The sequence below is a fragment of the Macrobrachium rosenbergii genome, chromosome 12 (genome assembly GCF_040412425.1).
Source record: "Macrobrachium rosenbergii isolate ZJJX-2024 chromosome 12, ASM4041242v1, whole genome shotgun sequence".
Lineage (NCBI taxonomy): Eukaryota > Metazoa > Arthropoda > Malacostraca > Decapoda > Palaemonidae > Macrobrachium > Macrobrachium rosenbergii.
The window spans coordinates 82,038,139-82,110,227 of record NC_089752.1 but is presented as its reverse complement, the minus strand read 5'-3'; the positions used below and the strand labels follow the sequence as shown (position 1 = coordinate 82,110,227).

General features: G+C 37.7%; 2 protein-coding genes and 1 long non-coding RNA gene across 6 annotated transcripts in view; 2 read left to right on the top strand and 1 right to left on the bottom strand.

Annotated features, from left to right (window-relative positions):
- Positions 1-29,518: 29,518 nt before the first annotated feature.
- On the top strand, positions 29,519-32,506 carry LOC136844267 (uncharacterized). The gene is made up of 5 exons (XR_010854796.1): positions 29,519-29,533; positions 29,770-29,842; positions 30,119-30,235; positions 31,130-31,288; positions 32,345-32,506. It is a non-coding gene; the product is annotated as an uncharacterized lncRNA (long non-coding RNA).
- A 25,499-nt stretch (positions 32,507-58,005) lies between these two features.
- On the top strand, positions 58,006-60,401 carry LOC136844266 (uncharacterized). Its single transcript, XM_067113251.1, has 2 exons — positions 58,006-58,663; positions 58,837-60,401. Exon 2 carries the CDS (start codon positions 58,846-58,848, stop codon positions 59,824-59,826), a length of 981 nt encoding a protein of 326 aa, XP_066969352.1. The 5' UTR covers positions 58,006-58,663; positions 58,837-58,845; the 3' UTR covers positions 59,827-60,401.
- Positions 60,402-70,735: 10,334 nt separating this feature from the next.
- LOC136843738 (BET1 homolog) overlaps positions 70,736-72,089 on the bottom strand; it is a 293,632-nt gene continuing 292,278 nt past the window's right edge. For 3 of the 4 annotated variants that reach the window (XM_067112388.1, XM_067112389.1, XM_067112390.1), the window contains exon 5: positions 70,736-71,562. In XM_067112388.1, coding sequence (XP_066968489.1) covers positions 71,407-71,562 — 156 coding nt within the window. In that variant the 3' untranslated portion in view covers positions 70,736-71,406. The remainder of the gene's footprint in view (positions 71,563-72,089) is intronic. The other variant, XM_067112391.1, reaches the window with a different exon arrangement.

Genomic DNA, 72,089 nt, shown 5'->3' with positions numbered 1-72,089 from the left:
ACACTATCGATGTCCCTCTGCAACTTGGAGAGCATGTCGTACAAATTTCTATCTTGGACACTTTGTAATCCTGCCTGTATCTGATTGCTCAGCTGGACTAACTGCTCTCTCTGATCGATAATGGAGTCCGTCTGGATCTTAACAATGGCTAGGTCCTGTATCATCTTAACCTTGCCATGCTCCTTGATGATGGCTCCCTTCCTTAGTTGTATGAGTGAGTTCACAATTTGACTCACTGCCAACCACCATACAATCCATTTGCTGAAATAATGTTATTAAGCAGTAAAATCTTATCAACTACATTTGTTTACCATTGCACTTGCCATTACCTTCTTCTCAAATTATACCTTGGGGTCATTGAAGATTCTATTTTATTATCTATCTTATCTTTATTGGACAAATCCTTTAACTGGGTAGACGACCAAGGTTCTGAATGAACTACTTTAATGTGGTTCCAATGTACAATGGATTCTTTCAAGGTAATTTCATGCATTAACTTGAATTTATTCAACTTCAAAACTTCTAAAACTCTATATGGACCTCGAAATTTTGGTGATACTTTAATATTAGGTCCTTCAAGAACATGATTGAGTACATAAACTTGTTGTCCTACCTTTAACGAGGGTATGGTGGATCTGTTATTGTAATACTTACTAGATTTTTATGTAACTCCTTTAATCTAGCCCTGGTGACTTTAACGGTCTCGTACGTACGTCTTGTCTTCCAAGCAATATAGTCCTCGTAGTTGTACGTACGTCTGGGTGGTGCGGCATCATCCAAAAGTGAATTTGGCATTCTCTTTTGGTAGCCATACAATAGGAAATGAGGAGTTTCTCCTATTGATTCATTTACTGTGTTGTTTAGAGTAAATTGTATGTCTTCGAGAGTCAAGTCCCAGTCTTCAGTGCTAGGGTTACCAATGTTTTCAGAACATCCTTTATCTTGCGATTTGTTCTTTCTACTGCTCCATTTGAGCTTGGCTTATATGCTGTTATTTGACATTTCTGTATTTCATAAAAGTCACACAATTTCGTTAGAATGTCACTAGTAAATTCAGCAGCATTGTCTGAGAGCAAAACTTGAGGACATGAATGTCTGGTTATAATTCTAGACTTAAAGGCTTCTGCCACCGTTGATGCTTCTCTGTTTCTAGTTGGAACAATTTCTACGTATCTGGTCAAATAGTCAATGAAAACTAAAATCTGTTTATTTCCTCTGATGGTGTTCGGGAATGGACCTAAGAAATCCATTGTGACTACTTGAAAAGGATTTAATTCTGAAGGATACATTTCCAGAGGAGCCTTGACGTTGACATTCCCCTTATGTATATTACATAGGGTACAATTCTGAACAAATCGAGTAGCATCTTCACTACATCGAGGCCAAAAATAGTTTCTAGTGATTGTTCTACATGTTTTCTTAATTCCAGGATGTCCTGATAACTTGTATGAATGGGTTAGTTCTAAAACGTCTTGTATTAGTGTATTAGGAATGTACAAACGTGAACAAGCATTTGGTTCGTCTGAAGTCTTGTACAATAACCCATCTATCAATTGAAACTCTGAATTTTTCTCACCTTGCAAGAGGTTACCAATTACTTCCCTTATTCTAGAATCCTTTGTTGTTCCTGACGAACTTTGTCTAAATCTAAGTCTGTGATTTGACAACTGAAGGCGAAATTATGAGTGGTAATTTGTTTCTCGTTCTCTTCTTGTGATCTAGATAAGGCGTCAGCTAATGTGTTATATCTACCAGGTATGTATCTAAATTCTGGGGCAAATTCTAATACGCTAACGAACCATCTATTGAACTTCATATTATTGGTAAAAGCCCTTTTCTTGAAAAGATCACAAATGGGTTTATGATCTGTAAGAACATTAATTTTATGTCCTAGCAAAATGTGTCTAAATTTCTGTAATCCCCAGACTAATGCCAAACATTCCCTTTCTGTTGTACTGTAATTTCTTTCAGCTGCATTCAAAACTCTACTGGCATAGTATACAGTCCTCATCCTTGTTTTATCCTTTTGCATCAAGACGGCACCTAGTCCTGTACTTGAAGCATCACAGGCTAAGTAGAATTCCTTCTCGAAGTCTGGATAAACTAGGATAGGATCTGTTATCAACATATCCTTTAGTGTTTTGAACGCTGCTTCCTGTTCATCTTTCCACTCATAGTTAGCATCTTTCCTAGTTAACTCAGTTAATGGTTTTGCTATGGTAGCAAATCCCTTTATGAAAGGTCGATAATACCCTACCATACCTAGGAATCTTCTTAGTGCCTTCAAATTTCTTGGGGCTGGATAGTCTACAATAGCCTTAATCTTTCCTTCTTGCATTTTCAAACCATGTTCACTGATAACATGTCCTAGATATTCTAGAGATTTCTTCAGAAACTGACATTTCTTAATTTTTACCTTTAAACCGGCCTTTCTGAGCCTATCTAATACTAATTCTATTGTCTTGAAATGACTCTCTACATCCTTACTAGCAATTATTACATCATCAAGATAAACCGATACGTCTTCAACATCTCCCAAGATTTGCAGCATTAAACGTACAAACGTTAAAGGAGCTGAAGTAAGACCAAACGGCATTACCTCAAATTGCAAATGTTCTTTATGAGTACTGAATGCCGTGAGATGCTTGGATTCTTCATCGAGAGGAACTTGCCAATATCCACTCAGTAAATCGAGGCTAGAAAAACCTTGGCACCTCTAATTGAGCTAACATGTCATTAATGACTGGCATTGGCATTCGATCAGGGACGGTGTGGGAATTCAATTTACGGTAATCAATTACCATCCTCCATGTACCGTCTTTCTTTGGAACTAGCAGTAAAGGTGAATTATAAGGTGACTTAGAAGGAATTACAACTCCATCTTCCTTCATCTCTTCAACCATCTCGTCTACAATGGGTCTTTGACTTATTGGAAGTTTGTAGTTAGGTATATAAAAGGTCTAGCACCATCTTCTATGACTATTTTGTGCTGCAGGACATCTGTCCTTCCTAACTTATCTCCTGTTACTGCTACAACACTCCTATATTTCTCTAATATCTGTATTAACCTGTCCCTACAATGAGGAAAATCTGTATTATTTACTTCCCCTCTAATTTAACTCTTGTGTCAGCTACAGAGACAAATGCTTTTTCACTTAGGGTTAGTAAAGGGTTAGTAATCACAATTCCCTTACAGAATTCTATGCCGGCATGCAGTTCTAGTCTCTTGTCAGAATAATTATACACATAAGTCGTACAATTTCCACCATTAAGTCTTACTTAGGAATTGTCCATTTTCACAAAGTCTGGCAAGTCTTCATTAACTAATAACACATCTGTATCACCTAGGTTTTTATCTGTTACAATTCTAAGACAAACCTTTGTCAGACCTTGTGGATGCAGTATAACGCTATTGTTTAATTTGAGTTTTACAAGATTATCATCGGCAGTACTAACTAAGCAGATCTCTTCTGCATTCTGTGCATCGGCAGTGTAACAGACATCAGTATCATCTGAATTTTCATCTTGTAGTATCACAGAACCTATCTCTGTCATTTTTAGGTTGCCTAACAGCAACACCTCATTGAGATACTTCTCTTCCGTATCTTCTCTTATTATTAAGTGACTACAATCTATTAGCGTGTCAGGATCGTCAGGTTGGGAAAAAGAACTAAGTTCTTCGGAGGTATCTACTTGTCGTGCACTTGAGTTATCAGGTTCATACCTGCTATCTGAGAATTCCTCCTGAGTGGCTTCTAGGCTTTTAAAAGTAGTTTGTCTATCTTCTCCTATTTCTTCTATCATTGAATTTCTACACACTGTCCTACCCGGGTTAGCATTAAATTCTATTTCTATCTGTTGGATGTCTACTTCTTCAGATGAGGCTGTCTCAGGTAAAGTGATCAAGTTTATCTGAAACTGTTCCTCTTCTTCAAGAGAGCAAACATTTCCTCTATCAATTTCCTTGATAGTGATTCTTCCATTGCTACAATCTAGTGCAATTCCACATCTTTTCATAGCCTGGAAGGAAAATAGAGCTTGAGCTGGAAAATATTTCTCTTCCAACACCACAAACTCTTCCCTGTATTTCTTATTTAGAATTTCTATCTCTAAATTGACATTGCCTATAGCCCTTATTTGCTTTCCAGCGATCCCCTTTATGGTCCTATAGGATTCTCTCATTTGGGAAAGCTCACAACCTATATGTTTTGTTAAAGTGCCTTTATCTATGATACTTACAGTACTGCCTGTATCCAACAATATGGAACTCAGTACACCTTCTAAGTGTACTTGTATGATTGGCAACTCTTCCTGACACGTATTAAAATTCTTTACAGAAAACACTATTTCATTACTTCGAGTAATGTCTGTTGGGGAACATCCTTATTCACTGTCACTATTTCTTTCTGTAAGGATGGACCTTTCTGCTGCACTCTCTGTGATTGTCACTGAGAATCCCCTTGATTTGGGTTACTGGGGAGGTATTCTGATTATTAGGCTGAGTACTTTGGTTATTTTGAGACCCTGAGAATATCCCTGTTTGTTGTACCAACAGTTCTGGATTAAATGTCCTGTCTTATTACAATTCGAACATCATTTGTTTCTTCTACAATTCTGTGTTGTATGGTTGTTATAACCACAATTTCCACAACTTTAATCTTTGCCTATTGAACTGTGGCCTATTATTCCCTGAATTTTGGCCTTGACTAGCTCCCCTCTGTCCAGGAGTCCTGTTATTTCCACTGTTATTTCCATTAGTTCCAGTGGTATTCCCATTGTTACCTCTGTTTGGCGGCCTACCTTGATTGTTTCTATTTGATTGATTAAATCTCCTATTGTTGTTCCCACCATTTCTATCAAACGAATTTCTATTTCCTGATACCTAGACCTAGCTTGCCCTGATTGGTTTCTATTGGACTGATTGCTATTATTTCTTGGGTTTCCACTAGCTACGGTTCCCGTAAAATCTGCACTACTACTTGATGAATTCTGTTTTACTTTCCTTTCTATGTACATCAAAGTTTGTACAATTCCATCATTTGGCTTCCTATCACAGTACTTCTTTAAGGCTACTCTTTCTTCCTTACCCAAAGCATCGTAGATTGGTCCTAATGACATATATCTGAGTACCTTGGATATACTAGCTAAATCTGTTTCATCATCATCAAATTCATCCTTCCTTCCAACAACAATTCCTACAGCTTTCATATCTGTCGTCACTCTATCTATAGCTTCTTCTACTCTAGTGGCTAAAACTAAGTGATTACCCTCATATTTCTGATGATGGAAAGTTCCTATGTTATACCATGGATCTTTCTGTGCTTCTGGTTGCCAAAACTGTAAGCACTGTTTCTTGAATTCGTTAAACAGAGTAATATTCCTAAAAGTACTGAATGAAGAACTGTATGTGCATCACCATGTTCCATACTAACATACAAGAGTGCTTCATCTATTTTCTTTCTCTCATCTGTGATACCAGCAGCTGAAATTCTGCTTTCTGTGTCTGCTATCCATCGATTTACACCATATTCTTCTAATCTACTTTTATCTACATTACTTGGGTCTACCGTTCCACAAAATCTAGTGGCTTGGTTTATTACGGCGGCTTGCGCCATGTTGGGATTTCTAGGTACAATGGAAGTTATTGGGTTAGTGGTTACAACTGAAGGGTTAGGCGCACTCGGTAAACTAAGTGGGGACCTTGACTACGAGAACGTCTGGGTCTAGTATTACTAGGATCAATTGGTCTAGAAAGTCGTTCAGGTACAGGTCTTAGGTTATATGGAGTCTGGTCTTCGCTTCTTGTCTGTTGCAGTCGGGAATAACTTCGTCAAAGTGTTATTCATATTAATTCATAAAATATTCAATGATTCCAAGAATGAAAAATTGAAAAAAAAATAAATTTGAGAATCAGGTACTTACTTCAATTGCATGTTTGCTGAGTTGACTGTATCCTCTATACAAAAAAATTCAAATTTTTCCTAACTCATTCCTTCACAGGACTCTCTCAAATCTGAAAAAGTCTGATATTAGTCTTATGTACACAATTGTTTGGGTTCCACTGCAAAATGCTGCGCCAAGTGTTTAACAAAAAATTTATTATGATAGAATTATTTAAACAGAATTGTCTCTATCACCAAGTGAACGAAAATTTCTATTTCGTAAAAAAATTACTAAATATGAAAGAAAAAAATTATTTCCTTCATACAACAATAAGGAAATATTATTCAGAATATTATTCAAAAGAAAAATAATTTACTTAAATTATTTATGTTAAAAAAATTATTTGCACTGCAGGGAAAAATAATTATATAAAATTTCCACGCACACAAAAAAAAATTTAATTATTCACAGAGAAAAAAATTCTCTTGATAATTCCCGATACTAGGAATGAATGTTTACTATTCAATTAGCTTCGTGTCGCCTTGCACTTGAAGATCGCGCTGATTGCACTTGAGCGCAATTTGTCGTTAGCATCCAGCGATAATTCGGCACAGCTCGGCCGACTTCCAGTCCGTACTTGCTGAATTTGGCGAAGAAAAATTTGGAATCCTTCCAAATTGTTGATTGAAGGCGTCACTTCCCTTTCGAGAGGCGGTTATCAACGCGTTGACTTCTAAACTTTATCGCCGTTCCGAATTCTTCACTCTCTTTCGTCGCCGTCTTCCGCTCTCATTCGTCGCCGTCGTCGTCACTGCTCTGCTACCGCTACTTTTCGCTAAGTCTCCCTTTTAGCGACCAAAAATTTTGGGAATTTCGTGTAATTAAGTCCGTACACGATAGAAAAGTTCACTGAACTGACGTAGATATTAGCGACTTTCATACGTCCGCCAACACAGTTTGTTTTCGTCTTCTCCGCTGCTGCGATCGATGATCGTAGTATAGCGCGAGTTGCTGATTCTTTCTTTCGTAAATTTCGTTTTCTTATAAAAATCACCGCTGTTCTATGCCGTGATTATTACTATTGTTCTTATTATGGTCATATATAATTATTAAACTGAATTTCTGGTTGATCTTATGCGAATGTTTGGAAGTTTCAAACTAGGCAGAGATTTACCGCTGTCAATTTTTCATTCGATCGACGCAAAAGATTCACTGCTTCTTGGAATATTTCGTTCTGCTTCGTTTCCCTTCTGCTACAGTGTTGATGTTGTATTGGTGTTTCTAGTGCTGAAGACCGTCTTGAGATTATTTGCGCTGTTAAATTGAGAGTTAGTTTTAGCGCCGTCACTGCTCACTCTCTGTAAATTTCTCTAGGGCCGTGAACTTTAATGTTTTTCAAATGTGCGCTGGGCGAAATCCTCCGAAACTGCCACCAAATTATTTTGTTATGCGGTGCAGTTTTTCTTTGTATTGCGTTGCACCACATATGAATGACTCCGTCTCTGTCTGTTGACTTTCACTTGATAGTAACGCAGGGGACTCGGTAAGTTAGGTTGAAATTGTCTATTGATACTTTCTAGTTTTCAGGAGGGGGTAAGTATTCACCGGGCACGGTTTTTCATAAGTTTTATTAACACTAAACTATTTCACACGGCCAGCCACACTGGACTTAGAAATTTCTTGATGTTAAGAGAGGAGCGAGTGACACAATCCTACCCAATTTGGTTTTCAAGTAACTCTGGCTAAAAATTGATCAGAATGAACTCTGGACCTATGTTGAATAAAACTCCGCCTCCTTGAGGACGTCTACTTTACTCTTAATGGTTCAATCTTAACTCCCACTTTTGGCAAGGACAAATCAGGTCAATTTTGCTGACCTTTTGATTCCTCTAGCGCCTCCTTTCTTTCCCACATCTTGGAGGTTTGTTTTGGTTACACTTCAATTTACTTGGTATCATGGCTCATCATTTTTAAATTATCAACATCGTCTCTCTCTCTCTCTTTTCTCTTTCTAATCCCGATCAGTGAATCTCATACTTATTCACTGCATAACATTTAAATTTTTAAATCCTACAGTAAATACATATTTCATTGATAGAGTAGAGAGTTTGCATTTATAGATTTACATACAAATCTTAGAGAGTCAATCAATTGACAAGATCAGAAAGACAATGATAAACGTTTGTTTCTTTTAAAGTTTCCATTGAAACAAATATTAAAATAATTTTGCTTTTGAGGAGTTAAAGTAACATAAAGTATGTTAGTTTACCTTTGTTTGCCCATTTTACTTTGTATACAAAAATTTAAAATAATTCCATTAATACATTCGTTTGTTTTATGGAAGGAAAATTATTTTCCTTTATTCTTTGCCTAAAAGATTAGGCTCAATCAGCTGATTCTGAGAAATAAACATTACAAATGTTTAAACAATCATTTTTTTATACATATGATGATAATAGATCAGTATAATAATACAGTATAAATGGATTCTGTAAGTGAAATAACATTGATATTTTGTAAATTAGTAAATCATTTTTTATCATAAAAAATGCATTGTCATGAAAATAACATGAAAATAATTTAGCTTATATGTTAGATATGCTTTACTATCAACCTAAAACACTTTAATATCATTTCAAGTTCCCCCCATATTCAGGCAAAGCCATTTTCTGTCGTACAGTGATTCAAGCTGTTCCATTTTCTTTTACAGTAGATAGATGGCCATTGAGGACCATCATTTAGTTAAGTACTGTTCTTAAATATTTAAATAAGCATTGAAAAAATTACATGGTTGCAATACACTCCCTGAACACCTGAATTACCCAATCAAGACCAGCCTGAACTAAATCCCCATAGCTTTTACCCACTAAGTGGGTAATTAACTGTCAGTGTTACCAAGTCTCACCCAGGAAAATCTTGTCAAATGAGTTACCTGAAGTACCAGTTAAACACTGCCAAAGCAAGTTCTCAAAACTTAGCTCCTGGGTTAGCGAGATCCCACAATTGCTTTTTGTTCGCCATGCTGTAATTCATAGTCCCATATCAGGAAACTTTTGGTCATTCAGTCTGACCCCATTCAACGCATTTTTCCTGGATGGATACTTTATTGATGGGATTTTTTATTTCTCTTTCTTTTGACTTTGGGATGGGTATTTGGATCATTTTGTGTTAAGTCAAACAATGAAGTATGTTCATTTCTTTACGATCTTCAACTTTTTTATCTTCTCTTTTCAGCCTTCTACTGCTCTAGATGCTGACTCTCTCGCCCTTTCTCACGTCCTGACAAATTTACAGGATGAGTACCCTCAAACGCGATCAACATTCTGTTTGTATTTTATGCCTAAAAGATGCAGTGTAGTATCAGACAGATAAAATCGAGTTTGGTCACCGGATCAGATGGAAGAATTATTCAAACATAGAGAACAAGCTTACTAGCTGAGTATGTCAGAAAAAAGTCGATTTTTCTAGCTTTATGACTAAATCAACGGAAACTAGAGATAAAATAGTAGTAATAGTGTTGTAGATACTAATTATTTCTTTTCAGCCCCTGCCTGTTCCAAAACCAGCCCTAACAGGTGCTGGGGTCATGGATCTACATACAAAATATGTTATAATGTAGGATCTGCCGGCCCCCCTTATATTTTAGGCAGTGTTGGCAGCAGATTTCCCCCTTCCCTTTAAAAAAATTATAAGCTCTAAGGTGGATTTAGAATTAGGAATCACTCAGAAGAGTAGAGAATTCTAATTTAGGAAGTATTCAGGAAGAATAGTTGAACATGCAGTTTCTTTGGGTTCAGGTTTGGTTAAAATGCCAACCCTAGCAGTGACAAATTTAGATCAATGACAAAGTTTTATTTCTGCTTTATGCTCTAAAAAAATTAAAAATTCCAGATCCATGGATGGTCTTTCAGAAAAATTGGTTTCTGATGTATCTGGTTCTGAAATTTTTTGTTTTTCTTGAATACTCCTCCTTCGATTCATTTTCCTTCAGGGATTAAAAATTTCTTTTAAGTTTTATTTGGTGGTAATTCTGGCGATTGAATTTTCCAATATTCATGATTATGTCTTAAAGAATTTTTTGATTTTGATAATGTCTATCAAGGTTAGAGAGGAGAGAGAGATTTTTAAACAGAACCAGCCTATTTTCTTTGAAATTATGGCCTCTTCTGATTTATTTGAATTTTCCTGTTTTGATAAAATTTCTTCTAAGCCTTCTTCCATTGCCCTTCTCAATCTTTTGGTCAGGTTTTCAGAAAATATATTTAAAATTTATCTTGGTTGACTCATCCTGTTTTCTTGGCTTTTTTACTTAGCAGAGCAAAGGCTTTCTTGGTTCAACTCTGTATAACTAGAGCACTGCAGCTTATCCCTCAAGATTATTTGGGGTTAAAGCTCTAAGGGGTATTTTTATTGCATCCGAACACTTAGTCTTTATAAACCTTTGTAATCGCTGTAAAAAGAGGCATCCAGACTAGTTACTTCTCAGGTGTTTGCAGAGAGAGAGTCAACTCCATATTTCATTCTTATGGGTTCCTAACCGAATGTATCCTCCAGGAAGGTTTAGATGCATTTATTCGGCAATTCACCTTTTAAGCATTCAGTGGATCAGCAACATAGTTTTTTAAATTTCCATTCTCAAGGATAGTCGGTAATATGCCTTCTTCTGTTACCTTTGGTTCTCTTTCTTAACTTCCCGTCGATCTCCCCAAATTCTATCCCGAGGACCTTCTCCATCAAAACAAGAAGCGAAAACAGTGAGTGAGTTACCAGCCACTGAAAGAACTTCCTTCTTCCCTGGACACTTAGTCATTAATCTCAACTTTCAGAACCCCCTTTGTCCCTCCGTCTAACATCCAAGAAAATGGTTGGTTCCGGTCCAACAGCCATTGTTCAATTCTCATACAGTTTTTGAATAATCCGGTTTTGATGGTTGGTAGTTTGTTGCAGCCTCTTGAACTCTAGGAGTGGGCAGAAAAGAACCAGTGTGGCCATCACAGATGTTGCGTGGATACCAGGAGGTGGTGCAGAGTTTGAAAACTATGAGAGAAAGTCAAACAGCATCACGAAGATTGATGCGATTAAAATCCACTCACGACCAGAAGGTTAAATTAGAGAAGACAACAAAGTTTGGCGTTTGGGTCAGTCGGGGTCTTCTCTTCCCTGAAGGGCAAAATAAGCAGTCGGAAGAATTGTGACCTCATGACCAAAGGCAAATCCGGTCTCGGTCATACAAAGCAGAGAAGGATTGTTCATTCTGAAGAATCCGGTTTCTATTGGACAATAAAAATTCTCCTAATCAGCCATCAGAACGAGTATAAGTGGATGGTCAATGCAATTCATGAATTATGGATTTCTCAATCCAAGGTTCAGGAAGTACTGGGTTTATTATCAATTGGTATGTTGACATATTTCCTAAGCTTTGGCCGTGTTCCAGGCATTAGGAGCCTTCATGGGTTACACAGCTTTGATAGACTCTTTAAGGCATTCAACAGTCACTGAATCTCGCTCAGGAGGGGTTTTAACAAGATCCAGTCGGATAACCTCTGTCATTTGTCAGCTAGAACACAAAAAAACATTTTAACTGAACTCTTCTCTCGTGTTCATTTAAAATGGTCTCAACTTCACCTAAGAAAACTTGATCTTGCCAACACCCATAAAATATCAACGGGAGTGCTAAATCAATAGTCCTCTCTGAGCAGATGTAGTCAGGTTGGTAGGGTTCGTCCATCAATATGGATACCCTCCGGTCTGGTACTGCCTGAATCGTAGTGATGCTGGCATACCAGGTTGGAAATTTCGAATGACTGTACAACGTTCTTTGGCATGAAGAGGAGGGACTTCATTTAAAGACGCAATGTCACTATCTTTCAATGACTGAGAGGGTTCTGTTGAGAGCGAAAACAGAAGCTGGAAAGTCTTTTAAGAGGAAGAGGATTAGATCTCCCATCACAAAGGTCAATTTCGTGTAGGACCTTGTCAAGATAATGATCCAGCATTCTGTGAACGTGATGTCTGAGGTTCAGGGATGAAATCCAGTATCGAACTTGTTGCTTCATAACTCAATTGTCTCCAGTGTTGGGGTTTATGCATCAAATCGGGGTGCAAAATGTTGAAGAGGGAGGTGTTCCTGTCCAACAGGGAACACTAACCGAATTCCCTTAAATATGGGAGATTAATGTTCTCTCTCTCTCTCTCTCTCTCTGTCTCTCTCTCTCTCTCTCTCTCTCTCTCTCTCTCTGTTGTTCTTAGCCTCTGATAGAAACTTTAATTCCAGGGTCTTGTGTCTACACATGTTTTTAGATAAAATGTCAAAAATCACTGGAACCACATCGATTTAAAATTAAATATAAAGATATTTATTTATTTCAAACTTAAATGTGAGTAATGATAAAAGTAGCACATCTCACATCCGGATAAAAAGTTTTAGTCTTTATTCCTGATGATACCTGTACTCAGAAAAGCCTCAAAATCATAGGTTGGCGACATAAATTGGCAAAGAAAACATTTAGGCCTCTGGGGGATCGGGAATGTAGAACAAAAATAATATTATTACACGTCTAACCTAATCACTGTAATAAAAATCACATCAGGTGTTTTTGTTATTTACATTGTTTACCTGAGTAGTGGGTCTTACATTTGTTGCGAACATTATTTATTGGTGCCGTGTCATTATCTGAGAACATTCTTTGTCATTCTCAACAAGAAAGAATCATTAGAACTTAGAAAGTGTATGCTTTCCAAAACTATATCATTCATCAGGTAAATCAGGATCATTCCTTAAAAATGGCAAACGTCTAACTCTAGCTCCTTAACTGGCCCTGTGAATAATCAACCGCTTCCTAATTCTCCCACGGAAGTTCCCATTTCCTCTACGAAAATGAAAGATCTTTTTTCAACAGGAGCTTTGAGAATTCATCATCAAACTCAAAAGAAGATTCAACATCAGTTGTCCATTAGTGCTTGGTGCACCTGAAAGGGGAGAAAGTCTGGGACACTCTAAAGCTATTCTAAAAATCGTTTCTTTCAGCTTGAATAATATCAACCCGTGAGAAACCAGGTCAGCTTGACATGGGGAAGTCTGTGTCATCTCTCTCTCATTCCATCTTTAGGCCTGCCATAACCGAAATAGCTGGTTTCTCTTATTTTTTTGGAAAGTCAAGATTCTTCCATTTTCGACTAAAATTTAGAAATACCAATCAGCAGTTTGAAAGCAGTACATTTTGGGGGATCTTCCTGAAAATTTCTATAGTAAGATCTTCTTTGATTTATTATATTCCATATAAATATTTAATATCAGGTCTAATGACTATATATCCCTATATATATGTCAGAAGTTCTATATGTTAAGATAACCACAGAACCTTTCTTTCTTTGGACTTTAAACTGGATAAAAAGGTGGGCGAACTGAAATGAAAAAATAGGCTATATATATGTAGAAGGAAATGATTATTTCTTTCCTATTAAGTCATGGCGAAGACAGGGTCAGAGGCCAAAACTCTGCCCTTAAATTTGATTTCAGATCTCAGTTCTTTATCTGCAGTGTTCAGTTTTCGGCATAAGCGGGATGTCTTTGTCCATTGATAAATATGTAGTCTGTTTATCAAAGGTTGAGAAACTCCAGTCCGCTTCTGTGTTACTTCTTGTCTCAATGATGGAATAAATTCCCATCCACTGTCAAGGATTTAAAGTTTACTTTTAAAGTCTTGAAAGGTTCCTGGTTAATAACATGGTTTAATGAATTTTCATCAGAAACACAGTTGACAAAAAATTAAAAGCTATATGCAAAAATTTATTCATACATAATTTGTAATTATACTGTGACAATATTTAACATTCAAAATTAAACAAATAAAATTGGAGTATGTAACTTCACTATTAATTGTTTGGAAAAAAGAGTTTTATTCTGGAACCTTCATTTCACATTCCACCATTCTGTCTGTGTTTTCATTGATTCTTTCCTATAGAGATGTTCAATTACACTGCCCACTTACATCACACTTACAGATACAGCAACTAATGTCTACTACACTAAGGACATTCAATTGACCTAAAGTGACTATTTACTCTTACATGGAAATGGAAAATCGGACTTGATTAGGTTATTCTCAATAAGTGGTACCATGTTTCATCTTTCAAAAGTAACTATAATCTAGTGGATTCAGCATTCATGGTTTGCATAAGGTAGTATTCACATTGCAAAAAGCTCGTTATTATGAACCAGTATGCTATTTGAATTGGAACATGTCTTTCAAAATTTTTTTAATGTGTAAATATAATGGCACATGAAATATTTAGCTCATTGAATGTATCTACTGTTCAATACTTCACTAATGGCTAGGGCAAGAAACTGCTCTGCTTTGATTTCCATATCATGAGAAAGTTTTATTTTTCCAAAATACTTGATTAACTATTCCACCTTGCTCTCCTGAGCCTTGAATACTGCAAGTTCATCGGCTTGAAACCTTGCTGGTTCCCTCACTTAATGGGTAGTGCTCTGGATAGCTGGACTTAGAAAGATTCCATCGTTCTCCTTTTTGAAGAAATTAATTCTCTTAACCATTGATACTGAAACCCTTCTGTTGATGATTCCTTCATTTAGAATCTGAGTCCTTTTGAGTGAGGAGGTTCTTAGAGTAGCTGTGATAATCTGTCTGAAATGGTGCTATTTTGTTTTCTTTCTCAGAGACATTCAGTTTTCTTCAAAGAAGATTCCTTTATTTTGCTTGTGTCCCTTTGTGCCCCATTCGATCTCATTGTTTTACTAAAATGTTATTTAATTTGACTAAATCTAGTAATGAATGTAGTCTGAGGAACTTTCAGCCATTCAACCCTCATGACAGTCTGTTAGAAAACCCTGGTTCATAAGACAGCAAAATAAAAAGTTTGGACAGTTAATAAAGGCTGTGAAGTTACAAGATCCAGTGGAAAGGTTTGGTTTCTTCAGAAAAATCAAAGTTGCTATAAGAATTAATAGTTGGAGAGGTTGGGACATCAAGACCAAAGATAAGAAGCTTAAATGGAATACAGTAAAATTACTATTTCACCAAATGCAATTGTCCATTTCAGAGGCTACAAGAGAGAGATGGAGAGAGTTCTTCATCCCCCATACAAGAGTAAAGATTAAAACTGCCAAATGGGAGGTTACTAATTTACCCCTCCAAAAATATTAGTGCTTTAAATAGCAAAATGGGGACAAATATTAATAAAACCTCACTATCATCAGTAAATTCTGATTAGACAAATTCAGGTTCATATCCCAACCCAACTCCAGACGTCGATGTTTAACAAAATCGTCAAACAATTTAAAAATGTTTTCACTATCATGGGAGGCTCATGACAAGCACCAATGGTAGGTTGGTTTTATTTTAAGATACTCTATCTATGAAGTGGTTTGAATAAGCTCGCTGGCAACGAACGAGCAGACCCTCCATACATTAGAATGCTTTGATTAGCCACATCGGGAGGTTTCTTTCTCCACTAATCATGGAAGAAGTTGATTACTTGATGACAAGATTGACTTTTATTTTGTTATCTTATCCAAAGGTGGTTTGAATACCACATGAGAGGTAGCTCGACTCAGACAGTACCTAGAAAACAGACTGGGTTGAGGTACTCTCTCTTGAAAGGTTCTCACCTGCCACTGGGATAACCAGGTGAGGATACATTCATTTACACACAAAGTAGGCAAATAATGAGTTACCTGCTTTCCTGTTGGAAGGTCAGGCTGGATTAAAATGAACCCACCTGTAAAATTTTGGTTTTGTCCAGACTGGATTCAGGTGTTAGAGGGCGTGTGGGGGACAATATGAATTTTTCATAATAAAACTAATATTGTAATACTTAGAGAACACCTGAATGATTCCCACCCCTCCCCATCTTCAATTTGATTATATCCTGAAAAAATCCAATTGGGGATCAAACTCGCTTGGCCCTTGCAAAGTGTTGCCAACTCTACTTCAGGTAACTCATTTGACAAGATTTTCTTAAGAACAAAGGAATTAATTACCCACTTATGGGTAAAAAAGACATATTAACTTTTGGGATGTAGTTCGGGCTGGTGGGTTGACCAGGGCATTAAATTCAGGTGTTCAAGGTAACTTCTTATTAACTACACCCATAGTAAGTTTTATTATCAAAAACCACTTCCAAAACTTATTTTGATGTGTTTAGGCGTTAATATTAATAGCCCAAAATTAGCAAATAATTTTTTATCATAAAAAAATATAATGAGGCACAAAAGTAACATGAACATGCAGTAAAGTCAGCAAATATTGCTCTAAGAAAAAAATCCATTTCCTGGGAATTTTCCACAATTTATTTGGTTTTTTTCTTTTTTCTTGCGAAAAATGGTATCACTAACAGAAAGCTGCAAATTTAAACGAAAATATAACTGAGAGGTTTTCACTGTAGTATCAAATAAAAATAAATTGTTAGCTGTGTTTTAATCTACTCTATTTAGACTTTGATGTAAATATGAGTAGCCTGGTTTTGTGTCTCTCTCTACTCAACTGTACATATCCTTTAATAAACGTGAATTATTGCATCATAAACATAAAAACACGTAAATCAAACAACCCCTATGAAGTCAGGTCTACCTAGCCCCTTCACCCAACCAACACTACATCCCAACATCCTCTCAGCCTTAGAAACTGCTCCCCTGCTCACCCACCTTCCAAAACAACATCTCTGAGCCTTCCTCTATAAGCCTTGTTTGCCTCTCCTCTCCAACGTACACCAAGCCACTCCCCCTCCCCACCATGGAAACTTCTTGAGGCCTCCTCACCCCCCAAAACCCTTTACCAGTCAGTCTGAGTTTAGGCAGTATTACTAAGATTTTCTTGAGGCTGTGCAGCATTGCCATCCATCGGAGGGTGGTTTTTTCAATTTTTAAAAAATATATATATATCTCGGTATATTTGGGGTCTTGATCCCTGGTCCAGGTGTGTTGGATAATGTCGAGTTCCAGATAATGGCAATCTGGATAACTGAGAGATTACTGTATTATTTATCTTTGGTCTCTGATCTGGTTGTGTTGAATTACTACAAGAATGTAAACAAAACCAGAATACAAATGGCACATGATTGCCCTGTTCATATTTTTTGATATGATAATGGTAATAATACATGCAATATGATTAGATACAGTAAAACAACAGTTTTATTAAAATATCTTATTCTCACTGCAACCATTATTGTCATTTTGCCTAATAGATATCTGTCAGTGTACCAACCTGGCAATATCTCTCTCATTATCTCTCTCTACTCTCTCTCTCTCTCTCTCTCTCTCTCTCTCTCTCCTCTCTAATCTTATCTCTCTCTCTCTCTCTCTCTCATTAAGTGAATACTCCATCATGCTCCATCATCTACTAAAAAAATTCAGTTTTTAGAATTTCACATGAAGCAATTGTAAACCTGTACCTACATAAACAACGAATCAAAAACAGCAAGCAAAACTTTATTTAAATCATCATTAAATATAAATATGGTTGTACTATTTAACTTTTGCAAATCATTACTTTTCTCCAGAAAATATTTCGGATTTTAGAGCTTTTTGGTTTTAAATTCTGGATAAGAGATCGTAAATGTACGTGTACATACATCTTCTGTTTCATGATCTTTGTGTTTTGCCATGGGCCGAACGTCTTTAAGAAAAAAATACATTTATTGATATCTGGCTGTGTTAACATATATTAACCCTTTAAAACTTATGTAAACCCTATTTACAAAAAATAACGTCTCCGTATGCGTGAGCGTTCGGTGAGTTAAGCGCAGGACGGAAAAAAATGTTTTTTTTTCAAAAAACACAGGGCGCTTAGTTTTAAGATTAAGAGACTCATTTTGGCTCATTTTTTTGTCATTGCCTGAAGTTTAGTATGCAACCATCAGAAATGAAAAAATATCATATATAAATATTGGAATATATGACAGTGAAAAAAAAAACTTGTATATAATTGTATACAAATTTAGCTGTAAGCAAAACAGTTAAAAGCTAATGAGTTAATATTTTTTTAGTTGTATTGTACACTAAATTGCGATGATTTTGGTATATAACAAATTTTAAAACGATCAAAGCAACACAGAGAAAATATTATCACAAAATGATGCATGAATTACGTAATGAGCGGACATAAAAAAATGTTTTTTCAAAAATTCACCATAAATCGAAATATTGTGCTAGAGACTTCCCGTTTGTTGAAAAATGAAGCTAATTGATTGAATATTACTAGACTGTAAGTGTTTTAGCTTACAATTGCAGTTTTTTACCATTTACGGTCGAGTTAAAGTTGACCGAAAAGTAAATTTTTCTATTATCGTGATTTATATGGAAATATTTCAAAACTGATAAAGCTACAACCATGAGTTATTTTTGTTGTATTGTACATGAAATTGTGCACATTTTCATATATAAAACTTTATGTAACGACTAATATAAAGCGGTGCAAATATTACGACAACGACGAAAGAATTTCTGAGATGTTCGACGAGTTACCCAGCATGAGCGTAAAAAATGTTTTTAAAATTCACCATAAATCGAAATATTGTGCTAGAGACTTCCAATTTATTGCAAAATGAAGTTAAACGATTGAATATTACTAGAATGTAAGAGTTGTAGCTTACAATTGCGTTTTTACCATTTCCATCGAGTTAAAGTTGACTGAAGGTTGAAATTTTGGCAGTTATCGTGATTTATGTGAAAATATTTCAAAACTGATAAAAAGCTACAACCATGAGCTATTTTCTGTTGTATTGTACATGAAATTGCACACATTTTCATATAAAAAGTTTATGTAACGACTAATGTAAAACGATGCAAACATTACGACAACATGGCGAAAGAATTTCGAGATGTTCGGCCGAGTTACAGCAGCGGACATAAGGAAAAAAATTATTTTTCAGAAATTCACCATAAATCGAAATATTGTGCTAGAGACTTCCAGTTTGTTGCAAAATGAAGGTACATGATTGAATATTACTAGAATGTAAGAGTTTTAGCTTATAATTGTGTTTTTGACCATTTCGATTAGAGTTAAAGTTGACTGAAGCTTGAAATTTTGGCAGTTATCGTGATTTATATGAAAATATTTCAAAACTGGTAAAAGCTACAACCATTAGTTATTTTCTGTTGTATTCTACATGAAATTGCACATTTCCATATATAAAACTTTATGTAACAACTAATATAAAACTGCAAACATTCACGACAAATGTGACGAAAAGAATTTCTGGTGCGGGCGTAAGGAAAAGTTTTTAAAAATTTCACCATAAATCGAAATATTGTGCTAGAGACTTCCAATTGGTTGCAAAATGAAGGTAAATGATTGAATATTACTAGATCATAAGAGTTTTAGCTTAAAACTGCGTTTTTCAACCATTTGTTGTCGTCAAAGTTGACCGAAGGTTGAAATTTTTGTAGTCGGCGTCGATGCGTCCACGTCAGGCGCAACAGACAATTTTAGTCGACGTTATGATACGTCCAATAGGCGTTTAAGGGTTAATATTACTATAGTGTTTGAAAATTAGTACAGTAAGTCATTTTTTTTATCATAAATGTATTTATACATAATCACGAAAATACTAACATGATGTAACTAACCTAGCATTCTGTTTGGGAACGTGTCCAAGTTGTTCTAAACTACCCGCATGTTTTAGATATGCTCTACTGTATACAGTAGTACTATCCTAAAATATGCACTGTACAGTAAATATTTCAAAATCATCTTACAACAAAACAGAATATCAATAAAATGTATGTATGTTATGCACAGTACAGTAGACAATGCACAAAGTTACATTAGGCAAAAGAAAATATGCATCTGAATTATAGGGGATACTTAAGAGTAAAAGTTGTAGGCAGGTACATAATGTTGTAAGATGACTTTGAAATCATATTGGGGTGTTTTAGGATGATACTTTGAGGAATATATATATTTTTTTAGCTGTTATGTTTGGCGATGAACTGTTAAAACAGGCATTTATAAGCATTTTAGAGGTGTTTATACTTAAGAGTAACAGTTGTAGGAGGGTAATGTACGATGGCTTTAGGTGTTTTGGGATGATGGTTTGGGCTGTATTTTTGTTTAAAATGATATTAAATTGTTTTAGTATGGTAATTTAAGGTACAGTATATGTTTGTGTGGAGTATTAAATTAGGTAGTGAACTGTTAAAATAGGCAGTTATAAGCATTTTAGTTTAAGGGGTACAGGGTATTTGGCAGTTCTAAGCATTTTTAGAGGGAATTTTGCATTTCTGTGGTGGATTCTGGAACCTATGCATGCAAAAAAATGGGGAAGCACTGTATTGGCTTCCTGATAGTAACATATTCTTATAATAAGAAACGCCTACAAAAGACCTCCAGTGAAGGAGTGGCTGTTATTCATTTTTAACATATGATGTTAACGGTGAATAAACATAAACTACCATTGCTTCAGTTGTTCCATTGGTATACTGAGACATTATTTTGTTCTCATTTTAAAACTGAATTACATATATGATGCATAACCTGGAATAGATGCATATAGGCCTATTCTTGTTTTACATTACTTTGCTATATTGAATATTTATTTTCATTTAAAACTGACTTGCGTTTGGTGCTGTATTGAATATTTATTCTTGTTTAAAAACTGACTTGTACATCAGGACCAGTCTCCGTTAGTTTTTATACTTATTTAAAATATGCACTGTATTATTTTTAATGTTATGGTAGTCTGTATTTTACTTGCCCAAGCCAAGGCTCATTCATGTAGTTTCAATGAAACCTTCAAGGCGTTAGGAATGGTGCTGCCACTTTCAGCCCTCATGATATGCAAATATGTTTCCTGTAAAAAATTTGCAAAATTATAAGTATATATTAATGTGACATCCACATGAATTATTGAAAAAGATACCTCTGATACATTATTAAATTAGGTATAAAAGCTTTTAGATTCAATAAAGTTCAGCACTTCCTGTTTCTGACTGGAGCTTTTCTTTCATCTGAGGACAAGAACAGAGCCTGAGCAAAAAGCAACAACAAGTTGTTGAGTTGCATTGAACTACTACAGTACAGTATCTCAATCCCAAATGGAATCTGAAGGCTTGAATGACTGAGTGTGCTGCTTTCATAACTGATCTCCAACTCCCTGAGGTTTACTTAACCCCAGATTTCCAACTATAAAAACCAGGAGGGTTTAGTGATATTACCATATGTCATATTTCTTTAATATTACTTGCCTATAATGCAAGGGGTGACATTAAGTGCTGGATTACAGGTAAGTCAAGGATGTGGAGGAAAGTTTTACTATATCACCCAGTTTTCTTCAAGTGGTTTTGAAGCAAGATGTAAAGTGTGGCACTGTACCCACCATTGAAACCCAGGCCAAGTTCAGCACTGATCAGGAATTGAATTCTTTGATAAATTTTGGTGGAGTTAGGCTGATGCTTCAAATGAAAAAGGCTGATGCTTCAAATGAAAAAGCTGATGCTTCAAATGAAAAAGGTTGATACTTCAAATGAAAAAGGCTGATGCTTCAAATGAAAAGGCTGATAATTCAAATGAAAGAGCTGATGCTTCAAATGAAATAAGCTGATGCTTCAAATGAAAATACATGATGCTTCAAATGAAAAAGGCTGATGCTTCAAATGAAAAAGCTGATGCTTCAAATGAAAAATGAGATGCTTCAAATGAAAAAGGCTGATGCTTCAAATAAAAAAGGCTGATTAGGCTTCAAATGAAAAGATTACTGATGCTTCAAATGAAAAAGGCTGATGCTTCAAATGAAAAAGGCTGATGCTTCAAATGAAGGAGGCTGATGCTTCAAATGAAAATAATCTGATGCTTCAAATGAAAGAGCTGATGCTTCAAATGAAAAAGAGCTGATGCTTCAAATGAAAGAGGCTGATGCTTCAAATGAAAAAGGCTGATGCTTCAAATAAAAAGGCTGATGCTTCAAATGAAAATCAGGCTGATGCTTTGAATGAAAGGCTGATGCTTCAAATGAAAAGGCTGATGCTTCAAATGAAAAGACTGAAACTTCAAATGAAAGAGCTGATGCTTCAAATGAAAGAAAATGATGTTCAAATGAAAAAGCTGATGCTTCAAATGAAAAGAGGCTGATGTTTCAAATGAAAACTGACCCTGATGCTTCAAATGAAAAAAGGCTGATGCTTCAAATGAAAGAGCCAATGCTTCAAATTAAGAGGCTGATGCTTCTAATGAAAAGGCTGATGCTTCAAATGAAAAGGCTGATGCTTCAAATGAAAAAGCTGATGCTTCAAATGAAAAAATGCTGATGCTTCAAATGAAAAGGCTGATGCTTCAAATGAAAGAGGCTGATGCTTCAAATGAAAAAAAGGGATATTGACAAAGGAAAAATCTATTTCTGAGGAGGCCCCATGTCACCGGTGAAATTCCATACTAACACAATTTCTAGGTATAAATATTGCTAAGCATACCAGAAAAATGCTTTCAGGAATGCTGGAGTTACTACCCCAGATCGATTGACTTCTATATGGAAGGCGTCGGTGTAACCAAAGGGTGATGAAAGAATCACAACCACAGAGCCACACTCGACAGACATCCCCATGTCAAAATCCCGGGAAGAGTAGAGAACCCGTTCCAGCCCATTTACTCACCCCGCCATGGCGCGACTCCAGCGCCACCTACACCATTCCAGACTAGCACCACCCGGTCTTGGCATGTGCAAGAAGCGGGAAACCAAACCTGGGAGGGGTCACCGGGTGACATGGGGCCTCCCTCAAAATAGCCCTTGTTAAAATCCCTTTTCTGAGCTCGGCCCCATGTCAAAAACATGAAAATGAAATGTAATGATAATTCACTAAAGCAAAAATCACTTAATATATTGACCGGTCTACTAATCACTTATTTAAACACTTCAGATTATTTAAACACTTCAAAATATACCCTTCAAATCACACCCTTCAAATTATTCCCTTCAAATCATACCCTCCAAATCATACCCTTCAAATTATACCACGGTATAAATTTTAAGTACAATACCAGTTAAGTGCAGTTCTGGCCTTTGCCAAAAAAAAGACCTTAATTGTTGAGGCGTCACGAAACACTTAGAATTCACAATCTTAAACAAATGCAATTCCAAAATTTCACACCAAATTTAACAAACACTAAAGAGTGACCAATATAAAAATAATTTACACTATTTTACAAAAGATCTACTAAATGGATATGAGAGAGAGAGAGAGAGAGAGAGAGAGAGAGAGAGAGAGAGAGAGAGAGAGAGAGAGGGAGGGAGAGAGAGAGAGAGAAAAGTATATCTTAGTTTAACCAGACCACTGCACTGAGCTGATTAACAGCTCTCCTAGGGCTGGCCCGAAGGATCAGACTTATTTTACGTGGCTAAGAACCAATTGGTTACCTAGCAACGAGACCTACAGCTTATTGTGGAATCCGAACCACATTATACCGAGAAATGAATTTCTATCACCTGAAATAAATTCCTCTAATTCTTCATTGGCTGGCCGGATACTCGAACTCGGGCCTAGCAGAGTGCTAGTCGGCAACTCTAGCGACTCATCTAACGAGGAACTGAGAGAGAGAGAGACAGAGAGAGAGAGAGAGAGAGAGAGAGAGAGAGAGATAGAGAGAGAGAGATGAATTCTCCTTTCAAATCTACACTGCACGGTTCTTGGCCTCTCAATGGATATGATTTCTGTTTCAGTGACAAAGTAAGAGCCCAACAAAATATTCTAAAACATTTTGGGACCAAGACCCAAAGAACATTCTGGACTTCCGGTCACAGTGACGCGATCAGAATGGGCTGATGCAATCGTCTCCACTGCAGGGCACATTCGGAAAACAAAATATGTGACGAGCAAGTGGATCTGCCTCTAAGACAAAAGATGATCGCATGGCTCGAAGCGTCTCAACATGAATTTTGGCCACGTGACTCTTAACGGGAAATTGTGAGTGCCCACCATCACGATCAAAAAAAAAAAAAGATGTCTCGATGACAAACCAGCCACCTGGTAACAAAGTCACAAAAAAAAGACACATGGTGTAATCTCTCTCTCTCTCTCTCTCTCTCTCTCTCTCTCTCTCTCTCTCTCTCTCTCTCTCTCTCTCTCTCGCTATAGTTCTCTAAAGAAACATGTTATTAATTTCTTGTGAAATCCTTAACAAATAATAATTTACATAAATGACATTTTACAAACTAATAATGTTTCTACATCATCATTACATATAACAACTTTTACGTAGAAAATTATATGATAATCAAAAATGCAACTAGAACATTCGAAAAAATACAATACAATCCACACACACATATATATATAAGCGAATCCCACAGGAAAAAGACAGGCAGAAGTTCAGTAGTACCAAGCGCTTTCACCTTTATTGACGCAGCGTCGGGGGATTCGCTTATACACTGAAGTCACGTGCATCTACTCTGATTTTTTAAGCATATATATATATATATATATATATATACATATATATATATATATATATATATATATATATAATATATATATATATAGTGGTATATATATATATATATATATATATATATATATATATATATATATATATATATATATATATATATATTTATATATATATATATATTATATATATATATATATATATATATATATATATATACGAGTATATATATATATATATATATATATATATATATATATATATAAATTTATATTACAAATATCAAACATTAAACATATTGCAGTGGAATAGAAATAATCCCCTGACTCACACTGTGATGTGAGTCAGAAATTTATTCCTGTTCCACACGAGATTGTTTGTTGATATTTCTAATATATTCACCCAGAAAGGATCATTCGAATGAAATGCTGTCAATGGGGTCACTGCTGAGTCGGGAAGTTGGCGAAAACACAATGGTATGCAAGCAGTTGGCCAGCCCAGGTAAAGCCTTAAGTACAGTGGTTCTCAGGTTCCAACTTCTATGACTTGTGTGGCCTGTTTATGGTCTCTGCTCCTTCACCTGAAAGACCTGGGTCTGATCCTGATGAGTCAGAAATTTATATATATATATATATATATATATATATATATATATATATATATATATATATATATATATATATATATCGAAAGAGAGAGAGAGAGAGAGAGAGAGAGAGAGAGAGAGAGAGAGAGAGAGAGAGAGAGAGAGAGAGAACACTGATATGCACAATTAATCACTGGTTATCTCTCCTCGTTATATCTTTGAGATCTTGAAATCATGCTCGTGATGTAGTTCTCCAGTGCAGTTTCTCTCTCTCTCTCTCTCTCTCTCTCTCTCTCTCTCTCTCAACAATGAATTGGGTAAGAGGTTTATGAAAAGGCTTCAATATCTGGAGAAGGAAAGCAAGTGAATCCTTATCGTAAATCATCTAAACGCTAAGTGTCCTGATCATCTTCTTTATTTTCTCTGCTTTCCCTCTTACGATGGCATTGCCACTTTTATAAGATAAAATCCACTCTTACCCATTTATCTTTATCCCTCAAAATCGAGGGGTAACAAAGCAGTTGCCTCACAAGCGGCACTCGGGAAGTCCTGTCATGACCCTGTCGAGTGCTCACTTCCAAACCTCTTTTTAATCATCAGGCCATGATAAGACAACCGGCGACACACACATTCCCCCCGCACCCCACAACCCCCCCTGCCTCTCAGTCATCCACTTGAACTCTGGTCTGATGAAAGAGACACAACGCCCTTGAATGGTGGACTGAGTCACGCGTCTGACTAATGCATCCTCGTGAGAACTGGGTATATAAAGACCCGGAGCTGCAAGGGGAAAGCCAAATCAGTGGGTCTTCCCAACAAAAATGGTGACTAAAGTTCTTTTAGTCACCTTTCTCTTAGCAGCTGGGAATTTTGCCCACTGTCAGGACTTGGAGAACCTTCTTTTCATCAAGATGGAAGAGGTACTGCAGAAGCAAGAAGCAGCTTTGAACCAGCTAAAGAAGCAAGAAGCAGCCTTGAAGGGTAATGCAGTGATTCACGCTCAAGTTTCCATTTCTGTTTTGTGTTTCATTGCCTGGTGGACTGGCTCCACCAAATCGACTTGTTCATTTATGGAATTTTTTTCAGACTGATTTTTGGTGTCATTACAGTTTCTTGATTCCTTGTTGATTATATTCTGAATAATTTTATTTGATATTACAATTGCGGTTTCCTTTCAGCTTAATTCAGTGAAAAGAAATCTATCAGGTTTTTCTCATGTTGTATTTTAATGCCCTAAGTCAGACCTCTTGACCTGTGTCATATCTGCAAGTATGACCTGATTTCTCAATCTTTATCTGGTTTCAGGAACTTAGCCTAAGGCTGAATGGCTAGTTCCAGAACTTGATAGCTTTCCTTTGCATGCAGCCACAGCACAGCGCATGCACAGGGAGGGCATGGCTGTTTACTACAGAGCAAGTTTCGTTATTAGTTGGGGAACTGTGAATGAGGTTGTCACACATCTTTCTATCTCAGATTTGTAGGGAATCTTATAAGTCACGTATGAGAAAGGTCTCATGCTTCAGAAGTGATGTTGGCATTTTGAATTGCCTCATGAAAATATAGGCTAAGGGCAAGGATTGATTTGTGCTTCTTGCTATTGTTCAGCATGGCAGGTCAGCACAAGAACTCTGTCTATTTTTTTTATTGTCTTCAACTGACAAATGTCGGCCTAATAATTATCTAATAATACACTGGGTCTGATTATAGACGCTGTTTCAGCCGTCCAAGGGGATTAGTTTGTGGTGTAAGTGATAAGGAATTAGGCTAAACTTCATTGAAACAAAGCCTCACCTGATTAGTCAGTCTTGCACCAGGTTCCTGCACAATGATTCAGTTTGTGTAGGTCAAAATGTGTTGAATGGATCATGAACGTCAGACAACATTTGGTGCTACCTTCAACTCAGAGCGTTCTTTCCCACAGCAGCTAAAAAGTGTTTCATCTCATGCTGCCAGAAAGCAAGGTTTTGCTCACTGGCTACCTCAGATCCTCCTTTTTCTGCTATTGCCAGAGATTTCTTCTCCTTCCTGTCACGGTGTCTGCAGACTACCACTTCAGATTTTCTCAGTTTTAAAAAATGCGCAGCTACTTTTGCCATGAAATCTAGCGTTTTTTGTTAGGGTTTCTACACCTGCAGAGATGACATTATCAGCGCCATCTGTTTCTGATCTTCACCTCGGCTGCTGTTGTAATCCTTTTCCTGTCTCATTGTCTGAAGCCTGTCTGGACCTTCATCCTTGCTAGCAAAGATTACTGGAAGATGCTGTTCTTCCCACGGAACTTCATTTAGCTCACTCATTCCCTCCACCCCAAGAGCCAGTGTGTGTGAGCCACTGCCTGGCAGAATTTCCACATTCACACTCTGTCGCAAATGTTATGTTGTCACATGTCCTAGCACCAGGAGCCTCTGTTCCTCTGGGCAGGCCAAGCCTTGAAATGGTCTTCATAGCAGTTTTTGTTCTGCTGGTTGTTTCCATCGCTTTCAAAGAAGTTGGCCTATTTTTCAAGCACACTTACCTTTGCTTTCTATTTTTTTAATTGCTTTCTGTTTTAATTCAGTGTTTGTTCTCTTATCCTGTCTTCTGTTTTCTTCACTGGTGGGTAGTTTCCCCTTGCCACTTACGCAAGTGAACCGCAGGTGAAGAGAAAAGCCAGGCTGAGTCGCGACTTTTATGATCTGTTCCTCACTATAAAGGTAATGAATACAGAAGAACCATTGTACACTCTCGGGTATATTTCTCTCGTCTTTTATTAAGATTCTGTGTTACAGGAGCTTATTCATGTCTCCCCGTTATTCACACATTTCTTGTGCAGTATAGTTTTAAGAATAAAGACCAGCTTTTTTTTATAAACTATGATTTATATTTCCAGACGTGCAGGAGAAACAGGGACATATTGAAGACAAACTTCAAGGTAATTTGTATATATTTTACTTCCAATTATTTATGTTCTGCTACACAACAAAATCCTATACTTCATGGGTCTCTGCTTCATAGAATGAGTCAAGTTGCTGATCAAGTGAGCCTTGTGTCTCAGGAAGAAAGACTAATGTTCTCCCAACAATCATTTATATTTTCAGAACATGATAGCTTGAACACGTTTGAAACAATCTTCAAGGTAATTTTTGTGTGTATTTTCCAAGTTTTTGTTTTACTAAATAGCAAAGTTCTTTGATTAAAGAATAAAGTAGATTAAATCAAGCTCGTGTCAGCTTGGTACTTCTTAGGCCAGATTTGTTATACAAAGAAATCCCGAATAGAGGTCACAGAGAGGGTCAATTTGTATTGACACATTGTACTCTAATATCTTTATAAGTGCATAATCAGTACCATACATTCTGAAGTGGCACAACTTCCTCCATTCAGTCACATTTCCATTCGTATCCAATGTCCTTTGATGATGCTGCCTTGTAAAGGAAGACTGATCTTCCATTTCCGGAATTTCACCACGAGATGGACCACCTGAAAGCATCCTGTCTGGACTTTCAACTGATTCATCAATAGTGAAGACTACTGTCTTCCACAAGTTCACTTTAATGATATACTGATCAATATTCCGGAGTGATTACAGAAATCAAACTTTATAAGTTTTTGTTTATTGTTTTGTTTTCTTCAGGTGCAGCGACAGACAACTGGGACTCTTTTGCAAGTAAAGCTTCATTCTGCAGATTATGGCAGGGTCATGGAAAGCCTTTCTACTAAAAAACAAGGTTTAGGAGTGGCTGGACTCTAAAGACCCTGTCAGACATATTTCCACTCTCATTTCTTAAAAAGAATTTCAATGCAACACTTAATATACAGCCAGTGGTAGGCATTACTCACATGTTGTGGCGTGCCTGGGTGGTGGTGCCTGTCAGTGCAAGTGCGTGAGAAGGGAATGTTGTCACTACTGAGGGCGTTTCTACATTTGGAATAAATGATTAGTAGCAAATGATGCGAACAGATTGTTTATGTTTAGAAATAATTTAGAGTGCAGTGGTATTAAAGTAGTTTAACCAGACCACTGAATACCTAGAGACCCTCCATCTAGATTATGGACAGATATGACCTCTTCCACTCCAGCTCATGCAAAGACAAAGCTCTTATAATCGTAGCATAAAGACTTTTGTTACATATAGTCTTCTTACTCAATGGAAAAACTGGAAACATTAGAAGACATTAGAAGGTAACTTCTAGTGTTCCTCACTCGTTTCTGAAAGTCAAATTCTGTCAGTTGTGGAAAACAGTTCTCAATGTTAATGCCAAGCCTTTGGCATTTTTGCTGGTAATAGATAATAGTCAAGGTTATGTTTAGTGATACCGAATGATAAAGATGACAACTATGTCTCTTGCAAAGGTTTATCAGCATATCAGGCTAGGAAGAATTTTACGTCACTATTGATGAGACAACATTATATATATATATATATATATATATATATATATATGTATATATATATATATATAGCAGTATATATTTATATATATATATATATATATATATATATATATATATATGTATATATATTATATATATATATATATATGTATATATATATATATGAATGTATGTATGTATAAACTCTTCTTATCTCAAAATTTCTATACATTCCAGAGATCCATCAGGAAGTAAAAGACTGCCTTGGAAGGAAGGACTTACAATCCTTCAAAAACATATCATCAGCAGGTACGTTTTTCTTCTGGAAGGGATTTGCCTCAATTCTTATTCTATGATTTACTGTTTTTGTAACATTTCCCTATGTCAGGATAGAAGGATAAATGATATTAAGCGTTATATTTGGTAATTTAGTACTGTAGTACAGGACTTTGATATTACTTAGACATATTCCATGTACAAGTGTGAATAGGATTGAAAGCGCATAAGCATTCCAGATAGTGTTCATATTTATTTTTCCCTTCCAGGACAACAAGAACTGGAATCTACCTTCGCCAGGAATATCTGGAGTCATCTCTTTGTTAGAGACTGGAGGAATAGGTCAGTCCTACTTGCGCTCTAGACAAGGAAAAGACAGTTCTTACAGATCAGTCTATTTTTCTGCAGGCGTGAATTGAATGACACTGAAATGTTTCTGTCCTGATCCACTAAACGAAGGAGTCCCTTTCTAGATAGTTTGTCAGTCCTGTGAAAGGTCTGACTGACGTCGATGGGAGGAATTCCTCGTGTAGCCACTATCAGTCCTTCTGTGTCAGTTTTATCTTGAGAAGTATATGAAATGACTACTCTCTAACTGCAATAAAACTCTTCCCACAGATGAGTGCTCAGAGGGAAGCCACAACTGCGGTGATCACGAAGCTTGCACCGACAAGCTCTTCAAGTATGGGTGTTCCTGTCTACCTGGCTTTGCACGGGATGGTTTGCGCTGTGAAGGTGAGAGATCAATGCGCATTACTATGTTCTTTTCTTCATCTGTTCTTCCACACCTTGCTCGCATGGCATTTCTTTCCTCACTGTCCTATTTTTATGCATCTTTTCCACAAGTAAAGAATCACTCTAATCCCTTTGTTACCGTAGCAGTCAGGGCCTGCTAGGCTGTAGGCCTAGGCTGCTTCTTGTGGAATGAACACACCGATAGGGAAATCAGGGCTCTTCTTCTGGCTGGCATCCCACGATCAATATAAATGCCAAGAACAAAAGGGCAAAAGCTAATATGACAAAGCCGTAGAAGAAGAACAATTTGAATCAATTTATCCATTTCACATGGGATATGGACATCATTTTGAGAAACACTGAAAATCTACATTAAACCAATACTAATATCGCGGATGTGAAACTCTTGTATGTGTAGGTCGAAATTCTAGTGTTCAGGTTTTGTGAGGCGGCTCACTCCTTTATAATCAAGGAAGCAACGTGACACTTTCGGTGATGTTTCAGGGTTCTTTCTCCTTTCAAAGTTAACCCTTTCCCATCTGATGACCCTCCAGTAGGAAAAGGATACTCTTTCTATAATAGGATCAAACAAACAGAATTCCAAGTCACTATTCCAACTGCCTTTCTTGTTTCAAGGAATATTTGTCCTTCTTTAACACAGAAATCTCATAAGATATTGTGATGGGTTTTGTTTTGCAATGATTTGTTATACATATTTAAAGGTCTAATTGTTTTTATCCAGCATGCTATCAATTCCAAGTCCTTATAATATATGGATTGAAAAAACTCTTAGCCCTCTTTGTCTCCCGAAATGACTTTCCTTGCCCTCCCTCAGAACAAAAGGGACCATTCCGCAATGCCTCTTTTCTCAAAACTGTCTTTACTTCCGAGCAGACATCGACGAGTGCGCCCGAGGGAACGCGGAGTGCAGCCCCCATGCAGCATGCAGCAACTCCGTCGGGAGTTACAGCTGCTCTTGCAACCCCAATTTCCGGGGAGATGGACGAACCTGTTGTCCTCCTGGTTTTGCACAGAATGGTTTACATTGTGATGGTAAGACAGATTGCTTAATCGGTTTTTTACTCCCCGTCTTTTTTTTTTATATATTTTACACACATTTTGCATTGTAAAAATGTTTTCATCATACTCAAATTTTCTTTTTTTCTTACAATTCTTTCACATAATTTTCTCCATAACTATTATTTTCTTTTAATCGTACTTATCATAACATCACTTCCTAACGCATGGAAAAAGCCTGCCATCCTTTCACTGAGTTCTAGCTGTCTGAGTTTTGGAAAGAAATTCAGACGAACTTGTCATCTCTCATTTTGGGCCTTTTCCTTTTGAAAGAACAAGTATCCATCTCTTTTTCTCTTTGTGAATCCATGCTTATCGACCTGATATGAATATATCTGCTGTCAGAAAACCTTTCACAGAAAATGTCAAACTCGGTTTGAATGTTGGTTCAGTAGAATCCAGAGTAATCATTTCTCTTACCTGTCCTGTTCGAAGAACAAGTGTCACTTTTTGAAATAAAAGAAAAACAATCGTTACCTTTTCGTAAAATTGCTGTGGCTTTTAATGCAAGGTACTCGCATCTTTTTATAGAACTATTTAAAGCTTTCCAGTCATGAAAATTCTCTTAGAGTCCACAAATATAGGTTTCTTTTCCTCTAAACTCATTATCCTGACGTTTGCCTGTTGAGACTATATTTACAAGGTATTTATTTCTGAGCTTTCTGCCACAGGTGTGGTGACACTTTTGTACTTAAGATTAATTTGACGACTTTTGTCACTTTCACTGAACTGTCCTTGACAAAGAGTTTGTATCCTCTTTGTTTCTATGAAGGCATTTTCTAGACTTTCCTAAAGATTCTGGAATTTATATATATATATATATATATATATATATATATATATATATATATATATATATATATATATATTATATATATATATATATATATATATATATATATATATATATGAGTTATTATATATATATATATATATATATATATATATATATATATATATATATATATATATATATATATATATACATATATATATATATATATTCAAATCTCTTTTCTCCTTAATGAACAGACATGGACGAGTGCGCCCAAGGGAAGGCGGGGTGCAGCCCCCAGGCAGCATGCAAGAACTCTGTCGGGAGTTACAGCTGCACTTGCAACCCCCCTTTCCAGGGAGATGGACGAACCTGTTCCTGTCCTCCTGGTTTTGCACAGAGTGGTTCACATTGTGATGGTAAGACAAATGGCTTAATCGGGTTTTTTACTCACCATCTTTTTTCAATACTTTACATATATATTACTTTCTAAAAATGTTTTCATCACATTCAAATTTTCTTCCTTTTCCTGACAATTCTTTCATATGATTTTCTCCATACCAATTATTCTCATTTAATCTTACTTATCATAATATCACTCCCTAACGCATGGAAAAAGCCCGCCATTCCTTCACTGAGTTCTGGCTGTCTGAGTTTTGGAAAGACATTCAGAGGAATTGTGTCGTCTCTCATTTTGGGTCTTTTCCTTTTGAAAGAACAATCATCCATTTCTTTTTCTCTTTGCGAATCCATATGTATCGATCTGGTATGAATATATCTTGCTGTCAGAAAACCTTTCACAGAAAATGTCAAGCTCGTTTTGAATTTTGATATAGTAGAATCCTGAGTAATCATTTCTCTTACCTGTCCTGTTCGAAGAACAAGTGTCACTTTTTGAGATGAAAAAAAAAAAAATCCTTACCTTTTCGTAAAATTGCTGTGGCTTTTAATGTAATGTGCTCGTTTCTTTTTATGGAATGTGCACCTTTTGAACACATTTAATGATCTCATTGAACTATTATCATACTTCAAGAACTATTTAAAGCTTTCCAGTCATGGAAATTCTATTAAAATCCACAAATATAGGTTTCTTTCCGCTAAACTCATTATCCTGACATTTGCCCGTTGAGAGTATATTTACAAGATATTTATTTCTGAGCTTTCTGCCACAGGTGTGGTGACACTTTTGTATTTAAGATTAATTTGACGACTTTTGTCACTTTCACTGAACTGTCCTTGACAAAGAGTTTGTATCCTCTTTGTTTCTATGAAGGCATTTTCTAGACATTCCTAAAGATTCTGTAACTTTTGTTATATATATATATATATATATATATATATATATATATATATATATATATATATATATATATATATATATATGTATATATATACAGTATATATATACATATATATATATATATATATGTATATTATATACTGTATATATATATATAGGTATATATATATATATATATATATATATATATATATGTATATGTATATATATATATATATATATATATATATATATATATATATGTATGTATATATATATATACAGGTATATATATATATATATATATATATACAGGTATATATATATATATATATAGATATATATATATATATATATATATATATATATATATATATATATATATATATATATATATATATTCAAATATATTTTCTCCTTAATGAACAGACACTGACGAGTATGCCTAAGGGAAGGTAGAGGCAGCCCTGCGCAGCATGCAGAAACCTGTCGGGAGTTACAGCTGCTCTTGCAACCGCCCTTTCAAGGGAGATGGACGAACCTGTGGTAAGGGAAGACGATCCTTTGTCTCTATGAGCTTTTTCCTACAGTGTCAAAATCTGTGAAACACAGAGTCAGATGAAAAGGGCAAAATTGCTTCAGTTCACTTTGTTTTATCATCATCTACTTTCTCATCTTATAAATCAGTTCATGAAAGATCTGCCTTGAGGTCTGTCATTCGGGGAATTTTGACTGTCGTGTAGCCTCCTCATCCTCACTGCGACCTCCTCTTTCTCCCCACAGAGTTCTCGTGCGAAAGCCCGGCCGAGGTCCTCGGGGGTCTGGGATGCGTGAAGCCTGTGAGGGAATGGAAGTCCTGGCAGGGGATGAAGGCTACCTGCCAGGAGGCAGGGGGCCGTCTCCTGCAGGACTTCTCCCTCAACAGTTTACAGGAAGTTCGTCGGGCTTTTGGTTATATTGGTAAGTTACTTCCTGACATAAATCTAATAATAATACTCATCAACAGAAGAGAGAGAGAGAGAGAGAGAGAGAGAGAGAGAGAGAGAGAGAGAGAGAGAGAGAGAGAGGGGGGAATTTTTCAATGTAATGTAATGTCACAGACAAACATACATTTATACATATACTACATAAACACGAACATATTGATTAGCAATTATCCAAGAAAAAGAATATATATATATATATATATATATATATATATATATATATATATATATATATATATATATATATGTATATATATGTACATATATAATACATATAATTATATATTTATGTACATATATATATTTATATATGTATGCATATATATACATATATATATATATATATATATATATGTATATATATACATATATATGTATGCTGTATAAATATATGTATGTTTGTATAAATATATGTATGTTTGTATGTATGTATGTATGTATGTATGTATGTATGTATGTATAAAGGGTGTAGCACGAGTTTATGCAAATACTCCTGGAAATGAAAGAGAAAGTAATTCTCAGCAAAAATGTTCTCGAAAGAGAAGCATTTGATGGCCTCGTTAGTGGGTGAGGGCAATTTTACAATGGCCGTTCAGGCGAGGGAGAGAGACCTTCACAGGAGGTCTGGGTAGCCTGGGATTGAGGGGCAGTGGGGGGTGGGAGCGAATGGGGCAAGTGGATTGCTAGTCCTTTAATTATGGTTCTTTTCTTGCAAGCAATCTCATTTTAATGGTTAGCTCAGAGCGGTACCGTGTGGCTGCACGCATGAAGAAAGTCGTGCAAATGTTGCTCTGAGGCAACATTCATTTGTGATGGCTGATTCCTAGGGCGCTCTGTCTGTCTGTCTGTCTGTCTGTCTGTCTAACTGTCTGTCTGACCTGCCGCCTCTTCGTCACGGAATGGGCGAATCAGGTGTCAGGAATGACTAGGCCTACGCCCATGACTGGTGTCTGATGAATGCTTCTGATGGAGAGAGAGAGATTTTTTATAACACATTTTCAACCTTTGGAGGGTGTCTCATGGATGAGCCTTCTTGGATGGACGCAAGATTCAGTTGGGCTTCCTCTTCTTCTTTTCTCTTTTTTATTCTTTTTTTATCTGTGTCCAATGAATACCACTGACGGAGAAGAAGAGGGTTTCAATGATGCAGGCATTTTTTTTTTTTTTGTTCAGTATCCAAAGAAAGCATTTGATTGGGAGGTATTTGATTCACATCGGCCTAATCACTCCTTCCTCATACTTCTCTAACACCCCCATCCCCCTCCCCCCTCCATATCCCTGACTTCTCCGCCCTCCCGGACGCCATCTTGCTCGCCCGAGAGTCAGATGGTGGAAGGTGGGAGGGCCTTCAAATGATTATCTTTATAGAGCATTTTCTTCTCAAAATCACTTTTTCTTTCATTTCCCGAAACATTTGCATAAACTTGTGTAACACCCTGTATGTATGTATTTATGTATGTATGTATGTATGTATGTATATGTTTTATTCGCAGGCATCAAGGCTGTATCCATATTGAAGTTCTGTATGTTTTAATATTGTAAATTGTACTTGTTCGCCGCATAGCCTATTATTGTTAATTGTTTTGACCTCAGGTCACGCTCAATGTCATTGTCTTCCGCGGTTCGGTGCCAGTCGGCCGCTATATAAACTGCCTGGATCTGTAATAAAGTAGCAGTAACTTTTACCTGCTCGTTTCTTTTGCACTTCTTACAACTTAAACCAGCTGTTCTGCATTTTCCAACCTTTCAGTATGTTGTCTAAACATTCTGCCAATTCTCTTTTAAGGTTGGTGCTCTACAAGAACAGTTTGAATAGAACTGGTTTCATCCCATCTGGGCCTGGTGCTTTATTTGATTTCATTTTCTCAAGCTGGTTTCTCACATCTTAAGTTATTGTGACTTCTTCCATGGGTTTAATTTCTGTCACTGTTAGGCCGTACACTACATTCATATTCTCTGTTCATAAGGTATGGAATAGCATAAGTGTCACGTGTGTTAGCAAATATAACACATACTGCAATTTTTATCTCTTACCTGTGGGAAGAGAATGATGGTCTTTTAGTATTTGAGGCTGAATCCCATCTGTCACCGCTTGTCGTGTCCATGTATTGGGATTAATTAAACCAATTTCTTTGATGCGTCTTTACTGCAGAGCGAACGTTTTGAAGAAGGCGGTGTGAGGGCTAGAGAAAGATAGGTAACCTCTGAAGCTTTATTAGCCCATAGAGCGTTCAGGACCATATTGGGTACAAGCGACCCATACCAGCGGGCAGCTGCAACTAACTCTCACTTTGCTGTGCACTGCCAGGCAGACTCCCCCCTCCCTTGTCCAACATATCTTATGGTTACGAATACGGCTAGCCCAGTCTTTGGGCTAGCCCATACATGCCCCCACAAGATGGACAAATAGCCTACATATGGGGCGACAAATATTTTTCTATCTTCAAAATACAATAGTACAAGCACCCTGTTCTTTTGCGGGAGCTGCCCTAGCTAACCGTGAACACAACAAAATAAAAAAGACAAAATAACATACATAATTAATACAACACTCCCAGAATTTCTAAAAATACGACAGATTACAGAGTTCAACAAAATTACATCTTATAATCGTCGTGCCATGCAGGTGGCCTCCTACATCTCTGTTGTCGAGATTCGGGAAAAGACTCTGGTTCCCGAGAATCCCGATCAGGGGGTACTGGCGACGCTGGTGCCACTGAGGGGCGAAGGTGGCGCCTGTTGCGTATTGCGTACTGACACCCGACCACTTTCATCCCTTGACCCAACCGTACACGGTACTGACGGTACCCGGTCCCAATGACTTCTGTTACCACTCCAGAGCGATCCCAAAGTTTGGATGTGGGGTCCTGAATGCAGACATTTTGCCCAACATGGAGGGGTTCCTTCTGTTTTTGCCGAGACCTTTTCATTCTTTTTCAGTTCTCTAGACCTAAGAGATTTCTTCCAATATTTATTTACTTGGTAATATATATGTTGTCGGACCCTGTTTCTTTCCTTCAAAGGGCCCAACTCTATGGTAGCGCACCGGGCAGGCGGCGTGGAAGTTATTTGTAGCAGGAACAAATGGTTCTTTAAAAACAGTTATTAAATTATAAATTACCAAGGTTAAAGGGAAAATGATTAATTGTCCCCGTTTCTTCTTTATTTGCACTTCTTGTCTTACAGTTCCACCTATAGTTTCTTAACTGTTTCTTAATGGTCCGAGACTTTAAAATAATGGTTTCAAGACTTTAAAATAATGGTTTCGAGAGACTAAACGAATTAGATTACGGGGACTATTGTTTGAGAGAGTCTTTCTTCACTAACACACTTCTTCTCTTTCTGTCTTTTCTGCTTCCCCTCACTTTGGAATAGTTCTCTCTCTCTCTATCTTCCCACTCTGCTTAGACTCTGCTCTTTTCTACACTGATTCCCCTTTCGACTCTCTCTCTGACTTTTCTCTGTCTCTCTTTTCTCCGTGTCTTTTCGTGTCTGCCTGTCCTTATATCTCCCATTTTTCCGTGTGTCAACCATGACTTCATATTCAGGGCAGGTACTGCTTTCCTGAGGCACCTCCTCCACTTGCTTCATTCCAACTTTTGGAGGTGTGTTTTAAGGAATTCCTGTTGATTATTGGGTATTTGCTCCTTGTAGGACGTCTCTAGGTCTCTGGCACTGATGGCATTTGATTGGCCAAAACATCTAGGCTTGACCTGTGGCCGTGGCTTATTTCCTTGGGCTCTCCTTCGAAGTCAAGGGGGGTGAGGGTGTTTTCTCACACTCTACTAACCTTCGCAGGACCCTCGTGGATTTCGAAGGCACGGCCAGATGCAATTTCTCTTAGCGCCTCGTTAGTGCTGGTGTGTTCTTGAAGATATGGTTGGCGACTTGTTGTGACAGGCTGGGAGATTTATGAGTTTATGGTCCTTTTGATTGACCCAAAATGGAAATAGGATATTTCCACTTCGAAAAAATACGTTTTTTCTATTCTCTCGATACAGTCTCGGCCATGCTACCTAACTGTCTCCTGACAGTTTTCTAAATAAACAAAACAGTATGGACTATGAGGGCTCCTAACAATATGCACGTTTTGTATGACAAATTCCTTCTATGAATCTGGCTTGAAGTATTAAAACAACCGTAAATGATATATAAAAGAGCAAAGAAACACTAGCAATTATCTATCCAAGTTACATTTGGATTTACTCAGCCCTCATACCTAGCTGCCTAACAGGTGGATTTTAAATTCTTAAAAGTAATCAATCTGTACAATCATAAGGCGGCAATCTTCATTTCTTGGCCGTTCTTCATGGATTTCTTGTTGGGCTCACTGCTACAAATGAATGATAATGTCCTTACTTGTATCTTGGGTGTATTCAAACATTGTGTAACTAACATGTGTAACTTACTTGTGTACGTGTTGCTTCACTTTATCAATGCAAGTATAGACTTCTCTTTGCATAGGAAACTTCTACATTTTAATGACTAACTCAAAAGTATGACTGGCAACTTGGGTTGGGAAAACAAAGTAGTACTTACGAATATTTTGTGACTGGCAAAACAAATCGGTAAGCTTTCGCTATTTAAAGTATCTCTAAGAAACGAAGATCGCAAACGTGTTAGTTCTACGGGAAAATAAGTAATTACTATTTCTACTTCTAGTGTTAGTATAGTTCATGCACTCCTTTCAATGTTGACATGTCCTTTCAATGTTGACATGTATTTCTCATTTCTTTACCTTGTATGGGTTATCGGTTAAGAGCTTTAGACCGTCAAGAGTTCTCCTTGATGAGGAATTTATTTCTGGTTAAATTACTCTATAAATCTTACAAACTGTATTGGTTTCATTTAATCCTTTACCTAAGGTATTTTAACTTCTATTATTAGTACACTGATACAAATATTCGTGATTTGAAAACAAGATTCTCGTTGAAATCATTTAAAAACCTGTCTTAAACTTCTACCTCATTCTTCTATTAGTGATAGTGGGTTGCAAATCCCTAAAGATGACTGTTAACCCTTCTGACTTTAATACGTTACATTTCAGAAATTTTACTTTACTTTCTTGCGTCCTAAGTAATTCCCCTCAGTTAAAGAAAAATAAATTCGAAGTTATGGCGCCTTAACCCCAAATTCTTTTGTTACAAGACCGACTAATTAAAGTAAGTATTGCAGCATTATAAAAAAAATATGGTTTCATTACTAAGTCAACCAATGAAGGCAAACTCAGCAACAAAGAAATCAAATACAGGGAATAATAGGATGAATTGATGGGTTTGTTCTTATCATTATTACTGAAATGTGACTCTTCTATTTCTTAGGTTATATCTAGTTTTTTCTTCTGAAGTAGCTTCTTCTAATTCTTCAGTCAATTCTGCCTCTTTAACTTCTTTTGTTCTCTTGACTTTATCTTTATTTATCCAAAATCCTTTTTCTTCTAATGATTCAGCATATGTGGAAGGTATTACTTCATTCACCTTTTTCACTTTCACCTTAGTCTCTTGCACATCTATGACCTTGTAGGGCCCTGTGAATTTAGTGGCTAACTTGTAATTATTTCCACTTCTTACTTCCTTCTTGAGGTAAACTTCATCGCCTATCTTGTAATCTACTGGCCTTAATCCTTCTTGATGCCTGTCTATCATATTCTTCTGAGCTTCCTCTAAATTCTTGTGTAATTGCTTATGAATTACCTTGAAATTCCCAATTCTTATTTTTATAATGTCTTCAGAGTAATTAGGCTGTAGTGGCTGATTTAGCCACGCATATGGTAATCTTGGTTCATATCACATTAAAGCCTTTATGGGTGTTGCTTGAGTACTTGTATGATACTTAGCATTTAGTGATAATTGGACTAAAGGTAAATTGACGTCCCAATCAGGATCCTGCCCTACTGTATGCCTTAATGCATCTAGAACCTTTCTGTTATTTCTTTCTGCTAAGCCATTACTAGCTGGATGATACGGTTGTATCGTTACTTTTTCTACCTTGAATGCATCACAAATTTCTTGAACCAATGAGTTATTGAACTCGGTGCCATTATCAGATATAATGAGCTGTGGGGCAGAATACCTACAAAATATCTTATCAAAAAGAGCGATTGCACACTCTTTAGCTCCTTTACTAGTTAATGGTATTAACTCTGTATCTAGTGAGTGCGTCAACACACACTAATATATTTCTATTCCCCTTACTCGTGGTGTGAAGATTAGTGATTAGATCTATGGCTACTCTTTCAAATGGAGTCTGCGGAATGGGATATTTCCCTAGAGGTACTTCCTTATCTGTTCTTCCCTTGTAACTGCTGTAAGTATTGCAGCTCTTCACGTAATTACTAACATCCTTGTAAATTCCTTTCCAATGAAACGATCTTTTAACTAGTCTAACTGTCTCATCCCTTCCTGGGTGAGCTCTCATGTCATCGTCATGCATTAACTCAATGACTTTATTTCTTAGGCTCCTTGGTACTATTCTTTTATGGAGTACTCTAGTAATTGATCAAACGGGTCACACTCGTGACACATCCAAACTAGTACGTCGTCTATGACGTTTACCGCGTCTATGGGGCATCCAGTTCTGTTACTTAGTTCTGCTCGTTCCTTTTGACTAAAGTCTCTTTTATTTTCTACAAAATCGAAGATCTCCTTTAAATCTTCATCACTTTTTTGTTCACTTATGAAATTTTGTCTGGAAAGTTCTTCTGTGTAATGCATGGTAAATACATTGCTTATGAATTCGGCCTGCTCTGCTTCATGGCCTATCATGTTCATACTATCACTTTGCGTATTATGCCTTGATAAGGCGTCTGCCACTTTATTGGCCTTCCCTGGAACATATTTCAACTCTATGTCATAGTCTTGGGCTGTCATAAACCAACGAGCTCTACGTCCGGAAAAATTCGGATTCTTAAGCATTTCTACTGCGGCGGAATGATCAGTGAATACAGTTATCTTGTACCCGAATATGATATACCTGAAGTGTTTTAGAGCATCTATTATGGCTAAAGACTCTAGGTCTGTTACTGAGTAGTTTACTTCTGTGGGCTTTAGCTTTCTACTGTAATAAGCTATAGCATTATATTTGTTATCATGTCTTTGCATTAAGCATGCTCCTATACCAGTGCGACTTGCATCTGTAGCTAAAAAGAATTCTTTACTGAAATCTGGGAAACTAAGTACGGGAGAGTGAGTTAACCTTTCCTTTAGTTCATCAAATGCTTCTTGTTGCCTTGTTTTCCATACGAATGACACGTGTTCCTTTAATAACTCCGTCAGCGGAGCGGATATTGTTGCAAAATTCTTTATGTACTTGCGGTAAAAACCTGCTAATCCCAAAAATGACTTCACATCCTTCTTACATTGAGGTGTAGGATACTCTTTGATTGACTTAATCTTTAAGTCGTTTACTTCCACACCCTTTTCACTTAGTGTGCGTCCCAGGTAGTCTATTTTCCTTCTGAGGAAATTGCACTGCTTTAACTTCAATTTAAGATTCGCCTTCCTCAGTCTCTTTAGTACTTCTCTTACCAGTTTTGTGTTCTTCAATTGTATCTGTTGCTATTATCAAATCGTCTATATAGCAATGTACATCCTTGCCTAATAAATCACCTAAAATCTTATCCATTAATCTCACAAAGGTTACTGGGTTTGACTTCAGACCAAAAGGCATTCTCACATATTGATATCTACCGTTGCTTGTACTAAAGGCAGTTAATGGTTTACTTTCCTCGTCCAAAGGAATTTGTAAAAATCCTTGCAACAAATCTATTGTGGTAAAATATTTTTTGGATATGATCACTGTGATAAGATCTCTCATAGACGGCACTGGATAAGGATCATTTTCGGTTATCTTGTTTAACCTTCTAAAATCTACCACTACTCTGTAGGTTTTATCCTTTTTTGGAACTAGCAAAAGTGGGAAAGACCATGGAAATTTTGATGGTTCTATTATTCCTTGCCTATCCATTTTTTGTACTTCTCTTTCAGTGATCTCCTTCTGGGAATGGGCTACTCTATAGGCTGGTATGTAGATTGGCTTTGTGTTTTGTGGAATGTCTATTCTATGCGTTATTTCACCTGTGTTACCTAGTGTATCGCCCTCCATAGCGACTATGTCTTGGTATTCACTTAGCAAATCTATGAGTTTCTCTCTAGCACAATCTTCTTTAATATCTTTCAAGTGAGACCCTATCTTAGCTCTTCTCAGTTTTATGTCCTGGGCTAAATTTTCACCTTCTTTATTGATTGGTGCTACCCTTTCCTTCTCTACAACTTGAATGGGAATGCTGTATACCTCTGCTAAACCTAATTCTGTTCCCTGTGTTAGCCTAACCTTTCCTCCTCTGTTATTCATAACCTGCAAAGCTATTTTACCCTGCCTGACTTCAAGTAGACTAGAAGAGTAATGTACCCCCTTTACTTGTGCTTCTTCAGTAAGCGTGAGAATTTCCTTCCCTTCAAAAATTGGAATTACTGTACATTCTATCCTTGCGCTCTCTTCAGGTTTAAGTCTTAACTCCCTGTCTAATTTCAAGTAAGTTTCTTGGTTGGATTCTAAGTGAGTATTTATCTGTTGAGAGCTTGTGCTGTATACTGAATATCTTCCCTCTGTCGTGTCTTTCTTTAGAATACTTCTCAATGAAGAGAGCTCTCGAGTCGGGATTCTTCCTGTTAATTTACATAGAGGTATTCTAGAAATTTCATGATTCCTTCTAATCACTAATTGCTCTCTAGGTGCATTAATGCTGATCCCTTCTCTAGCCATAGTTGGATAACCAATTAGCAAATGTGCAAACCCTAACTGTATATCTCTTACTACTAGAACCTTCTCCTTTAGTGAAATTCTTCCTAGCTTAAAAGGAAAATCTATTTGTCCTACTATTCTGATATTATTACCCTGAACGTCTGTGATTCTGCAGTCTACTGCTGGGTTCAAACTTAAGTGAGAAAAATACATCTGATACACCTTTTCTGACATTATATTCTTAGGACTCCCTGTATCAAAGAATGTGGCAATAGGTTTCTCTAAACCAACATGTGCGGGAAATACTGGTCTATAATTATATTCATTCCCTATACTAACTTTGCTAACCTGTCTAGTTTGGCTTAGGTTTTGCAATCCGGTCCTCCCCTCTATTATGAAGGAAGACCCATTATACCACTGGAGTGAAAATTTACTATTGTGTCATCTGATATACTCGCAGTTTGGTTAGTATCTTGATACCTATTTGGGTTTGAACCCCTATTCCTTCTAGCTTGTGGAGACTGACTACGGTCTCTACCTCTGCCTCTTGACTGGGATCTATATCTAGGTGCTGAAGCAGGTCTATTTCTGCAATCTCGAGCGCTATGCCCGGCTCTCTTATGGAAAGGGCAGTAAGCTATCCCTCGAAAGTCACTGGCATAATGTCCCTTCTTCTGACAGTTATGACACGTGACTGTTGAAAATCCCCCTTGAGTTGTATTACCTAACGTCCTAATTCTGATTCTATCTGGATTCCTAGAACTATTTTGTCCTCTTTCTTCTTGTCCTATGGTGACTAAAGGTCTGTATACGGGGTTCCCTTCGTGATTTCTACCTAAGATGCTTGCTACTTCCTCTTCGATCTCAGCTATGTCATCTGAAGTCTCCCATTTTCGGGTCATCCTTCCAATAGCTTCGGCTGGCAAACTTCCAATCATGAATGCTAACCTAATAATAGTTTTGACATCAGCTACTGACATTTTATCTATCTCTGCCCATTTAGTGGATGTAACTAAGTGGCCCCATTCATTCATATTATTATATAGCTGGGAACTCATCGCTTGGTAGCTTCTTTTATCTGCCTTATAACAGTGAGCTATCCTTGCAAGGCTGATAACGGGATCTGTTTCGCCTACTGTGGAATATACCTTCCTAAAGAACTGTTTCATTTCTTCCCAGTTCTTAAGTCTTTGATATGTCTCGGAATGGACATATCGTTCTAAGTCTCCCCCTGCTTCCAGATCCAGATAACTCTTCGCTTCACTGAGTTTTTCGCTATCTGTGCCTATTATGTTATTAAGATGTATGCCTACCTGCTCTATCCAGTTTTCTAAGTTACAGGCACCCTGACCTTCTTTCCTTCTGCAAAATTTGGCTATATGGTTAATTGCATGTCTTTTATGTGTACCTACAGCTGCAGAGACTGGGCTAGTTGACTGTGTTCCCCTATCCATAGTTAAATTATTGGTTTGACTTCTTGTGTAAACAGGAGTTCTTACACTATTAGTTTGTGCCGATCTCCTCCTGGGCATTTATTCACTAATGACAAACACTTTCTTAACCACTGAGTATAATGGCAGTAATAACAAAGCAAATAAAGTCAACCAGTTCTTAAAATCACAAAAAAAATTCACAAAAGATCATAAACACTTCTATCTTACCTAAAGTAAAGTTAATCAATCACTAAAATTTCCCCGAAATTCTAAATTACCGATTGGCGGTGTTAAACAAAGAAAAAAAATCCCTTAATTTCCAATTATTCTTGGCAGTGCTGGTAAAACAAATAAATAAATTATCACTTGCTTAAAAAAAAATTAAAGAAAAAATAATCTTCAAAAAACTTATGATTCTGAACACCTTTAAGCGAACAAAAAAACAAGTTGAGATTTCTCGATCGAAAAATATATAAATTTCAGCTAATGAATGTTAAATAAGAAATTAAATGCTTAAAATAATCGTAGAATGACACAAATAAAATACAGAAATTATGGGTTAGTCATGCCAAACGTTAAATAAAGTTTAGTAATACCAAATGTTGGATAAAATTTAGTAAAAAGCTCGATAGGTGCTTAGTTAAAGAAAGAGAAAAAGAAAAAAAAAACTCTTGTTGCTAAGTCTATTTAATTTACGTATGAGTTTTGTGTTTTCAAATGAATATCAATACAAGTGTTCTTAGTCGACTTAATTTTGTGTGCTTCTAACTCAAAGAAAAAAATTTTCTACGTGTGTGTGTGTGACCGTAAGGACATTCTTACTGTGTGTTGTTTTTTTCTTGTCTTTCTGCGAATATTCTCTCGGCAGCTTGATTTTGTTATTCGTAGGCTTTCGTCCAAGGGTTGGGTTGTTCGTTCGTCTTCTTCTTCACCTTCTTCTTCAGCGTCCTTCCGTCACTGCGCCTTAGCTGGGGATCTTGCTCTCACTCGGTCACGGGAATCATCGGTGGCGGCGAGAGGAAAAGGGCATCCTTCTCTCTCTCTCTGTGGCATAGTCTTCTGCTCTGTCGTAGCGTTGTGTGTGTTTGCGTGGGCCGTATTTTATTTCTTCTTTGCAGAGTGGCGTATGTTATGTTTTGACTTTGGTGTTTTTCTTTGATCACTTGTTTATTCTATTTTCAATTGTTTATCTCACTTCACTGTTTCGCCAACTGTTCGTGATCACTACCTGTACACCCGCGGTTATCTCACTTAGCTGTTGATATCCCACTTAGCTCTCGTGATCCCACCGCTCGCCACCAGCGTCGGACCCTGTTTCTTTCCTTCAGAGGGCCCAACTCTATGGTAGCGCACCGGGCAGGCGGCGTGGAAGTTATTTATACCAGGAACAAGTGGTTCTTTAAAAACAGTTATTAAATTATAAATTACCAAGGTTAAAGGGACAATGATTAATTGTTCCCATTTCTTCTTTATTTGCACTTCTTGTCTTACAGTTCCACCTATAGTTTCTTAACTGTTTCTTAATGGTTTCGAGATTTTAAAATAATGGTTTCGAGAGACTAAACGAATTAGATTACGGGGACTATTGTTTGAGAGAGTCTTTCTTCACTAACACACTTCTTCTCTTTCTGTCTTTTCTGCTTCCCCTCACTTTGGAATAGTTCTCTCTCTCTCTCTATCTTCCCACTCTGCTTAGACTCTGCTCTTTTCTACACTGATTCCCCTTTCGACTCTCTCTCTGACTTTTCTCTGTCTCTCTTTTCTCCGTGTCTTTTCGTGTCTGCCTGTCCTTATATCTCCCATTTTCCCGTGTGTCAACCATGACGTCATATTCAGGGCAGGTACTGCTTTCCTGAGGCACCTCCTCCACTTGCTTCATTCCAACTTTTGGAGGTGTGTTTTAAGGAATTCCTGTTGATTATTGGGTATTTGCTCCTTGTAGGACGTCTCTAGGTCTCTGGCACTGATGGCATTTGATTGGCCAAAACATCTAGGCTTGACCTGTGGCCGTGGCTTATTTCCTTGGGCTCTCCTTCGAAGTCAAGGGGGGTGAGGGTGTTTTCCCACACTCTACTAACCTTCGCAGGACCCTCATGGATTTCAAAGGCACGGCCAGATGCAATTTCTCTTAGCGCCTCGTTAGTGCTGGTGTGTTCTTGAAGATGTGGTTGGCGACTTGTTGTGACAGGCTGGGAGATTTATGAGTTTATGGTCCTTTCGTACTGACCCAAAATGGAAATAGGATATTTCCACTTAGAAAAAATACGTTTTTCTCTATTCTCTCGATACATATATACTGGCGGGCGATGAGCACCGAGTCCCTCAGGCATCGACCAGTAGCCAACTGAGCTGGCGACACTTTTTCTCCGTGCAACAGGGTATTGTGATACTGCAAGGGGGCTCTGGCGACCTGATCCGTATCTAGACTAGGTGGTCACTGATGGCGCGTTTTGCTACCTCGCCACCTGCTTCTGCGCGCCCATTTGATTGGGGATATAAAGCTGATGATACCCTGGATGACACGCCCCATCTCCTTAGAAAATTGTTCATCTCCTCGCTCGACAAATTGGTTCTACCGTTGGTAGCCAGCTCCTCTGGGGCACCCCATCTGATAAAATACCCTCTGAATTTCTTGATGAGATGTCCTGACATGGCACCATTAGGCAGATGGGCCACCTCTACCCAACCAGTCAGCCTATCAGCAAAAGCCAAGTACGTGCATCCGTGGACCTGGAAGAGGTCAGCCACAAACTGTTGAAAGGGGTACTCTGGTGGGGGCGTCATGATCAAACGTTCTTGCTGCTGCGATGGGGTGTGTGTCTCACATACTTGACACTTTGCCCTTTGATGCTCCAAGTCACCTGTTATGCCCGGCCAATACACAGATTGACGGGCCCTTCTTAACATAGAGTCTAAACCTTGGTGACCGCTGTGCATGTTAGCTGCTACCCGCTGCCGTAAACTTTCTGGGTTGACCAAACGTACACACCTTTGGTCACAGGTATACGCTATCAATTGGCCTGATACTGCTAACCGATCTCTCACACCAAAGAAACGTTTTAAACACTCGAGCTCTTAACTCTTGCTCTGAGGCCACTCGCCATTGTAAACTCTCGTCAGTAGCAACTGGTACACCGTGTCATCTCGAGCGGCACTGACAACAGTCTCTTGATCCATCACGACTATGTCCTCCACCTCAAGCGCTGCCGCCAAGGTGGTTACCATAGCAACCATGAGGTCATCGCTGAATTCCAAATCTTCGTCTTCTGGCTTAGCACGGATGGAGGGGTAGCGGGAGAGTGTGTCAACCACACAGTTTCTTTTTCCAAGCAAATATTTGATGCTGAAATGATACTGCAATGTCTTTTCCTTTAACCTAAATAATCTGGTATTAGTAATATCCTTTAACTCCCTGTTACCAAACAGTTTCACTAAGGGACGATGGTCCGTAACCAATGTCAAATTCGGACAGCCTAACAAGAAAAGCCTGGCTTTTTTCAGACACCACACTACTGCTAGGGCCTCTCCCTCAACTGCAGCATACCCCGCTTCAGTAGAGGCGAGATGTCTGCTGCCACATAACACCAAACGCCATCCCCCTTTGCAGCAGAAAGGGGTATCCACCGTAACACAGTTGCAATATTGTTGCAGTACCACAAATCCGATACCCTCTCTGCACCAGTCTGTCACGGCGGCCGTGATTTGTCGTAGTACCTCAGGCCTTCTTTGGCTAACTGACAAGTAGTACTCTTTGCCTTCTCGAATTCTTGTTGCAGCTGATCATCCCAATATACTTTTTTCTTTGATGGCTTCTTAAGCAGATCCCTAAACGGAGCCATTACAGGAGCCATGGCCTTGAATGGGGCCAGCTGATTCACTAATCCATGCCATGCACGAATGTCACCTATAGACGGCTCCGACGGCATGGGGAAATCCTTGACAGCTGATAGCCTATCCGCTGTTGGTTGGTAGGCATCCCAACCCAACTGATAACCCACAAATTCTACTTCCCGCCTACAAAACTTGAATTTAGACGGATTGAGTGTAATCCCATGTTTCTCACACACCTCCAAAAATCAAACACATGCCAAAAAAATTTATTTCTAAATTCAAAGATTATACATGACATTTAACAGTCTCAGGGAAATTATTATTTCTTGAAAACAAAACAAAATTGGATTAAATCTGAATTAATTATCAGTCAAAATTAAATCAGAAATTAATTTATTAATCAATCAAAAAATTATTCAAGTAAAATTTAAATTGTTAAATAACAAATCTTGATTGAAAGGAAATATACTGTAAGTAAATTAATTCCCAAATGTTAAACAAAATAAAGCAAATAAATCAATCATGTAAAAATGCGGATACAAAAGACACAGAAATATACTCTGCAAAAAATTAAATATCAAATAATGTAAAGCAAAAATTAAGGCAATAGCAAACACATCACATATATGTATGAAAGAAAAATTCTTCAAAAGATAAAGCATAAAACATATAACACGAAAAAATATTAAAAAGGTGAAAAGGTATCTTTACATATAACCATTCTAAATATTATTTTAGTGCACTAAAACCCAATAATTATGTTACAATAACTTGGTACCAAATTGCTTCGTGTTTTTAATCAGGCGCCATTACACACACACTTAATAAAATACACTGTTCAGATAACTCAGACACATTTACTAAGGAATTAAACAGTTAAAGGATATGAGCGACCATCGTCTACCAAAATATCAATTACGTTACAACAAGAGTGAGCGAGAGAGAGAGAGAGAGAGAGAGGGAGAGAGATTGGGAGCGAAAAAAGCAGCTCCTTTCCATCCGGATAATGGTCTCTCAATGTGGACTCCTCTGTATGGGCGTCTATCTACGTGGTAGGTTTTTCCACAGTATTTTTTTTTTGAGTCCCCTAACGTCTTGTACACTAATAGATTTAGTCATATGAGAAGGTGTTAATCTCAGCAAGTTTTGAATACCGACTAAACAAATTGCATCTCTATAGAACAATCAGCCTCTGTCCCTCCTCTCTACACCTACCGTCCTCTCTCAAACCACATAGCGTTTAATCACTGCAACTTTACGCTAACTCTGAATACAAAATTATACAGTTATACAACAACTCACACATAAACACGGGGAGATTACTGCATTATGAAAACCACAGCATAAGAATATATATATATATATATATATATATATATATATATATATATATATATATATATATATATATATATATATATATACATACACATATATATACATATATATATATATATATATATATATATATATATATATATATATATATATATATTTACTTGTTTGTGTTTTACTTATATAACAGATGTGACCGAGAAAACATCCAGCCAACAAGACGGAGTGGGAGAATAACAGCAGCACTTTGGGGCTGGATGGCAGATAGTGGACCAGGGGAACTTATTGAAATTGAAGAAAGACTGAATAGCACACAATATATTGAAATACTGGACCAAGCACTGATACCAACGGCTAAGGCGCAGCAGATCCCGGAACTGGAACCTATATATCTTGTTATGGATAACTGCCCCATCCATAATTCAAGATTATTAAGAGATTGGTTAAATGATCATCCTGAAATTATAAGAATTAAATGGCCTGCTAAATCGCCAGATTTAAATGCCATAGAAAATCTATGGGCAAAACTGGTTAGCCACTGGGATGCTAGCAAGGCCAAGAATAAAACTGGTTTAATCAAGCACGCTAAATCGGTGTGGGAATTATGTAGGCCTACACGCTATGAAAACATTTGTGGAAGTCTAGTCGGATCTATGTCAAAGCGATTGGGGAAAGTAATAGATAAAAAGGGAGATCATGTAAATTACTGAGAGAGAGAGAGAGAGAAGGAAAAAAGATTAAGTTTACACAGACGAGACCTTAATATTTTTGAAAGGTTGTAAGAGGTGCAATAAATAAATTTTTGGTTCAATATTTTCACTCATAATTTTGGAATAAATAATTATCTATCCTATTTGTTTAATTTACCTATTTTGCAATTCCATTATATATATATATATATATATATATATATATATATATATATATATATATATATATATAGAGAGAGAGAGAGAGAGAGAGAGAGAGAGAGAGAGAGAGAGAGAGAGAGAGAAGATGAAACAATAACATCACTAAAACATGGGGTGCAGTAGAAAAGCTGCCAGATACTTCTTTTTTTTTTCCATATCAAACGAATAATTTTGGAAGAGGTCGCTTTTTCATTGTTGCCGAGTGTACATCTGGATGATCTGGGCCCTACACTGCAAGTATATGTTTTCAGTATTACAGATACTGAACTTCATGAGCTTTCGGTTCTTTCAACCTACAACTGAAAGACTTTTGTTTGTATCTTTTAAAGTGTGATGAAGGCGGATGCGTATGAAGAGGTTGACAATGAAGAACCTGCAGTTGCACACAGAACAAGCAAAAAACTTTCCATGCACCTTCTCCTTCAAGCCCGTCACAAGTCTGTAGTGAACTCTGTTTATGTAGTAAATGTAAGAAACCATCTTTCTATACTCGTTTTTCATCTGAGTAATCAGGTCGGAAAGGACTGTACTTGGCACAATTAGCTCCTCTCCTAGTGTGTTACCATAAGTCTTCTTGGAAAGGAAAGAATGAACAGGGTTGTGTGGATCAAGCGTACTTTAAAGCTTTGTCCTGCATTCTCTACAAACCTTGTGACGAATTTTATGCAAAATGAAACCTATGATATATGCTAACAAACTGCATTCCCCGAGTGGTAGGTCTCCCCGAATCGGCAGAGAAGAATGTGTGACATTCACTGCAGATTTTGCAAAAGCTGAAGTCCCTATATTATATTGTTCAGAGTTACCAAGAAGGTATCAATGTCTTCTTGGCAGTTAGCATCCACCGTGACTTGGCAGAATGCACTCCTGAACTTGTAGTAAGAGACCCATCGCAACGATGCGACGGTCTCTTTCGAGCACACGTGTGTGTGCGTGCGTGCGTCATATCTTCGGAGGGACCCAGACAAAGAGGGAACAAGAACATCCCGTTTTCTCTCAAAGAACGCAACTTCTACCATACAATATTTATGTCTGTTTCTCCCTAACCATTGTTGTCTCGATTTATGTACAATCACCACTACTTGCATTGCCATGCAAGCATTCCAATCATGTACTTATAATGTTCCACCAAATCTTCTGTAACAAACTGTATGTATGTTTCTGTTTATGAAGACGCCAAACGTCTCGCCATTTCACGTATATTATGCTACTGCATTGTATTCATTAATCTGTCTCGAATCTCATGCAACTGGCCATATGTGGAATTTCTTGGCCTTTCCATTGATATATGATTTATCACTGTACGTTTATTGTCTTTCACAATCGCCATCTGTTTGTCTGCCGACAAATACATATGTCCGAATCATTACCTCTGTTTTCCCCTGTCTGTGTGTAGGTGCTACTTTGCGACTCACACAGGCCAATAACATCTTCGAAGATTCTGTACATTCATTCAGTAAGGAACCACCAATAAACCAGTCAACACCCAGCCAGTATGTCACTGAATCCCGTCCTTACAAACTGACATGCATCTGGGTTGTCCCTGTGCCCACCTTTCCGCCGAATTATTGAAAATAAATTCTCCAAACAATTTTGATTGAGCCTGTTGGTTAATAGGTAAGACAGCTTGTACTTTAAATGTAACTCATCCCACAGCTGTAACAGACCTTTGATTGCCATAAGCCATCCAGAGAGGCAAGGCAGCTTTCATGGACTAAGTGATTTGACACCATCCAACCATGTGAGGCAGTTAACTAGAAATTCCTTGTGACCTGATTTCAGACTCATGGCATGTCGCATTTTTGCATACTGGTACGAGTTCCACTATTGAAACAGCTGAACAATTGGTCCATCTTCTCAACAAAGTCTGTAGTACTCTTAAATCCACACACAATACATTCCTCATCATGAGCATTTGACAGTTTGTGAAAGGGTGTCATATCAACCAAATTAATTAATTAATCAAAATATATAAAATAATTAAAAATTCAAACAAACTTCTACTTAGCACATTTCTCCTCATACCACACTACACCACCAGTGCTCAATTTTTACAGGGAAGTTTATGTGACAACAGGGGCAGAAGAATAATGTACACAATCAACGAAAGAAGAGACAAGAAAGAAGAATCAAGAGAGACCACCCAAAGAAGAATCAAGAAAGAAGAAATCTAAGCGATTATGACTCTGACAGTTTCTGGGGAAACCCAGTTAAACAAACAAACACTGCTATATGAAATAGCTTGGGCAGTAAGAGAATGCCTGATTCGCTACAACAACACTCAGTAACCATTGTAGTGTCTAGACAAAACATGGTGAATGAAAAAACCAAAGCAGAGTTTAGAGTACAGTGTGAACTTAGTTTTGATAAAATGTAACTAAAAACATATCACTCACCTTTTCTTGTCTTTGGGGAATCGAAAAAATGATAATTCGGGCCTTTTCTTTGTTGAATTATGGCAATTAACTGCAGCACAGAACTTTGTCCCTGTCATGTTGTTGACATCTTCCAACTCGAATTATGTGCCTGCCGGTAGAGACGCCACCGTCACTCGCAGTTACAAAAGGGAGACACGAGTGTCCTCTCTTTACTTCTCTATACTCGTTGATCCTACCACAGTTCCAACTATCAGCTTCAGATATAAATCCAGTCCCAGCTATGATATCTTTTCCTATTTGTAAGGTCCAATAAATTTTCCAATAAATTTGACCGAAAGTGGCAACTTCCACAAAAATTAACCCAAAGTAATATGTAATGACATATGGGTATCTTGGACTCAAACCTGGGAACAAATTCCAAGGGTTCAAGAGCCCCCTCACCACATCAAGGTGGTCGCATGTTGAGGGGGTTGCTATGTGAGTGAAATAAAAAAAGAAAGACTGACGCTGTTCATAGATTCATTACTTATTTTGGAACCTAGATACTGGTTAAAGGTAGGTTCATCCAGTAAAGTAGTAGAACCGCGGTCCTCGACAGTACCAGAACTCGACATAATTGGATTTCAGCACAAAATTTAGAGTAAATTTTCTTTGGAGCTTGAACAAAAAACCAGAATCCGACCTAATAAACCACGTGATATTTGTAAACAAAGTGTTTTGTTTCAGTCAGTCGGCACTAGTTGGCATTGTTCCCAGGTGTTGTTTAAACCCCACTCGGCTGTGCTTCAGTGTTTTGATCTATTTCATTAGTTTTTATGGCTTTTTGCACTGTATTTTGATAAAAACATGGTTCCCAAGAAAGCCATTGCAGACAAGCAGAAAAAGAAAACGGTAAGAACCACAACTGAACTTAAAAAAGAGATTATTGAAAAGTATGAAAGAGGCGAATATTCATGTGTGACTGAGTATAGCGTCTCAGTTTAAGCTGCCGAGATCCCTATATTTTTAAATCACAAAGAGGCAATAAAAGATATTAGTGACACTAAGGGGGTTACAAGTTTGACAAAACAGAGGCCTCCCATAATAGATGAAATAGAAAAATTGTTGTTAGTATGGATAAATGAAAAACAGATTGCTGGTAGAAGGCGCACCCTCGCATATAGAAAGAAATTTTAAAGTGATTTTCTAGGGAAAAAATGTATGATTCTGTACATGAAATACAGTAAGGTTCACAATCCCAAGAATAAAAAAAATCCAAGATAATAAAATAATTGTACAGCTGCCAGGCCTTAAAATAATCTCTCTCTCTCTCAGGAAAAGATATTGCTAATTTGAGTCTCTTTAACCAATGAGTATTAAGCGTGTGAGGTTCAAGAAATTTCAGGAGTGAAAGACTGATTCTTTATTATTTTCGACAGGTGTTTATAAGACAAAAAGCGGATGGAAAGGCAGTGGGCGACCCGATGCCCCCCGCTGCGTCCATACAGAATTTGTTTCCTGGCAAGCATAAAAATACGTACAATATTCGTTACATGGCATATAAAAGGTAGGTAAACATATTGGCGGAAAGGCTGTACAATGATACATAAGATGAGGTACATAAAGAATCTGAAATAAAGACGGGTAAAATACATGACGTGATTAATGTACGTCTGAAAGGAGAAACACAAGGAAGGAGAGGCGCAATTTGTCGCCCTTACAAATACTCCCCCACCCCAAGACAATAATTAGAGGAACAATTACTGGATGAAACAATATTAATCATGGAGGCACTGGGGCAGTCGGAGTGGGCCCCTGCTTCTGGAGAACTGTGGGCGCAGGGTGGAGCTAACACCTGGGGTTGGCATGTGTTTCCTGGGCAGCCCTGGGCCCCACCTTGGTGGGGAAGTGGGTGCATCTGCAGGTAGGTATTGCGGGGGAACTCTGGGGCGCCTGCCTACTTCTTTGCAAACTTTGCTGTCCAACAGGAATGCGGGGACGCCCACGGGCTTGAGTGGGCCCCTGCTTCTGGAGAACTGTGGGCGCAGGGTGGAGCTGACACCTGGGGTTGGCTGGACGTGTTTCCTGGGCCGCCCTGGGCCCCGCCTTGGTGGGGAAGCGGGTGTGTCTGCAGGCAGGTATTGCGGGGGAACTCTGGGGCACCTGCCCACTTCTTCGCAAACTTCGCCGTCCAACAGGAATGTGGGGACGCCCACGGGCTTGATGCCATTTTACAGACGCCCATGCGTTCCATTTCTGTGAAGGCCCGTTTGGCATCTTGTAACTTCTGGGGGGACAGACGTCGGAACTTGGCATGGGTTGGTGGGCCCGTCGTGGTGATGTGGTGGAAGATGCTGTGCTTTGCTGAAGCCCCAGGTGACTGGTGCAGTTCTGGTTTGAACATGTCCGGGAACTCCTGTAGGAGGGACAAGTAGCTGTTGGGGGCTGTGGAGCAGATGGAGGGCATCCTGGGTCCGGTGGAGAGCTGACGGGAATGGCACGTCCCTGTGTCGAGGAGGTGTTGCCTGGTGACATCGACTAGAAGTCCGTGGTGCCCTAGGAAGTCCGCGCCCAGCAGAGGGAACTTAACATCCACTATGACGAAAGGCCAGTAGTATCTGCGCCCCAGGATTGAGATAGCCCAGGTTGTCGTGCCATAAGTGCGGATGGGAGTTCTGTTTGCTGCTATGAGGGCGGGTACTGAGTCAGATATTTTTTCTAAACCTTCCCTGGATGGCGGGAAGATGGACTGCATTGCCCCTGTATCAACCTGCAGGCAGCGTTTGGAAATCTCGTCCGTGATGAAAAACCCTGATGGGCGGGAGGAGTTGGGTTTCGCGGCCACAGCTGTTACTTGTGGCCGCCTTTGTCATTTTTTGTGAAAGAACACGGAGGCCTGCAGGTTCTGGCGTTGGTCCCGAACTTTCTATGGTAGAAACACCACGCCGGGTTTGGCCATGTCTTGTGCTCTCTGAGTGGCGGTCTCTTCTTATAAATGGTGTTGATGTCTCCATCGTCGCCACCATCTTCCTTTGACAGGTTGCAGGCTCCCAGGTCGGCGGCGTGTGTCGAGGCCTTGGTGGCCTCATATAGTTTCTGGGCGTCGTTGACTAAGGCATCCATGTGTAGGTTCTCTGCATCTCTTGTCTGGTGCCGAACTTCCCGTGGGAGGTGCTGAAGGAAAATTGATTTGTTAGGTCTATTGTCCTTTTCCTCCTGTTCTCGTCACGACCTGGGAGTGTTATCAACCCCCGCAGCTGGTCCCAGGCTTCCTTGGGTGATGCATCTCTGAGGGGCTGGGATAACAGGTCGGATGCGCACTGCGCTCTCTTAGACACGGGCATGGATTAGGAATTCAGCAGTTTGTTCTTTAAGTCCGTGTATGTGACTTTGCCCAGTTGCGCGTCCAGCCAGGGGGAGATTCTGTTGAATACTTCTTCTGGGAGTGCTGTCATGACTATGTCTGATTTTGTAGCATCATCTGAGATGAGCACCATGCGACAATGTGCGTCTGCTCTTTGGAACCATGATGCCATGTTTTGATGCGAGAACGGGGGAAGTTTGACTGTGTCTGGCTTTGTTGGTGAAAGAGGCGTGCAGACGATGCTCACGGGTTCGCACTGAGGTTCTACTTCTGACATCTTTACTTTCACGCACCAAAACACAGGAAAATGTGCAGTATCGACTCCATTAAATGGTGCTGATTTGTTCGAGAGGTCGAACGAAGTGCCAAAACGTGCCCTTCTGGGTACGCTGTATTTAGTCCATTAATGGCATGGTTTCCGCTAGGGAGGGTGCTATCAGAGGCCTAAACTTTATGCCATGGTTAGTCCGCTAAAGGCTTTCTGATGGTAGGGTGCGGCTGCAGTTAGTCCGTTAATGGCTGGGCCAAAACTGCGCTACTGGTGACCCAGGGTCACCAGTATGAGGTTCAAGAAATGTCAGGAGTGAAAGACTGATTCTTTATTATTCTCGACAGGTGTTTACCAGACAAAAAGCAGATGGAAAGGCAGTGGGCGACCCGAGGGCCCCGCTGCGTCCATACAAGATTTGTGTTTTCTGGCAAGCATAAAAATACGTACAATATTCATTACATGGCAAACAAAAGGTAGATAAACATATCAGCGGAAAGGGCGTACGATACATAAGATTAGGTACATAAAGAATCTGAAATAAAGACGGGTAAAATACGTGACATGATTAATGTACATCTGGAAGGAGTAACACACGGGAGGAGAGGAGCAATTTGTTGCCCTTACAAGCACACTCTCTGTATTCATAATGTTTTAAAAATGTATAGTACAGGTAATACATCTTTGGCAGACAAAAAAAAGGGCAAATTTTGTTGTCAGAAATAGATTAACATTCCTCGAGAGATTAAAGAGACAAACACTCTCTCTCTCTCTCTCTCTCTCTCTCTCTCTCTCTCTCAGGAAAAGATACTGCTACTGTAATTTAAGTCTTTAACCAACAGGTATTAGTACATATGCACACAGTGTGTGTGAACCAACAATTTTGCACTCAAAGTAATGGGAATGAATTCATTCTATTCTTCATGTAATCAGTAAAATACATACACTATAAAAACTACGTTGAATTTAAAACACACCCACTTACGTCATCGACGGCTTCACATGCGTAAACGTTCTTTCTCAGAGTACAGCTAAAAACAATTGGCTCGCTGGGGTTGGCATCATGAGCTGTTAGCCAATGACAGCCCTCTACTTCTGTTCTATTTATAGACATTTCGATCATAAATTGTGTATACAGCAATAAGTTTGAACGTTGCCATGATAGTGATTATCTGGCTGCTGATGGCAAAAATTACTCAATAATTTGCTTTATAAAATAATTTTTTTGTGAAAACAAGAATTTATTTAACAATAATTTTAACTTTATTGGTGGTATGAAAAATTCCACACCCTGTTATAATGATGCGTCATAACTTGCGAATCCTATTCCCGGGCGCATATTCCTGAAGTCTGGAAGAAAACAAACCTCTCAGATATTAGAACCAATCAGAGCGTGATTTGGAGCGATGACCAGGGCATGTAGTACGGTACGGTTTGGTACGATATTACGGTACGGTACGGTTTTTTTGGGGATGTAAGTACGGTTCGATATTACGGTATGATATTTTCCTTCGAGTTCGGTACGGTACGAAAGTACGATTTTTTTTTCGTACTTAATCGTACCATTTCCGTACCAAATTCAGATAGGTGTCGCAAGCAGCCAAGCCCCCGCCGCCCAACCGCCCAGGGTCACACACCTGGTTGACTTGGGCGGTGACTCACCGCCCAAGTCAACCAGGTGTGTGACCATAAAGGCTGGGCAGGGACCCCACCTACTTATCGGCTTATCGCTCAGGTGAGAAGGTCCATTTTCCCTTTTTAATGAGTTGGTAACTGGAAATACCTTTTACCGCGACCGTTTTGACCTCTGCTTTGGCCTAGCTAGCTCTTACCAGTTACCACCGGCTACCCTTGACCCAGCTTTGACACACGTGACAATGCATTTTTAACCCCTCCCTTCATCATCATTCATCAGTCAGTACTTGGTCTGCACACTGCATCAGCTCAGGTCAGGACACTAACGCCGTGAGGACGCTGAGGCCTGCTGACTGCTGCCCGCAAGACTGCCGCTGCACTCTGCTTTTGTGCTACGGAGGCAGTACTCAGTAGAGAAGCTTGATCATACATAAGGTAAGACTCGAATGATGTTCTCTTCCTTATTTAAAGAATTCAAGCAAAATTATAATAGTTTAGAGAGAGAGAGAGAGAGAGAGAGAGAGAGAAGAGATTTTTTTTTGTGTGCAAGCCATGAGCACATTTTTTTTCGTTTTTAAATCTAATATGCTATTTTTTTTGTCTTACAGAATCTCACAATGGGTCGGCACCGAGAGTTTGTTGGTGTTGAGCTCTTCTCCATTACGAAGAATTCAGCAAGTTGCCTTGTGTCTGGATGTGGTTACTCATACACACCGAAGCCCGGCGCAGAACTTCATTCAAAGCCATTATGTGATCACCTTAAAAGACGACATGCGGAGGAATATAAGAAACTCCTGGACAATGCCAAAAACAATGCGTCTAGGAAACGGGAGAGAGAAAATATATCTAATTATTTTGTCAGTACGATTAGCGAAGATTCGTGTGCAAAAAGAAAGAAAACAGAAGTGAAAGAATACGCAATGAGTAAGCAAGAGATGCAGGGACTTGTCGTTGAAGCAGTTACTGTCAACGGATTGCTCTTATCTGTTTTTGAGAAAACAGCCATGTCAAAGCTTATGGGTCCCATTGCAAACAAGCTTGGCATGTCATTAAGTCAAAGAGCTGTTCGGTCTCTGACTCTTCAAGCCGCAGAGAAAAAAGGACTTGAGTTGAGGACTGAGTTCGATAAGCGTTCGGTTTGTGTGAAGTTAGATCTCTGCACCCCTGATATCAATGGCAAGTTGAAGGTAGTGACAGCCTCCGTAAAGGAAATGACACAAAGGGCAACAGCTGAAGAGATCAAATCAGTTTTGCTAGCTTGTTTGAATAAGATTGGAATACAAGAAAAACAAATTTACTCGTTAACCACAGATAACGGATCAAACGTAATCAAAGTAGGAAAACTGATGCAGAGTGATACACAGGTGAAGGAAGGAAACAGTGAAGAAATTTTGAGTGACAATGAAGAAAACGATGATGAACAAGTATTGGAAGCTGCTGAAAATAAGTTAGATGACTTAGTAAATGACATTCACTTAGCAGCTAAAAGTGTTACATCAGTAAGGTGCGCTTTACACACCATGCAACTCTGTGTGCATGATGTTCTGAAAACAGACAGTGCAAAACATCTCCATATCACTTCCAAAACTAGACTGTGAAACAAGATGGGGCTCAACGTATGATATGTTGGACAGTGTCCTTGAAAAAAAGTTATTCTTGAACCAAATTGGCTAGCTAATGAATCTTTACTTATTTTAGATGAAGATTGGGAGAAAATAAGTGACATAACAGAAGCTCTGCCGTGGTGCTACATGTGCACTACAGATGAAAAATCTCACAGCTGGAGAATTCCTTGCTCAGTGGGTTAAGTGCAAAGTTGTTTTGGAAAGAAGCACTGCAGTCACAGCACCACTTCTCCTTCAAGCCATGGAAAAACGGCAAGATTCTCTGCTTAGGGACCCTGCTTTCCTATCTGCTGTGTATCTTGACAGAAGATATAATGTTCTTCTCACCGAAGAACAGAAGGAACTTAGTCAAATACATCTTCTTGGACTCTGGAAAAAAATTAAAACTATTTCTTCTACTAGTACTATGTCGTCAGTCTCAATGCTGGCAAAAGATGATTCATTCACGAGCGGCGATAGTGACGGTGAAGGTGACTCAGCACTTGGGTCAGTAGATATTGTAGAGCAATTACTCCGAGTCAGTGATGTAAGCAGAGCAACTGATACCGCAAGCAAAGAGAGTGAAGTGGCTGAGCATATCAAAATGTTCACCAAAGCTTCACGTATCAGTAAAAATGAGTGTATTTTCCAGTGGTGGCATTATCAACAAGAAAGTGCACTAAAAAATCTTGCTGAAGTAGCAGTTGCTCTGCCTGTTACTCAAGCGAGCGTAGAGCACACATTCTCTGGGTTGCGCTATATTCTTAATGATTTAAGACTAGGTCTAAAAGAGGACGCTGTAATGCTATTACGCTGCAACACATAAAACTGTATGAATGCCTAATACTGTATAACTGAACATTTTCCTTTTGTAACCTTAGCAAAATAAAATTGTATTATATCATTAATGTATTACATAACACCAATCTTCTTGAAGTGGCAGTGGTGGTAGTAGTAGTAGTAGTAGTAGTAGTAGTAGTAGTAGTAGTAAAAGTGCCATGTTATGTCTATATGAACTGCAATGTAAAAAAAAAGTAGGTACGGAAACAGTACGAAATTACGGTACGATAAAATATCGTACTAGTACGGTACGGTATGAATTTTTAGGTACTGTACGAAATTACGGTACGGTAAAAATGCGTGGTACGAATTACGAAAAAACAAATCGAACCGTACCGTACTTCATGCCCTGGCGGTGACGTCGTGAGACTCCGCCCTCGTAGTGTTACCACCTCAACACTTTTCTTAATTCATGCAAAAGCACCAGTTTTGAAAATATAATCTTATATATGGGTTATAATATTGATAAATATAGTTATTATAGATGTATACAGAAAACATGTATCAAATATATAGTACCAGCTAATATTTACCCTGGCGCTTATGTATCATAAAAAGAAACTGAGATACGCAAGGCGTATGGCAACATTGCTCGATGAAAAACTCGCAAAAGAGCTGCTAATCTCCCTGGCAATCAGCTGCTCCATTACATAGTTCATGCAGAAACACCAGTTTTGAAAATATAATCTTATATAATAGGTTATAATATTGGTAAATATAGTTATTAAAAAGGTACGAGATACGTAAGGCATATGGCAACATTGCTCAATGAAAACACGCAGAACAGCTGCTGGCAATCAGACGCTTCATTACATGATACTTTCACCTTGAAATTACTTAACTACTCATATTGGGCTAGACATGTAGGCTTTTAGCACATGAAGTAGACCAACAGAGGCTGAAAGTTAAAGATTTTTGTTACTTTAATTGAATTTTCGGTAATTTTTCGGAAAACTCCAGCCAGCCATTTCGGAAGGTTCCAGTTAGCCATTTTTGCATGAAAAACCATTTTGGGTTTTTCATTCAAAAATGGCTAGGAAATGACAGGGCACTAAAAGAACCTGAAAATACCAACGTGACGTAACCTAGGGGTGTTTACTGGTTACAATTTTGCCGTGTTAGCTATGGAGGGGGGGGGGCGGTACTGTGTTACCTTATAAGTCGTAATTTGATTAATTATTTTTCTCTGTTATTAAGCATTTGCGAAGGTCATGTATTGAGAAGAAAGTTTTCGTTTTGATGAGTTTTATCCAAGAAAAATATAAGTTGTAATGTGGGAGGTGGCTGGAGTCTTCCGAAAAATAACCGAATTGGAATTTTCATTGGAATCACTGCACCTTTCACCATGTGCAAAATTTGCTTTGTTGACCTTATATATTTCCACTGCAAGTTGATTCGTTCATTGCTGCTTATAGACATATATATTTTCAATGGTTGTTTTGTAGTTTTGACTCAATGTTTATGAAAGTTACCTATGTAAAGTCAGGTTAGGCTAGAATACAGATGGTAGGAATCATGTTTCGGAGGTATACAGTACATGGTGTAAGACAGGAAATATAGATCTTTATTTTAGGTTAGGTGGTTGGGTTTGGTTAGGCTAGGGTAATTCTGTGTTGAAATAAGTAAGAAAAAAAGTCATATCTGTTAATATCTAATGGAAATGAGTAGCAAATTCATTCTAATCAAAGAAAAATATACCAGAAAACATAAAATTTACCTTATAGCACAAATAAGTCGTAAAGTACAAATTTACCTTATCTATTGCAACCTAGGCTATGCACAGGTTTTGTTTTGCAGATATCCTAAACTATGCACAACTTTTGCTTTGCTTATTTTATACATATTACCATTGCAGCCTCGGATACCTACAAGTGTTCCTTTGCTGATATTTCTTGGTAAATTTTTAAATTGACACAGACCAAGCAACTGCATAGCTTGGAATATAAGAAGAAAAAAAAAAAAATTATATACAAAAGATTATTCATACTGTACACAACCTTGGTTGTTTGCTTGTTGCTTTTAAGGCTTCAATCATTACCAAAAATAAATTACCTACCTGTCCTCAAGACCTTCCAATTTTGAAGGTTGCTCTGGAGCCTGCTATAAAAAAAAAAACTTAACACTCAGCAAGGAAAGTGAGGATACAGTTTTTATTAGATTTCATTCATCGAATTTTAATTTTTTTTCTTACAGATAACACATAATCTTGGTAAATTTACTCTAGAATATGAAAAAACAATGCAAATTATATCATATATGTTAAATCTGCAAAACAAAAACGTTCAGATGCGTAAAAACACCATGTATGTCCGAGGTAATCAGAATTTCTCAGATGACTTCGTTTATAGAGATCTAAAAGATAGTTTGTGGATATGGCAGTGAGTACTGTTTATCAGAACGGCAATATTTACTCGTTTTCCTTTATGAACAGGTGTATTATTGCATCATCATACGAGGTAATGATAATTCTTTAATTTTTACACATTCATATTTGTATTTCTCGGTGTTAAAAGTCAGCTGGAATTAATGGCAGTAAATGTTGTGACAGCTACGGTAGGTTGGCCAAATCTATTTAAATCCGCAAGAGCGTTCTCTATGATATAAGGAGCAGCGCGAGAACTTCGGTGGGAAAACACAAGTAACTGGATGTTTCTTGACGTTGCCATAGTTTCTCTCTCTCCATTACTAAAACATACTATAGAAATATAGCATCGCTCAATCTCTAAAAGAAAAAAATAATGAAATGAGTAGCTCTACATATAGGCCTAGGCTTACACAACAGCAGACTCTCTCTCTCTCATCATAACATTGCATTCGTTCCTTTATTGTTCCCCACGTTCTTCGTTGGGACATTGCTCAAATTTAACTCTTGATTTCATTATGGACGATCGCATTTCCGATTATGCAAGCATTCCGTTCATTTTGGTGTCATAACTCATTTGTGTAAGGTTACTTGGTAGGTTATGTCGAAAAACTTTTATTTTGCTCAGAACTGTCACCGCAAATTACAACTTGAACGAATACTGTAAAGCTTACTGCCACATTTAAGTATCAGTGATTTCAGAATCGTAGAATATGATTGAAAGTTAGAGGTGCCAAGCAAAAAACAATCACAATAAGACTGAAGCTCCTCCCCTTTCTAAAATTGCCAGATGTCGCATTATTGAGCAATATATGTCTGAAGATTTAAAAAAAACTATATCCTAACTTCCCTTGCCGAGTGTACATCATACTAAAGTTGATCGAATCCAAATTGCACAGTTCCGTTGTCAACCAGACACAATAAAAATTGAATAATTCATTTGTCTTAAGAGCTATAATAACCACATAAAATTTATATGATGCTTTAACACTAATCAAAACTATTGTGAAGTGAGAGAAATAAAAAGCAGAAAACAAGATTCCACCTTTGCATTTGAATTAAATATATGCCAATAAAAAAAATACATAAGTATCACTATTTTTCACTTAATGATTTGTGCCATGGAATTTTCCATTAGCCACGTTGCAAGATATGTTGTGAGCCAAATTACGGGGATGTTTGGGTTACGATGACACAGCCAGCACCTGTTGGATGATGGCCTTTATAAACACAGTGGTGCAGCTCCTCTTGGCCTGCCAGTTGAGTGTCTTGCGATGGAGGTTGGCTGACAAGGTATCTTACCTTGCCCAGCTCCACCATTCCTTATTGCACTTCCAGTGCAATGCAACAAACTGTTCAACTGGTTTGGAGTTTTTATTGAATTCAGACACTTGAGGAACTTCTTCAGTGCCAGGTCTGTATTGCTATTTCCATAGCGCACACTGACTCTTACTAGGAGGGTGGAGTCTCACGACGTCACCGCTCCAAATCACGCTCTGATTGGTTCTAATATACGAGAGGTTTATTTTCTTCCAGACTTCAGGAATATGCTTCCCGGACCATCATCAGATTTACAACTGCAAACTGATGATGACGTTAAGTAACAATAAAGAATGACCCTCTCCAAGATCAATATGATGAAATGTATTTTATAGTGTTATTTATCATTAAAATTTACAAGTTGAATTATAATTATTTTAATCATGTATATTTTTACGTTTTACAGAATGTTTTTGTTGAAAAAATGTTGTACATATGGTCTTAATTGTCCCACTATTTTATTATCGATGAGCTTAATTATCTCCCATTCATTTAATAGTATATTAATATAAATAAAAACAACGATAATGAATAAATAGCCATTACAATAAAACATGAAAGGAAAAAAATATGTTTTAATGCAGTAGTGACGTTTGATTATGCTCCTGACCCCACAATTCAGAAACCCGTACAATTTCAAAAACCGAAACACATCTGGCCCCAAGGTAACATAAACAATGTTTGTTACCTCGATAGGCCACTAGGGCGGTGTAATGGTTTGTTTACATCCACTCATGGCAAATGGCTGAAAGGCAAACTGCCAACGTATCTAAACAATTTTTCCTAAGTTTGTGGTAAGCAATAATTTGGCTTGTTTTCAATATTTTATTAATTTACTTGTAATAATTAGAATTGTTTTTGAATGTTTTAGTATTAGCAACAACTTTTGTTACTACCCTGTATAGTTCAGTACCTAGCCTAACCTAGTCCATGGCGCTCCCATTGGTAGCCTAGTACGGCCGCATTGGACGCACGGCAGTTTTTTTATACAGTATACATTTAAAAAGAAAAAATGCGTCTAATACGGTATGTTATTTAGCTCTGAACTTATTTAATTGTAATTTAGGGTAATAACTGGTGGTCAAGAAAGGAGTAATCCATTTTCACTTATTTCTTATGGAAGAAATCAATTTGGATCTTGACTAAATCGCACCTCGACACTTCTGGAATGGATTAGCGTCGAGATCTGGGGCTCTACTGTACTTTTTCAGGAATTTGAAGTTAACAACCTGGATGTGATGTAAATTTTGTGAGTAAAACTAGTACATAAATCTTGAAGTTAAGTAGTTATTGTTTCATTTGCTCCCAAGACTGTTGAACTGGACAGTTGCTCTTTATATACACCTCTTGATGTACACTAGCCCTAAGAGTAAAAAAAAAAAACCACAACAATAGGACGTGAAAGGAAGCCCCTACAGTTGGGAGGTAGCGGGTGATTCACAACATGGCTGGGATATTGATGGTTGGATGTAAGAAGGAAGAGGGTTCTCATGTGATGTCACCATGGTAGATGAATTCCCTGCCTCACGCTTCCACAACAAATTCAAAAGATGAAAGCTTCGACTTGACAGAAGACCCTTATGAGATGACAGCCAGTGCCATCTGCACAACACTAGAACGTTGTTCAGTCATGTACTCGCTCTGTATCATTATTTATTTGTAGTACAAATAGATGCACTTGTCAAAAGGTGAGAAATATGAGGTGATAAGAGGGAAAACTGAGTAAGAGGGGGAGGGTTAAAATCAGAATGATTGAACAACTGAAGTACTCGTGCGTGGCTCAAAAATTACTTAAGTAACTGGAATATTAGGTGTATAGACCCTGGATAATTCCACCAGATTACACACACCCACGTAACTCTCATCAGAGGAGGATAATGTGTGAACTGGCTGACAAGCACTTAACTCTACCAAATAAATACTTTGGAGAACGTATTGAATTCGAGATGGAAGATGGGTGAAAGAGAGGCAGCGAAAGGCACAGACTCCGCCCTTAGACACACACTGGTTCCCTGGCAGAGGAGAAGACCTACTTATGCAGGGCAGTCCATAAGGAACCTTCAGAAAGATAAAGGCCCCAACACCTCTCTCATGTGGGAAGCCAGAACAGGTCAATCACTATGGGTGGAATGCGATCTTTACCCATAATATACTCAGTCAGATGTCTAACTGAAGGTAGTAAACTAATATCTTCCTCAATTTTACCTATCCTTTTCTCCTAAATTACACAGGGAACATAAAAAGGTGGAGCTGAGGGAGTAAGAGAGGAATCAAACCTATCAGGCAATGAAGAAGTAGGAGGAGGAGCAATGCTGGAAGAAGGAAAAGATTTACTGGGCTTATGGCTGGACCTAACAAATTGCCTACATAATCTACTGGTCTCCTGCATCTTTCGATACTTCACAAAATTATTCATCCTCTCATCAAACCACTTTGCATTCTCCACAATGAGAAGAAAAATAAGTCATTAACCCTATGGGTAATACACTGTGTGACAGTCATGCATGACTGAATACATTTGTTTACACAAAACATGTTCCAACAAAGTTTAATGGTTCTATCTCTGCTTGCTGTAGATGACTGAATGCAAAAAGAGATAACAAGCACAATACTGTACAGGGGAAAATCATCAATAAAAAATCAAAATGACTGCATTTGGTTCACACCACATGCTCAATGACACAGCAAGAAGAATTCTGTCAGGAATGTAAACATTCCAATGCTGCCTGGTGAGCAATAGGTGATTACAGATAGTCCATCCAGGCCAGGCAAGGATTATTCTTTTGTTTATTTTGTATGCCAAATAGTACCTAACAGTACAAAGATGCAGGCTAACTTTAACAGTACGTACGATTCATCCCAAATAATATGCATGTGTTTGTCATGGGTATATGTAATCACATCCATTCCAGCGAACTATAGTTGAACCCCACCTATTCATGGTTCAGGATTCGCGGCTTCACCTATTCGCGGATTTTTCTGTGGAACTTATCCAAAATTATTTGCGATAAATTCGATAATTTGTGGATTTTTTGTGGAGAAATATTCCTCAATTATTGTATTTTCATGTTATTTTTGTGACTAAATACATTTTCTATGATACAAAAGTTATTTACTAATTTTCAAATATTAATATCAATGTAAATGGGAAACTATCAATAAATGTATTTTTTTAATGCATATTATATATTAATGCACTGTATACAGTACTTAACTTCCCAGTGTCTCCCCATGTACTGTAAAAAGAAAACAAGACTGCTTCAATACTGTATGAGAGAAAATGGATGTACTGGAAAATAGGGGTAACTTGGATAGTTTTCACACTTTGCTGTAAGCCACAGGATGAATGATTGGGCCATAATACGTTGCTTAATTTCCCTGCACTCTGAACACTTCCAAAAAATGCATTTGAATGTGACTCCATCAGCATCAGAGAGACTCTGTGCCCCTCTACACAGCACACCAAGTCCTCTAGACTCTTATCAAAGTAACTGTTTTCTCCTAAATTACAAAATAATGGCATATTTCCAATTAAACTGAGGTTCATTAAGGTTTACCCGTGAGCAGTGCTAACTTACCGGCCAGAGAAGTGACGCTGTCTTGATATTTGCTGAGTCACTTGTGTAAACAAACTGCCTATTTCCTGTGTTAAATCTCAAAAAAATTTGCACCTGTAGACAACTGATACCGTTTCCTTTACATCAGTGGTAAACGCTGGCGGTCTTCGGGCCGTGGATGGGGAACTCTAGTGAATTTTCAGGACACCAGAGCACTAGATATTTAAACAGTTAGGTAGCTAAACACCAGACTAAGGATATACAGTGAGTAAATGTATTGTGTGTTTATTATAATTCATTTGAAAATATTCATTGTTGTTGGAACAAACCAGATTCCTGAGACAAATTTCAATGCTTTTGCTGTGAACATTACGATGTAGCTATTTTTTGCATTTTCCTTTCGTATTTTTTATTTATTAATATGTATTATATGCAGTGTAATATATATGTTGCATACAAAGTGTAAGTTTTGTCAAATATAATGTTTTAAGTAATAATTTTGGATTTAAAACCTTTATTTCAGTCCTGCATTTTGACGTCATGGCAACTTGACTCTCGTACCAATTCTGGATAAACTGTCATACTCAACGTTCTTGCAATTTTACCAAAGTGGTAATATTCATATGTACACATTACATGTCTGAGAAGTTTACATAGTAATATGGACTTAAATCAATGAAAATTCCTAACAACAAAATACTCACTGATGCATTGTCCGCTCTTGGATGTTTGTGGTAGCCAGATGTACAATAAAGCTGGAAAATTGTTCCTGCCACAGTTTTACTACTTTGATGAAGTAAAGTGCTGTAAACAACCATTTTCACATATTTTAAGTCGTATTTTGAGTGAATTAAGAACAAAATGTGTGTAATTACAATCAAATAAGCACTGTGGTGCTTCAGTTGTGATGTCAGTAAGGATAAAACCACAGATTACACGGTAAAAATGCATTTCAGTTCAACCACAACAGTCAGGAATTCCAGTCTCATACTTTCACTAGTATAGGCAACAAAATGTTGTTTTATCGTGCTGATTACAACTAAAACCTTGAGTAATATCTATAAACATTACATATATGTGCAATTAGAGGTTTAATTTTTTTGTTGTTTCACCAATTAAATATTGAGTGAAAAGCGAAAATTCAGCGACCGATGTGTGTTTTGTCCAATTATTTACCATTTACCCTGTATTTTTTAGGGTAATGTTGTAATATGTCTTTGAAGTAATATTAAAGTGTATTAGATGATAGTTTAAGGTATATTCTGTGTAGGATGATAGTTTAAGATATACATTCGGTGTTTTAACTATTAAATAAGCAGTTATAAATGTTTTTTGAGGGGGTCTTTGGTATTTGAACTATTTAAATAGCCAGTTACCAGCATTTTTAGAGGGTCGGGGATGTCAAGTATTCGTGGATTTTAGCTATTTGCAGGTGGTTGTGGTCCCTATCCCCCATGAATACCGGTTGTTGGCTGTACTTGGCTTTATTTTTTATTTATTTTTTTATTACTATACAACCCAGACTACAAATTTATCTGTGAAACACTCCCACACTCCAAAGGGTTATTACCTGCCCTAGGTAAAACCATTTGCATATAACAACCCTCTGTGTCTGCGTTGGTGAAGAAGACTTCCCTGTACAGTAAACCTTGCCTTCCTCCTGGCTCAGAGAAGAAAAATAAGTCATTAACCCTATAGGTAACACACTGTGTGACCGAGAAGAAAAATAAGTCATTAACCCTATAGGTAACGCAATGTGTGACAATCATGCAAACTGAATACATTTGGTTTACACAAAACATGTTCCAACAAAGCTTAATGCCTTTATCTCTGCTTGCTGTAGATGACTTAATGCAAAAAGAGAAAAGAAGCACAGTTCTGTACAGAGGGAAATCAGCCATAAAAATCAAAATGACTACATTTGATTCACACCACACGCTCAATGACACAGCAGGAAAAATTCTGTCAGGAATGTAAACATTCCAATGCCACCTGGTGAGATACAGACAGTCCATCCAGGTCAGGCAAGGGTTCTTCTTTTGTTTATTTTGTATGTAGGCTAACTTTAACAGTAAGTAAGATTCATCCCAAATAATATACATGTGTCTGTCATGGGTTATCTGTAACCATATCCACTGCAGTAAACTATTCATCTTTATTTTTTATATCATTTTTATTACTATACAACCTGGACTACAAATTTATCTGTGAAACTCCCACTCAACAAAGGGTCATTACTTGCCCTAGGTAAAACCATCTGCATATAACTCGACCTTCTGTGTCTCTGTGTTGGTGGAGAAGACTGCCATATACAGGCAGTCGTCACTTATCAGCAGCATCGGTTAACAGCATTTGGCTAATGATGTCGTTAACCAGATTTTCGGTGACAGTAAGCGATTTTTGGTGTCGGTGAGTGGTTTACCAGCGTCGGTCAGAGGTTTGTTGGCACCGATAAGCAGTTAAAGGTGCTGATAAGCAGTTTACTGGCACTTAAGATGTCGTAAATGCTATTTATTACCATAATTATCGGCGATTTTTGGTTAGCAGTGCTCAGCAGGGAATGAAACCCCTGCCGTCAACCGGGGACTGCCTGTACTATAAACTTTGCCTTTTTCCAGACTCAAAATGCATCAATAATCACAAAATGGATATATATTTGCCATCAGCTGATCAGGTTGACCGATAATAACTGGAGTAGTACAATACGGAAGTCCAGGGGGGATGAAAGTCAAGAAAACATAAAAGACTAAAGATCACTGCAACTAGGGCAGGAGAGATGCTTCAAAGAGGTTTAAAAAATAGTAAATTTAGGGAAAAACTTCACTGTAATAGTAACTTTATTATGAAACAATTTCTGCATATTAAATATAATTACAAGTGCAACCATAACCTTGAATAAACAACTACTCCTACATCCCTTTATATGTGAAAAATGTAAACCATCCTAATACATGAAAAAAAGACACGGATGTGATACAAGTAAAAAATAGCTCAAAAAATAATTTGCTAACAATTTACTATGAAAATTTCTCCACTAATTGTTTACAGGAAATACTTTAAATGGAAAATACTCAAAATAACAATAAGACTTAGCATAAGATTTAAAAATACATATTAAAAAATACAAGATAGGAAAACTACAATAAAAAGCTGATTCTTTAATGCCCCATTGTACTACATTCAAGGTGAAGATGGTACACCAATTATTGGCAAGTTGAGCAATGTTAAAGTAACTTGCATCAGTCCTAAAATCTGAAAAAAAAACATTCCTTCACAGAACATACATGGAAGCCATAGATATCTATCATTTGATTAAATTTCTTTTAGCAATTTACAAAGAATGACCCTTTCAGGGAATGCTAAGATGATATCATGTTTTATAAGTTGTCTTGCTGAAGAAAAATTCCCAATAAAAATATAAAACTTACTGTGATTTATCCAAATAAAATACATGCAAACATATTTAGTTATAAACCCTAACATAAAAATACCTAATCATCTAAACTTTAAGGCAACCCAGAGCAATAAAAATACAACAAAGCAGAATAAAAACAAGATCAGAATGTGATAGTTGTGTGATCCTTTGCTTATAATTCCAAGTCGTTTCATGCTCCTCTCCAAAAAATTCCCAGATTTGTGGAAGTCATCATCCTAAAAGGAAAAGAAAATGTAATGAATCCAGCAAAAGTCTTATTTAATAAGAAATAATTATGTATGTAGCTCTAACTTTGGTAAAATTCATCATACATCTACTTACATAAAATAAATACCAGTTCATACAAGTACACACAAACATAGCAATTTCCTTACTGCCTTTCATGCGACCTAACATATATTTAAAGTCATTTGTATTTTCCTAGGATACAAACCTTTCCTTTCATAAGTGAACTTTCTCATGCGAGGTGCACTTTGGCTGTAACTAACAATAAAAACAAAATCCTACTGGGTAGGCCTAAGTGAACTAAGGTGGCCTAATTTGTCCACTATGAGGATCAGGCTGTTATGCTTGCTACTTTGGCCCATGCTGGGAAAAGATGAACAAAACAAGGGCCGGGTGAGGCAGGTAAAATCCTCCTTATGAAAGCATAGGTTTGTTTCAAAAGAAAAATACAATTTACTTTAAAAATTTATTTGTTCTAATGGAGACTGACTCTTAGACGGGAGGGTGATCTACCCCT

What these genes read in the sequence shown, in the direction of transcription:
- LOC136844266 (XM_067113251.1), top strand. Translation starts at nt 58,846, where the DNA reads ATGGGTCGGCACCGAGAGTTTGTTGGTGTTGAGCTCTTCTCCATTACG.